At 36.5% G+C, this 70,045-nt stretch overlaps 8 protein-coding genes and 1 long non-coding RNA gene across 12 annotated transcripts; 4 read left to right on the top strand and 5 right to left on the bottom strand.

The window, feature by feature from the left end:
* Nucleotides 1-416: 416 nt before the first annotated feature.
* Nucleotides 417-1,873, bottom strand: LOC116124204 (acyl-acyl carrier protein thioesterase ATL3, chloroplastic-like). The gene is made up of 4 exons (XM_031409907.1): nt 1,733-1,873; nt 1,121-1,230; nt 629-724; nt 417-542 (listed from the first exon to the last, which is right to left on the bottom strand). Exons 1-4 carry the CDS (start codon nt 1,830-1,832, stop codon nt 423-425), a joined length of 426 nt encoding a protein of 141 aa, XP_031265767.1. The 5' UTR covers nt 1,833-1,873; the 3' UTR covers nt 417-422.
* Nucleotides 1,874-2,476: 603 nt separating this feature from the next.
* On the bottom strand, nt 2,477-4,305 carry LOC116124145. Of its 2 annotated transcripts, none has more exons than XR_004127172.1 (3): nt 4,140-4,305; nt 3,502-3,571; nt 2,477-2,600 (listed from the first exon to the last, which is right to left on the bottom strand). It is a non-coding gene; the product is annotated as an uncharacterized LOC116124145 (long non-coding RNA). The 2 variants fall into 2 exon arrangements; XR_004127171.1 differs by having other exon boundaries at nt 4,074-4,305.
* Nucleotides 4,306-14,215: 9,910 nt separating this feature from the next.
* Nucleotides 14,216-16,083, bottom strand: LOC116124209 (acyl-acyl carrier protein thioesterase ATL3, chloroplastic-like). The gene is made up of 5 exons (XM_031409913.1): nt 16,009-16,083; nt 15,811-15,911; nt 15,199-15,308; nt 14,674-14,769; nt 14,216-14,587 (listed from the first exon to the last, which is right to left on the bottom strand). Exons 2-5 carry the CDS (start codon nt 15,908-15,910, stop codon nt 14,468-14,470), a joined length of 426 nt encoding a protein of 141 aa, XP_031265773.1. The 5' UTR covers nt 15,911; nt 16,009-16,083; the 3' UTR covers nt 14,216-14,467.
* A 6,934-nt stretch (nt 16,084-23,017) lies between these two features.
* Nucleotides 23,018-24,377, bottom strand: LOC116124144 (transcription factor bHLH75-like). Its single transcript, XM_031409858.1, has 6 exons — nt 24,050-24,377; nt 23,844-23,963; nt 23,695-23,760; nt 23,535-23,603; nt 23,376-23,453; nt 23,018-23,286 (listed from the first exon to the last, which is right to left on the bottom strand). Exons 1-6 carry the CDS (start codon nt 24,305-24,307, stop codon nt 23,194-23,196), a joined length of 684 nt encoding a protein of 227 aa, XP_031265718.1. The 5' UTR covers nt 24,308-24,377; the 3' UTR covers nt 23,018-23,193.
* Nucleotides 24,378-31,374: 6,997 nt separating this feature from the next.
* On the top strand, nt 31,375-32,958 carry LOC116124161 (transcription factor MYB62-like). The gene is made up of 3 exons (XM_031409876.1): nt 31,375-31,731; nt 31,813-31,942; nt 32,028-32,958. The coding sequence occupies exons 1-3, from the start codon at nt 31,560-31,562 to the stop codon at nt 32,656-32,658; spliced, it is 933 nt and encodes a 310-aa protein (XP_031265736.1). The 5' UTR covers nt 31,375-31,559; the 3' UTR covers nt 32,659-32,958.
* A 3,729-nt stretch (nt 32,959-36,687) lies between these two features.
* On the bottom strand, nt 36,688-45,364 carry LOC116124156 (glutamine--tRNA ligase, cytoplasmic). Of its 2 annotated transcripts, none has more exons than XM_031409870.1 (24): nt 45,128-45,364; nt 44,217-44,366; nt 44,021-44,071; nt 43,648-43,719; nt 43,427-43,526; nt 43,114-43,209; nt 42,413-42,474; nt 42,190-42,297; nt 41,999-42,091; nt 41,560-41,712; nt 41,382-41,437; nt 40,729-40,819; nt 40,555-40,641; nt 40,260-40,457; nt 40,076-40,174; nt 38,945-39,076; nt 38,705-38,841; nt 38,511-38,610; nt 38,332-38,427; nt 37,855-37,955; nt 37,670-37,775; nt 37,435-37,524; nt 37,211-37,340; nt 36,688-37,001 (listed from the first exon to the last, which is right to left on the bottom strand). In XM_031409870.1, the coding sequence occupies exons 2-24, from the start codon at nt 44,349-44,351 to the stop codon at nt 36,907-36,909; spliced, it is 2,388 nt and encodes a 795-aa protein (XP_031265730.1). In that variant the 5' UTR covers nt 44,352-44,366; nt 45,128-45,364; the 3' UTR covers nt 36,688-36,906. The 2 variants fall into 2 exon arrangements, with proteins under 2 accessions (XP_031265730.1, XP_031265729.1); XM_031409869.1 differs by having other exon boundaries at nt 44,217-44,369.
* Nucleotides 45,365-59,223: 13,859 nt separating this feature from the next.
* LOC116124198 (non-functional pseudokinase ZED1-like) lies at nt 59,224-60,530 on the top strand. Of its 2 annotated transcripts, none has more exons than XM_031409902.1 (2): nt 59,224-59,338; nt 59,436-60,530. In XM_031409902.1, the coding sequence occupies exon 2, from the start codon at nt 59,444-59,446 to the stop codon at nt 60,491-60,493; it is 1,050 nt and encodes a 349-aa protein (XP_031265762.1). In that variant the 5' UTR covers nt 59,224-59,338; nt 59,436-59,443; the 3' UTR covers nt 60,494-60,530. The 2 variants fall into 2 exon arrangements, with proteins under 2 accessions (XP_031265762.1, XP_031265763.1); XM_031409903.1 differs by having other exon boundaries at nt 59,466-60,530.
* A 415-nt stretch (nt 60,531-60,945) lies between these two features.
* On the top strand, nt 60,946-61,858 carry LOC116124173 (LEAF RUST 10 DISEASE-RESISTANCE LOCUS RECEPTOR-LIKE PROTEIN KINASE-like 1.2). The gene is made up of 2 exons (XM_031409888.1): nt 60,946-61,720; nt 61,794-61,858. Exons 1-2 carry the CDS (start codon nt 60,946-60,948, stop codon nt 61,856-61,858), a joined length of 840 nt encoding a protein of 279 aa, XP_031265748.1.
* A 144-nt stretch (nt 61,859-62,002) lies between these two features.
* LOC116124174 (PR5-like receptor kinase) lies at nt 62,003-63,044 on the top strand. Its single transcript, XM_031409889.1, has one exon. The coding sequence runs from the start codon at nt 62,118-62,120 to the stop codon at nt 63,042-63,044; it is 927 nt and encodes a 308-aa protein (XP_031265749.1). The 5' UTR covers nt 62,003-62,117.
* Nucleotides 63,045-70,045: the final 7,001 nt, after the last annotated feature.

Below are 70,045 nucleotides of genomic sequence, written 5' to 3' on the forward strand. Positions count from 1 at the left end.
TTGTATGAAAAAAATGAACCAAAAAGAGCTACTGTCGGTAAAAACAATCTCACACTGCCAAACACAGATGACAACAGTTAAGTGGAATCCCTTGCATAATTATATACATAAGTGTAACAATTTCAAAGGAAACAACTACAAGAGGGTATGTAAGCATTTGATCTCCACGAGGATGATGTCAAAATCAACTTAAGGTTAAAGAATCAATCTCTCAAAATCCTCAAATCGTGGCCGATCGTTTCTTCCGCAACCCCCTTTTTTTTTATCCCAAGAAATTTGTCAGATATTGCTGAACAAGTATGATTAGTTTTGTAGAGCCCAAGACTTAATATGAAGAAGCTGCAAAAGGTATATTGTGAGGGAAATGTACTGCTGGTTCGGCGGGTAAGAATTTTGTTGAAAAAGTTCTTGTTGAAATTAAATCAGTTAGAATCTTCATGGTGAAGGAACTGAACAAATTTAGATCTCATCTCAGGTGGAATACAGACAAGGCGATAATTTTTGTCGAGCCAAACTGCTGTGGCCTTTGCCTCCAAAATAGGCTGCACAGAACATAACAGAGCACTGAGCATCATGACAGTTCATAAAAACAATATAGAGGATCAGTTCAGGGTTGAGAATGACAAACCTCTTCATTTGGCAGCTTAAAGATGAAGTGCTCAAAGTATAAGCGAGCTGCTGATGAGTCATAGATCCTCACCTTCACAACAAACTTATCTCCACTCTGGTTGCAAATGCACCATGTGGAAGGATAAAAATAAGAACATTGTAATTAAGGAATTTTTGCCATTAAGAACTAAACTCAGCTATGAATTGAAGCAAGGATATTATGCTAGCACTGAAACTCTTTTGTGGTTAAGCAAAAGGCAATCTTTCCCAAATATGGTCACTTCAATTTAAAGTTTCAAGAGGAACAAAGATAAGTATTTGTGTTCAATGATTTTTCCATGAAAGTTATTAATCACTTTAGATCCATAAGTGCCCATGTGAGAGAAAAATAACCAACCAGGAGTATTTTGTACTTACATGAGGTTTAGTTCCTTATAATACATAAGTAAATTGATATATATAACTAGACAAAAGGTTTAGTAATCACAGATTTAAAGATCAGAGGGCATACTCTTAGAGGTGAAAGGAATTTGAGTGACAACTCTGATAGGGCCAATGCATCACCAGTGCGGGCAACTGCATCACAATCGATACCAATCCTTTCCAAAAGCTCATGACGACCTGAGTAAGAAATTGAAGGAATAGCACTCAATCCACATCAAGACTGACGAAAAAACTCTCCATAATTCTTTAAAACATACATGAGCACGTTTCAAAACCAAGAAACTCCTACCACCTCCTTCATTTAAAACCATATTAATCAAATTGTTTAGGAACTTAAAAAGAAAATGCATTCAGAAACAAAATCTCCATTGTTGAAACCATCCAAAACATTTCCTCTGTTGTCACAATCTAAATCAATACTTCTCTAAAACCCAATTTGGAGCACAAGAGTTCACTTTTCATAAATTATAGAATGGAAGCTGAGATCTACCAAATAAGTCCCTGCCTAATACCACACAATTAGAAGAAACAAGTTAGGACACTTTTAAGCCAAAACAAGAGCCAATCAGATCCAAATCCAAATACATCAACTAGAATTCTCATCTAATTCTCTTCACTTAAAAACATTCAAAACAAAAATTGGATACATTAAACAAGAATCAGTTAAAGAAATTCTTACCATGTTGACAATAACTTGCATAGACAGCATTACTCACAACTCCATATTGGTCCAACTCATAATCCCGGACTTTGAGCTCAACATCATGAAACTCACTCATTCTACAAAACGTTGTCAAACAATAATGAAAATTTAAACTTTATGATAAAAATGCGAACTTTACCTGAAATGTAATAAGCCCATAGATTTTGTCAATACCCTTTGCTAGCTTTGAGGTCAAGAGATGCAGAGGGAGTGGACTTGGCGGCGGTCACAGTGGCAAGTGATCGGAAATGGCATGGAGGCGGCTGGCTGATTGGGAAAGAAAGTGGTGGAGACTTGACACCTGCATCGACAGGGAGTGCCACGTTGACAGGGGAGATAATCATATTTGCAAGGTCCTTTCTCGGCGCCTCTTGATCAAAATGGTAACTGGTTAATGTCTTTTGTGTTTTATCTTGGTACTTTCGCCTTGGACAAATTCTAAGATGATCATGCAAATGCTTTGTCCCATTTTTAGAACCACCAACAAGCTGTTTATGACAATAGTTACACTCCGCCTTATCCTTGCCATCAACTTTTACTTTCTTGAAATGTAGCCATACAACTGACTTAGACCTTCCAATTCCAGTACCCCAAGCATCATCAGGGGAAATCTGGAGAGGGCTTAAACAAGGACTATCTGCAAGCATTGGTTCGTTACTTTCATCAATAGGAGATTGCATTTGGTTACTTTCATCAAGAGGTGATTGCATTTGGGAACTTGCAATCGATATTTTTTTTGACGACTCGGAATATTGATTGATCTCCTCTTCTAAGCTCTTTCTTTTGCAAGGTAAATAGTTTTGAGTTGACATGGTGAAACACCCACACAACACAGTTGAAAAAACTGCATAAAACACCCACACAACATAGTTTATAAAACTGCAGAAAACGCCCACACAGCACAGTTTAAAAATCTGCAGAAAACACCCACACAACACAGTTTAAAAAACTGCAGATAACACCCACAAAACACAGTTTCACAAACTGCATAAAACACCCACACAACACAGTTTAAAAAACTGCAGAAAACACCCACACAGCACAGTTTAAAAATCTGCAGATAACACCCAAAAAAGTCAAAACACAGTTTCAAAAACTGCATAAAACACCCACGCAACACAGTTTAAAAAACTGAAGAAAACGCCAGAACTTTGTGAAATACTTCACCAACTTTGAAGGATTACCTCAAACCAAGATACCAAAGAAAAAAGAAAGTGTCCATGACCAATTGGTGGCATAAGTAAAGCCATCATACTCTTTGCACAACAATCTTAATCAAATTCAATATTATGTGGTGTATCCTTGTCACCAAACATAAATAAAGCTACCAGATTCCATGAGGAACAAATTATCAATATTCTGAAGGTCCATACAAAGATATTTATCTGATAGGAAGTAAGAATTTAGTTTTACAGTATAGAGAAAATCCCGCGGACAGGGGAAAAATAAAACCTGAAAGAATTAAAAAACTAAGAAAAAAATAAGATCTAAGCTATGCCAAAACGAGAGGTCCTAAACTCCCATTCAATGAATAAATTAAGTTCACAAGTGGATCATTTCAATGACTAGAAGTTGGCATCTGCAAGCACTAAAATGATCACAATGGATACATACCATTTCTTCATTACATCTTTTTGCACCAGGGCAAAAGAGAGGCCAACAAAAATTTACAGTTTCAGTTAAGTGTTCCATGAAGCTTTCAGCAATGAATTTCATGTAATGCTATATATGACATCATATCTCACCTCAATTTCACCTCCAAAAGAAGCTCCGTAAACCAAAACCTTTTTGGGAACACAACCACGAATTACGCACCTGTAAATCTCAAATGTTAGGCAGCATCATCATAAAAAAAAAAAAAAATCCTTATTTTTATTTTTTAGAAAGTTGATTAATTTTCAGTAATCATTCACTACTAATATAAAACGAGCACAATCCCTCAATGATTACAATGTTTCAAAGATACAATAAGAAGAAGAATCACTGAGGAAAGCACTGCTTTGGAACGGCTAGTCCTACGACCCAGCAGTACGCCAAAAGCAATGACAGCACTCTGTTGAGAATTTTACATTACGATCTTTTCTTTTATATATACACACACACACATTCTGTTGAGAAATTTGTATTAAGATCTACTCGGGTTTCAACATTTAAAATCTAACCAAAATAATAATAATAATAATAAGAAGCTACCCATGTCTACAGGGACCATATGAATAAAAGAAAGGGAAATCGAGATGTACTGGTCAAGACCAAAACCAGAGCTGCCAAGCAAGACAACAAGAAAAAAGGGAAATTTTTACTAAAAGCTGATTACTCAGCAGCAGTGACAAAACGGCGATTGTACTGCATGCGCTAGTAGGTACGTCCACGAAAACCTCACCAATGAGCCTGAACGAGGCGGCTGTGGCTGTGGAGACTTGAGCGGCGTCGGCTGTGGCTGTGGAGACTTGTGCGGCGTGACGGCGTCGGCCGTGGAGACTTGAGCGGCGTGACGCGTCGGATGCTTCAGCGGCGGAAAATAGAGTCAGGGTTGGTGGGTATATATATGGAGGGCAATTCTGTATTTTTGAAATATATCAAGGGCATTATGATAGTTTAATGGATCCGGGGCAATTTTGTAATTATTTCTAAATATACCAAGTAAAAAAAGGTCTCTTTAATCACAACTCACAAGTTATTTTATTTTAGGATAATTGTTTCATCCCCTCAATTTTTTTTTTTTTTTTTTTTTTAGGTAACGTTTTCTTTTCAAAATATTGGAATGTATTTTTACTTTTTATTAATTATGAAAAGATTTGTATAATTATGGTTTTACTCTTTTTATTTTTGGACCCAATAATAGGGAACCTACTAGGAATCGAGAATAGGGTATCTTGCTATGAACCGGGAAAGGAACCAAGGTTGAAATAGTATACAACATTGGGGGGTTTTAAGTAATTTTACATTAACGAACCAAAATCCCCAATCCGATTGACATTTGGGCAAAATCAAATTGGGAGTTCTATTATATATGAAACTTGAGACTTGTAAATTGTAAATTGTAATACATTAAATAATAAATTGATATTAAACTTAATAAATTGTTTGCACGACGTTTGTCTCAAGTTGCTTGTGTTTGCGCCTGTGCCATCCTGCTAGTTTGCCCTGTACTCACACTACAGTTTCATGCTTGTTCGTGCACACCTGTCCTATGCACGCTCAGCTACACGACTGCTTGTGCATGCATGCTGTGTTGATTTGTGTGAGAAGATTGATGGTGGCATGACGGTGGAGGCATAAGTGGGATGGATCGAGATCGGAATATGGTGGTGGTGGGATGGTGGCTGATGGGTGCGTGGTGGAGGTGAGGTGTGGTTTGGTTGAGATGATGGGGTTTGGCCGTTTGGGTTTTGGGTATGGAATATGGATTTGGTGTTGGATTAAAGGGTATTTTTGTCTTTGCATTGACTATACCATGTAGATAACAAATTTGATTAACAGTGGGTGGAAATGTCGTTTACTTCGATTAATAATTCTAAACTTTTTTGACAAACGAGAAAAAGAAGTTGACGATACATTATGATGATTAATAACATAATTAGAAATTATAATAATCAATAATATTTAGTTTCGTTTTGCACCATTTTACTATTATTATTTTTTGGATGATAGAAATATATCTTACTTTCTAAATAAGGCTGAACGATATACACCTACCCAAGGTTTGTCATAAAGCTAATTTGGTACCCAAATAGTTTAGAAATGACAAACAGGTACCTTCCGTCATTCTCTGTGAGTGATTTTCGTCTACTAAAGGGTAACATAGTAATTTTATGTAGAGCCATAAAGTTTTAAATTTTAATTATTTTTATCAAGGTATGAAGCGTAGCTTCGATTGGAAGATTCATTGGGTGGTTGACACATGTCCACAACAGTTGACATTGAATAAAAAAAAAAAAAAGAGTAAACGAAAAGTTGCGGCTTTGTTCTTTGTCTGCGAAGGTGCTTGAGCAACTGAATGGAAACTATTGATGACGACCTAAACAAAACCATCAACAATGACCAGCAAAACAAAAACTAGCGACAGGGGAGGACGAATTAAAACTAGCCTCCATGACAGAGTGAGCTTCATTGAATAGCAACGACACGTAAACAGAGACAATAGATGACGTGTGAGGGAGAGAACCGCTGGGAAGCAGCATAGGTGGAGGAATATTGAATATTGTAGTTTGTAGTGCTTTGGGTGCTGAATTGTATGACTATGTCTATTCAACTTGCACTACTCGCTTTGGCACTACTCTGGTACTTAAGGTGAGGGATTCTTCTTTGAAATTTAGTTAAAATATGTTAACTAGCCTTCCACTACAATGGGGGACATTGAATCCTAAAGACTATTTTGTGTACTTTAAATTACAGATGGTATTTTCCCACAATTATGTCCATTTTGTATTGCTTGAAGACACGACTACAGTGGAACTGGTTACTTCTTAATATGTTCAACAGTACTGCAAATCATGTACTATTTGATGGATCTAGTACCTTTTCACTCAACAGTACTAATATGGGTTTTTATATTCACCAACTTGCATTAGATCTTATTTTTTAAATTCACAAATAATCTAATTTTGAAAGTCTGGTGTGTTACAGTTCCCTTATTTTGAAAATCTAATGTTAAGTACTTAATTTAATGTACATGGAGTTCTAAAACTCAAAACACAAAGCAATGAGTCTCACCACCATGGAGATTCAAGTGCTAGAGAACAAGAAATGGTGGCAGTGCCAAAACCAAGCTCAACGCAATTGCCTCCCGGACCTAGTCCTGTTCGGATACAACATGAAATCAATATGAGTCGCAAGACTTGAAAGTCTAGTGTGTTACAGTTACCTTATGTTGAAACTCTAATGTTAAGTACTTAATTTAATGCATATGGAGTTCTAAAACTCAAAACACAAAGCAATGGCTAATGACACTCGACCTATTGATCTTATGTGCGCTTGTTAATTGTGAAAGACTTGTTGTTGTTCTTGGTTGTCGCAGATGGTGTGTATGTGTGAAGGTTTTTGCAAAAAGTATTTCCCGAGTGAAAGTATCTGTGAAAGACCTCTTGTTGTTCTTGGTTTTTCATATTTCGGTGCAATACTAAGTCGATTTGTGTTTGGACTGTAGGACTTGGAAGTCATGTATTTCTTCTTTACAAATTTCATTTGTTTTTGGATAGGTTTGTAGTTAATTATTCATATTTTTGGTTAGGGAGAGAAGGAACTGGCCTCTTTTTGAATTTTTGGGTAAGTCTGCAGTTACATTGTATTTAACTCTCTCTTCAATATTCATCTTTCCTTTCCAATGATTTAGGAGAATTTTCAATGGTTTGCATGTATTGTAGACAAGGCTAAGGAGTTGTCAATGTTCCTGTCATATAGTATTGAAACATTTTAGAGAGATTTTGAGGTATTGGGCTAAGCCAATAATGTTGCGTTATCTATGGTGCTCAAAATAGATATATACTATATTTTTATCTAGAAAGGAGATAAACTCAAGTAGTGGATTGGATGGTATGATCCTTGGTTTTCAATCAGGAGGTTGGAAATAAAATTGTGGGATCTGGCAGTAATCCATAAAGCCTAGCTTCCAATCAAGTGCACATGGCAAGTGACCTATGGCTCATCAAAAATAAAAAAATAAAAAAACTTTATTGGCTATATTTTATCAGTTTATTCTTTTGTGTTGTTATAAATTACCAATCCTTGTGCTTTTCTTGGCAAGTTTTGGCCATAATTTGTGAGGAGCTACCTCCAGATGGTGTTCTCTTAATATGTTGTTTAAGATTTTCGAAGAGCAACAGGTCACACTTCAAGAGCAATTAAATTTTGGAAGATTTAATCTCCACAAATACCATGCTCTTGAAGATTTACGCAACTTTCTAGAGATGCTAATAAAAGCATCTTGTTAATTGCTTCTGGTTTTTTTGTATTTCTTCACTATAAACTAATTTTATTGTATTTCATTCATATTTTATGTCATTTGTAACTTATTTTAATCTCTCTCTCTCGAGCTTGATTGAATACTTTTGCTTTGAATCTTTCATAATTTGTTCTAATAAATTAAATTCCCTATTTTTGTTAGCTTTCAATTGGTTCATCATCATGTTAACTAATATTGTTAGAAGTTGAATTTTTTGTATACATTTTCAGTTTTTAACTTGCTTGTCTTCAGGACAAATGAATTCCCCATGCACATATGACTGTACATTAAGATTAAATTTACGCCATCTTAGTGCTCTTTTAATTACATCTTCATGGATAGCTATGAACATGAAATTGATGTGCTAATGGCTTCGACCCTGCCAAGTGCATGGTCGTTCTAATAAAGCTGAAACAATAGAACTTGTAACTATAGTGCGTGTTTAACAAACATTCATAGATAGATGCCTACTGAATTAACTTATTCCTTCAGTGGGCTTCAAAATTGATAAATTATATTACATTGGGTAATTCACTTAGAAAACCAACATAAAAGTGTACAACAATGAACTCTCACTAATATGAAAATTGTCATTTAACATATAGAAAGTAGCATACAAATTCTCAATCTCTAAGTGTGTAGATCCAAACCAACACAACGAGAGCAACAATGTAAGATATTGTGAGATGGAAACCTAGTCTTGCATCACCTTTATCATGTCCCGTTTAACTACATTGACATTCATAACACATGTTCAAGAACGTTGTCATCAAAACCAGGTTGCATTCTTCCATATGCCACTTTTCTCCATCTAGGTGGAGTTAGAGGAGATCTATTTCTATCCATTTGCAATTCCACTGCTTTATAGCAACCGTAGTATGCTCTGCTTCAAATTGTCAACATTTGAAGATATATCTTTTGTTGGAGTAGGTGTCCTATAGTCAATCAATTATTGTGGAATTGACTCTTTGTAATAATATTTATTAATCAATAAAAGGCATTATCCACTATATCACGTAAATCATATTATATGTATTGATATATGTCCTTAGGATGGTAGAAATGTGACGAGGGTATCAAGTGTTTCAAATCTTGATAGTGAGAACCCTATGATCACATATGGTGGCCATTTTAAAGATGTCTGTAGCCCCAATATTATTCTGATCAAGGACACAAATAATACAGTAAGACTATCATAGTGTTGAACGACCCTGTTGAAAGGCAGTGACTAATCTCACTTGTCAAGGTTGTTTGCCGACAACCTGGTGCGACACATGGGTGCTTGTTGTAGGTAAGTTCACTGGATAGATCTACTAGAGGATTCCATGTGGATGTTAACCCTAGTGTCTATGGAATAAATCCTCTAATGGATAGTGATATATGTGATCCTTAGACTTGAGATCACCGGAGCGCCTTATGCACCAATTAGTGTAGTTGACACTAGCCCCGTAGTTCTATTCAGAGCTATCAGTACGATAGTGATTGGCTACATTGAGATTATATCAAGACTATGGTGGATCGACAAAGGATTCATCACTCCCGGGTATAGGAGAAGTTATCTCTTAGCGCAATTCGATGAATGACAATGGCACTAAAGTTGTGGCCACAGTGGGATTGAGTTGTTGCTCAATCCAATTTAATATTCCTGTCATTATTCCAATAACTCAATACAAACATATCGAGGATATCTAAGGTTGACACTATTTTTGTACCTCAGCCTCGATGAGATAACGGATGATGAAGGGATTTGATTAAACAGTAACCATACCATTGACAAGCTGCGATTTTGCTGAATCCAAATCTATCAGGTGGTCATAATGCCTTGTATGGGCCAATCTTGGTCTGTATGTAGTGAAACTATTAATTGGTGTTAATCGCAATACTACACACTGCTAATATGATGAGAAGTCTACGAGTCACACACTTAGAAGATGATTTAAGAATCAATTTGTGATAACAGTATTTTCGTCTTTCAAGACGAAATGATATTTTGATAATCTCGTAGTGCAATTAAATTTGCTGAGGTTATTGCTTGTATTTAATTTGATATTAAAATTAAATACGTGAGATTATATTTAAATATATGTATGCATATATTTAAATGAATTGTTATTATTAATTAAATGTTAATATATTATTATATATTAATTGATTTTAATTATAATAATAATTAATTAATTTAAAATACTAATTACATGGTGATTGGCTGCAAGGGTAAGCTTGGGTTGGTACCCATGGGTATTCCTTATTGGAATAGGGTTTTAATTAGTTGCATCATATAAGTGCAACTTAATTAAAACACAACATATATTTTTATAAAAACAAAAAACCCTAGCCACCCTATCTCTCTCTCTCACGTTTTCACTCTTTGAGTGCAAGAAGAAAAATCTTCTTTTCTTTGATTGTCTTTTGATTCTTGAAGCCAACAATTGTTCTAGCAAAACAATTGTCGGTCCTTTGGATTATCTTCGTATGGATTTTCGTGATTACGATCCTACATTGGATCGATGAGTGAAGAAGTACAGCGAACAGTTTATGTGAACAGTGTCTATGAACAATAGCCAGTGAACAGTGTTGATGAACAGTACTTGATGAACAGTGTTGTGAGCGAAGTCAGAGATATTCGAAAGAGCCTCCAAACATGGGTATGAACTAAATCCTTTTATGGATTTGTTTTTACATAGATTTTATTTTACGTTTTTATTTATGCATGAAAACGTTATAATCTATACTCATATCTTAGATGTGTAAGTGATCTTTTAGCTTTTAAAATTATGTTTTTCCGCTGCACAAACCTGATCACTTACTAACATCTTTCACAACACAACCCCTGCTTCACACAAGCCTATTCCATCACATATGATCCAAAAGAAACAACATAAATGCCAGACGAATGTTTTATTGTTGCAACATCCACTTCAAAATCAAATAAACCTGTCTACACATGGCAATAATTAGGTCCATAATCACTAATCAAAGTAATAACTTGATGAGGAAACTGCACTGGTCAAGAGCATTATATTAAAGTTACATAGCTGCTTGATTCAGTTGTTTTGCCTTTATTTACATGATAGCTACTGTATATAAGTATATGAATTGACTCTACCACTTTTCATACCAAACTTTAAATTAATCATTTGACAAATTTACCAAGAGAATATGGCTAAAGCTTCTTCTAAAATTGGATCCTTCATATGCTCTTATTCATTGTTTCTTGTTAGTCTTTTTCACATTTAAGTAGTTATGATGGAAACTATAATTGTCCAAGTACAGAGGCAACTAAAATGACTAAGGACATTGACAACTTGATAAGAAAACTCATTTACTTTCTGTTTATGTCATAAGACTACTTAATAGCTTTGACAACTATCCACAAATGCATAAAAAGCCAATCAAAGTCCCAAAATAGCAGAACTAGTAATGATGAATATCTCACTTTAGAAACCAGAAAAACTTATGTGAAACTGGAAATTATAGTCAGCTTATAACAGCTCAAACTATAAAAACAAAACCCCATTAAAATTTTTCTACTCAACACGCATTCATAATCATCGACACCATGAACTATTAGAATCAAAGTTAATATAAATTCAATTAAAAGAGGACTAGGGATCCATATAGAGAGACTCACACTTTTTTGGGCGAAGCCACACTGCTTCTCTCTCCACTGCTATCTCTCACCACGCTGTTTCTCTCTAACCTGTTATCTATCTTTCACCAAACGCAACAAACATCCAAACAGAGAGTAAGAAAAAAAGGAAACAAAAATGTCAAGTAGAGGAAAGGGAGGCAAGGGATTGGGATGAGGGGGAGCGAAACGTCACCAAGTGTTAGAGAGAAAACATGATCAGGGGATCACGAAGCCAGCGATTTGGCATCTGGCGAGGCGTGACAACGTCAAGCTAACGAAGATTCAACATGGCGACATGACGGACTCTGTATGGTTTTGGTGGTTAGGGTTAGGGTTTGGTTTGTCGGTGTTTTAATGGATTTTGTAATGAAATCTTATCAATTAATGAAGATTTCAAAACGCCAGAGAAGAAGGGAAAAAAAAAAGTGATTTCTATTTCATCAAACAAAGAGCGATGGAGAAAAAAAAAAAGAGTGATGGAGAAGAAGAAATAGAAATTTAGAACGATGGAGAAGAAAAAAAAAATTCATTAATTGATGTGGCAAACTTTCAAGGGCATTCCAGTCTTTTCAAGAAGTGTACCTTTTAACAGACGAAAATCACTAACAGAGAATGACAGAAGGTACATGTTTGTCGCTTTCAAACTATTTGAGTACATCTTTACAACAAACCTTGGGTGGGTGCATATCGTTCACCCTCCTAAATAATGCACCAACCTACAATAATACACAAATTTAATATTCTTGCTCGAAGACACAGGACAAGTCCATGCGGAACTCCACCAAAAGTCAAAACACATCAAAATGAAATAATTCTCAAAGCAAATATTCTTCTACCGTCCAAAAAATATTAAATTGGTGAAAAAAAAAAAAAAAAAGTAAATGTTTGGAATATACCTACGAGCTAGACAAAGGCGATGAGTGTTGACATAACCTTAATTAATTAAAACAATATAATATCAAGAATGTTTGCTACTTTAATTAGTAGATCAAATATTTACAAAACTAATTAAATGTTATATAATCTTAATTAATTAAAACAATATAATATCACGAATGTTTGCTACTTTAATTAGTAGATCAAATATTTACAAAATTAATTAAATGTGATAGACGGCGCCCTCAGTCATTGGAAGTGGACCCTAATTAGTTAACTAATTAGAAATAATGGCATAAGAATCTTATCATGTAATCTATTTATATTTTGTCTTTAGCATACCTAAAACCAAATCTCCATGGATTTAGTTTAATATTATATGACTCTTAAAATTATATTCCAAATATTTTGTTAGAATTCACACGAAAATTGCATTGATGAATTAATTCAATATATTGGTCAATTAAGAAATACTAAATCTATATAATATAACTATATTTTATAAAAATTGTTCTTCTTTCAGTATTTCAAAACTTTTTTTTATCCTTTTAACGAAAATTTCCTATCAACTTCCTGTATAAAAATATTGGATGACCATGAAAATTTTATAATAATTTAATTAATAAATAAATGTAAAAAAACAACAGTGGGAGGGTGAAATTTAAATTTATGAAACTAAGGGCGGGAACTTGCCATTTAGCTAAACCTTGGGTGGGAACATGTCATTTACTCATAAGATTATCTTAATTAAGGCTTAATTACATTGAAAATGTAGTTTTAATAATATGATAATTAAAAGGTGTTTGATTCATTAGTCAATTGGGGCTTGCGAGACCTTTCATTTTCTTCTTGATGTCAAAAGTCTTACATTGATTAATTTTAATTAAAGTAGATTTGGATGCATGTTGTTGGATTTTCTAGGTTAATCTAGGAAATTCCTTTCACACCTAATTTCAAATTTTTTTTTTTTTTTTGGGTAATCAAGGTATCCGAACCAACTTGCGTATACCTTAACTAATCCTTAGAGTCTATTGAATACTCCTAAAGAACCAGGTAAGTTACAATATTATTGTGGTAGATGATCCCAAAGTTTGAACCCAAAAACTCAAAGAAGAAAATAAACTTCCTTGATCGTCAAGATAACCAGGTTGCATATACTAGTTTTTACTCTTCCAATGTTGCCAATGCCAATTATTATAAAATTGCTTGGAATTTTCCTTTCTTCTTAAATTTGGGCCTGCAAACAAACTTTGAAGGCCATTTCCATAGCTGTGCTTGGACATTGTAGTCCACTTCTGAATATGGTCTATGGGCTTATTTCATAATTGTAGAATTGGCTAATTTTTGCACATAATAATAAGTTGGGAAGTTATTTTAGCCCCCACCTAATTGATCTTCATCCTTTATTTGTAAATTTATTTTTTGTTTTGACAAATTGAACCTTAATTTAAATTATTAGAAATAACATTATAATTTCTAAATATACTCATACTTTATTTTATATTTTTGTTTTAATTTTTAACATTGAAACCCTAAATTTTCATAATATAATCCTAAATTTTAGGAATCATAAAATCACAAATATATAGAAAGAGAGAGGCTTCAATTTCTCTTCACCAAATGTTTATGATATAGGGTTTATAAAAACCAATAAGAGTAACCCTCTTCTAGGATTCCAAAACCTAGTAGAAGATTTTATAGATATATGTGATTGAATAAGTTTTTGATCAAATAAATCAAATCCCCTTTCTCTCACTATGCAAAGATACTTAATATCGACTGAACATAGCACAATCTGTATAAAAAAATGAACCAGAGAGAACTACTTTCAGTAAAAATAATCTCACATTGCCAAACACAGATGACAACAGTCAAATGGTATCTCTTGCATGATTACATATTGCATAAGCGTAAACAATTTCAAAGGAAACAACAAAATATAATCTTCTACAAGAGGGATGCAAGCATTTGAGCTCCAAGAAGATCATGTCAAATCCAAAATCTTTATTACACAAACAAGTATAAGGTTAAAGAATCAATCTTTTAAAATCCTCAAATCATGGCCGATCATTTCCTCCGCCACCCTTTTTTCTTTTATCCCAAGAAAGTTGTCAGATATTGCTAAGCAAGTATGATTAGTTTTGTAGAGTCCAGGTTTTTATACGAAGCTGAAAAAGGTATATTGTGAGGGAAATGTACTATCGGTTCCAGCGGGTATATAGGCAAGAATTTTGTTTAAAAAGTTCTTTTTGCAATTAAATCAATTAGAATCTTCATGGCGAAGAAACTGAACAAATTTAGATCTCATCTCAGGTGGAATACGGACAGGGCGATAATGTTTGTCAAGCCAAACTGCTGTGGCCTTTGCCTCCAAAATAGGCTGCACAAAACATAACAGAGCACTGAGCATCATGGCGGTTCATAAAAACAATGTAGAAGTTCAGTTCAGGGTTGAGAACGACAAACCTCTTCATTTGGCAGCTTAAAAATGAAGTGCTCAAAGTATAAGCGAGCAGCCGATGAGCCAGAGATCCTCACCTTCACAACAAACTTATCTCCACTCTGGTTGCAAATGCACCATGTGGAAGGATATAAATAAGATCATTGTAATTAAGGATTTTTTGCCATTAAGAACTAAACTGGCAGCTATGAATTGAAGCAGGCATATTGTGCTAGCACTGAAAATCTTTTGTGGTTAAGCAAAAGGCAATCTTTTCCAAATATGGTCACTTCAATTTAAAGTTTCAAGAGGGACAAAGAGAAGTATTTGTGTTCAATGATTTTTCCATGAAAGTCATTCTTATTCCTTTGACAACCCAATGCTAATATTAATCACTTTAGATCCACAAGTGCCCATGTGAGAGAAAAATAACCAACCAGGAGTATTTTGTACTTACATGAGGTTTAGTTCCTCATAATACATAAGTAAATTGATATATACAACTAGATAAAAGGTTTAGTAATCACAGATTTAAAGATCAGAGGGCATACTCTTAGAGGTGAAAGGAATTTGAGTGACAACTCTGATAGGGCCAATGCATCACCAGTGCGGGCAACTGCATCACAATCGATACCAATCCTTTCCAAAAGCTCATGACGACCTGAGTAAGAAATTGAAGGAATAGCACTCAATCCACATCAAGACTGACGAAAAAACTCTCCATAATTCTTTAAAACATACATGAGCACGTTTCAAAACCAAGAAACTCCTACCACCTCCTTCATTTAAAACCATATTAATCAAATTGTTTAGGAACTTAAAAAGAAAATGCATTCAGAAACAAAATCTCCATTGTTGAAAGCATCCAAAACATTTCCTCTGTTGTCACAAACTTAACATCTAAATCAATCCTTCTCTAAAACCCAATTTGGAGCACAAGAGTTCACTTTTCATAAACTATAGAATGGAAGCTGAGATCTACCAAATCAGTCCCTGCCTCATACCACCCAATTAGAAGAAACAATTTTAGGTCAACACAAGAGCCAATCAAATCCAAATCCAAATATATCAACTGGAATTCTTATCTAATTCTCTTCACTAAAAAAAACATTCAAAACAAAAATTGGATACATTAAACAAGAATCAGTGAAAAAAATTCTTACCATGTTGACAATAACTTGCATAGACAGCATTATTCACAACTCCATATTGATCCAATTCATAATCCCGGACTTTGAGCTCAATATCATGAAACTCACTCATTCTACGAAACGTTATCAAACAATAATAAAAATTTAAACATTACGATAAAAATGCGAACTTTACAAGAAAAGTAATAAGCCCATAGATTTTTTCAATACCCTTTGCCAGCTTTGAGGTCAAGAAATGCAGAGGGAGTGGACTTGGCCGCGGTCACAGTGGCGAGTGATCGGAAATGGCGACGAGGCGGTTGGCTCATTGGGAAAACAAGTGGCGGAGACTTCACACGTGCGGCGGCAGGGAGTGCCACGTGGAGGGGGGAGATAGAAGCAAAAGCCTGCAACATCTCTTGACTGGCGATGGTGGACAAATTAGAAGCTGGGCGTTCAAAACCATGCGAGTCTGTTTAACTACCACTTGCTACCGAGGGAACTTTTTCTGGTTGGGTTTAGTTGCTAGAAGGGCAAAAATGTAATTTAACAACCACTTCGCCATTACATTGCATTTTATTTTTTACCATCACTATTTTGGTTAAAAAAACTTTTGAAAAAATTACCAACTTAGTAGTGGATATGAATAACCTTTTAGGGGCGTTTGGTTGGGGGTTACATGTGGTTATTGAGGTTAAATCATCTTATATTACTTTATTACTATGTTTGGTTTGTCAAGTAATATAAGATTCTGGTAATCTTCAAATACCAATAGTAATTACTATTAGTAATATTGGAGGTAATCTAATTACCTCTATTTTTTTAAGTATGGAAGATCACTTGGGTAATTTTTTTTTTTTTTACAATTCTATCCCTTATTAATAAAATTTTAGGACAATAATGTCCTTGTTTTTAAATTTATTTACATGAATCTTGCTTTTACCATTTCACCCCATTTAATTAATTTTTTGGACAAATTACCCTTGAAATCAAAACAAATTTCAGCTTACCCAAGCCACCACCCCCACCCACCTGCTACTGCCAGCCAAACCACCGCCGGCTGCTGCGGGAAGTCACCGGAAATCACTTGGAGTCGTCGTGAGTAGCCCACCATGACCGGGAGGCCCCGATATGGCCATTTCTGGCCACATTGATGGCCAAAAAGGCCATATCGAGAGCAGATTTGGCCGTTAACGGCCAGACCCTTGGCCTTTATCGGCCAGATCTATTCCGGCTAGAAGAGATCTGGCCTGATATGGCCTAATATAGTCGTTTTCGGCCGTCAATATGGCAGAAACGGCTATAGCGGAGCCTCATGGTCACGGTGAGCTACTCACGGTGACTTTCGAGACTTCCAGCGGTGGTTTGCAGTGGTGGCGGGGGGTGGGGGTGATTTTGTCATAAATAAAAGTTTTATATAAGCGGGGGTGTTTTAGCTCAATCTGAAATATTGGGGTTAAATTTTTTTTTCAAAAATTAATAATAAAAATAATATTATATTAATATTTAGAAAGAGGGTAATTTAGTAATTTAAATAACATATCCACCAATTTATTCCCCCTAACCAAACATATTAATATAACATACCCACCAACTAATCAAACATATTTTCCTAAAGATTTCAAATAATCTTCAAGGTAATATAAGATTCCAGTAATCCAACATTCCCTGAACTAAACGCTTTTATATAAAGGATATCATATAATCAGTAATTTAAAGGTGCGTAAATGCTATTCATATTTGGTTTCAAAAAAAAAAAGTAAAAGATTTAAGCATACGAAACTTTAATGCAGAGTGTTATGTCTAAAAAGTTAGGGTTGACGTAAGCTTACATCAGTAAGCGCCAATCAAATTCAGGAAGGTTTTGCGCCGTTTAAGAGCTGTCACGTCGCTTTATGACAAAAAGAGTATGGTTGTCACCAACTTGACAGATTCAGGTCTTACTTATAAGTGAATTAGGGTTGCGCACATCTCTAAGCCTAAGGTAATTTGAGGATATTTCCCAAGTAGAGGTGGGCATTTGGGACTGGACCCAAAAGCCCAATCCCAAAACCCGGTCTTAGGACCGGTCCTTGAGAGGACTTGTCCTAGGAGGCCTGGTCCCAAAACGGGACCAGGCCTAAGGAGGAGGGCCCGGGCCCTACACTGTGCCCTCTTCCAAGGGTCCCAACCTAGGCCCAAATTTTTTTACATATTTTCGTTTTAGTCCCTTGTATAATTACATGAAACCCCTTATAAGTTTTAAAATAAACATAAATTATAGGGGTTAAAAAAAATTTTACAAAATTTATTAAAGAAAAAATCTTCCAAGCCTAAAAAATTTATAAGATTTATAAATTTTACCCCTAAAAAATACTAAAAACCCCCTACAAAATTTCTTTTCGCCCCCAAAGTATAAAAAAAATTGAGGGAGAAAAAATAAATTTTCCAAGCCCATAGGATCGGTCCTAAGACTGGTCTTGGGCCCATAAGACCAGTCCTAAGGACCAGTCCTAAGGACCGGTCCAGGTCCTAGAATTTCTCATGGGCCTGGGACCGGTCCCAGGCCCATGAGCGACTGGCCCCATTTGGGACCAGTCCCAAATGGGCCCAAGCCTAGGCCTGCTTGGGACCAGTCCTTGCCGAGCTTTATTCCCAAGTTGTCGACCAATCGGACGCAAGGAGGACTTGCACGGCACCTACCCACTTGCAGATTTGTAATCATTACCTTAAATTCTTCTATTTTATATAAAGGACTCCCCCATTCACTTTTGGGATTCTGAGACTGAACCCTCATTCTGATTATAATCTTTATTTTCAGAGTAAAGATAACTTAAGAGAAAGAAACTGACTTAATATTCAGTTATTGTATCTCTGTTCGTTGTTCGCTATATGCGACTTCATGTAATCTCTCATATATAAAATAGCAATAAAAGTAGGATTCGTTTTAAGCATCCGTACCACTTTAAAAATCATTTTTCATTTATTATTCGGTCTTTGTATTAGATTATCATAATTATTCACATGTAATTTCTAAGAACTGCTTAACACTTTACACGTGCGAGTCGTTGGTGTCAAAATCTGAGCATCAACACAGAGAATCTACACTTATAAATATAGAAGGGTTTAGGACTAAATGAAAGGAATTTTTTTTTTTTTTTTAAAGAAAATCATAAGATCCTTTTAAATATATATAAAACAAGATTTGTGCTGAAGTGTGTATATCTATCATGAAACAAAAGTTGACATTATCTTTTCCAAGATTTGGTACTTTCAATGGTTAGAGGTACTAATTAAATTCTTCATACTTCTAACTAACAGAGTGGCTGAATCTGCCCATTTAATTGAATCCTCAACAGTTGAGAAGTCTCCTTCAAGGTATTGATAGATAGAATGAATAAGATTAGAATCTACATACTTATTATAATTGATAGTTAATGAAAAGTAATATCACATAATCCTTTAGAATTCAAATTGGAAGGACCCATATTAGTTCTTTTCTGTAGATTATTACTATTAGTTAGAGCTGGGCATTTGGGACCGGGCCCAAAAACCCAGCATCAAAACCCGGTCTTAGGACCGGTCCTTGAGAGGACTGGTCCTAAGAGGCCTGGTCCTAAGAGGCCTGGTCCCAAAACGGGACCAGGCCTAAGGAGGAGGGCCCGGGCCCTTCACTGGGCCTTCCTCCAAGGCCCGGGCCTGGGCCCAAAGTTTTTTTATACTTTATCATTTTAGTCCTTTGTAAAATTACAATAAACCCCTTAAATAAGTATAAATTATAAAGGTTAAAATAAAATTTTACAAAATTTATTGAAAAAAAAAAAATTAACTTTTTATAACCATTGGCTGCCAACGGTCACAAGAGCAGCCAACGGTTATAAACTAAATAATTATAAGTTTTTTTTTTTCATTTTCCTCCCCACAACTACACTATAAATAACCCTAAAACCTTTCATTTTATTCACACCAATCAATCTCTCATTCTTTCATTCTCTCAATCTCTCTACTCCAAATCTCCAATCAATTTCTCATTCAATTTATATTTATAATTTATTCATATAATTTATTTATATTATTCAAAACTTTTTCTATTTTTCAACATCATCATAATTTCGTATTATTATTTAATTTCTTTTCATTTTAATTATTTATTATTTTATCGTAAATTTATAATGTCTTCCCCAAATGAGTTTTACGTTCCATCCACCGAAGAAATTGAAGCCTTCAATCCATTTTCATCATTTCCTCCAGAGGAAGCAGCTGTAATTCCACAACCACATTTGGTCGGGACGAGGTGTAGCCAAACACATGCGAGCTGCGAGTCAACGGGCACAGACATAGCCCAACCCCCCCGACCGTCAAAGAGGGTCATGTCCGATATCTGGCGATACTTCACCAAATCAAAACGGCCAAAGACAAATGGGGAGGGGGAAGCATCGTATGGGATATGTAATTTATGTGGAACCATTATTGGCGCTGAGAAAGGGACTTCGACGATGCGACGACACGTAGAGAATAAGCATCCCCAAATAAATGCATCTTCAAGCGGATCAGGTAGACAAATTCAAACTCAACTTAATTTTAATCCACAATCCTCAACTCTCTCAACATGGCAATACAATACAATGTTGCACGAGAGGAAATAGCAAGATATATAGTTGCTACAGACTCTCCCATTTGTTTATCTGAAAATCCTTTTTTTGTTAATATGGTTAAAACTGCATTTTGTCCAGCATATACCCCTGTTAGTAGAAGTACAAGTAGAAGAGATATACTAAAACTTTATAACAAAATAAATAATAAACTTAAAAACGAATTTCAAAATTTTAGGAATATATCTATTGCATTTATATCAGACATATGGGCTTGTAGATCAAAAACCAATTTTTTAACTGTCATAGTACATTTCTTAGATCATAATTGGGGTTTACAACAAAAATTGATAGGTTTTAAACCATTATATGAAAAACATAGTGCTGAAACTATTTATTTTACAATTCTTGAAGTTTTGCAAGAATATTTATTAACTGATAGAGTTGTAGCGCTAACGCTTGATAATGCAGTTGCTAACACCGCGACAATCTCTTTATTTGAAAAGAAATTGGATCCGCTTGGTGAAGACAAATTTTATCACCAGAGATGTGCTTGTCACATCATCAATTTGATAGTTAAAGCAGGTTTAGATGCTATACATTCAAAGATGGAGAGGGTGCGTAGAGCTATTGGATTTATCGTCGGCGGTAGCAATAAAAGATGGCAGGAGTACGTCAAATATTGTAAGCAAGAGGAGCCACCGGTTCGACCTTTGAAGTTATGTACAGACATGCCTATCCGTTGGAACTCTACCTACTTGATGTTGGAAAAAGCTTTGCCAACCGCGAAACAAATTACAGATTTCGTCAACCGGAAGAACTATCCAGAGGAAGTTGTCAACTATGATGATTGGGCGGTTTGTGAACTTTTTTATTCATTTCTTAAAATTTTTTATGATGCTACTAATACATTAAATGGTATTTATTATCCAACTACTAATTTAGTGTTAGATATTTTACTTCAAATTGCTAAAACTTTTGCTCAATATAGATATGATAACATTTTAAGTGAAATTATTTCAAGTATGGAAGAAAAATATAAGAGATATTGGTTAGATATTCCATTCTTATATGGATTAGGCCTTTTTCTAAATCATAGGTTTAAATTATCCGTAGTTAACGGTGTAATTACTGAGTTAGGCCATTATTTAGGACATGATCATACATCTTATTTGACTAACTTTAAACACAAATTGGATAGGCTTTTTTCTTTATATGAGAACAAGTACAATGGAAGTGGAAGTGGAAGTGGAACGTCTAGGAGAGGCGATCAGGGCCTTGATGTAGCCCCCCCTCAAGGATCGAGCAAGTGGGCGTATGTGGAACGTGGCGGAAGCTCCAGCTTGTACATACATGGACCAAATGAGATGACTCGCTACCTACAGGTGGACCTGACCTTTATGACGATGAACGAGCAACTTGACATGGATATTCTTCAATGGTAGAATCAACATGAAAGTCTATTCCCCATTATATCCCAAATGGCACGTGACATTTTATCTGTGCCAGTTTCTACAATTGCATTCGAGTCAATATTTTCAACGAGTGGTCGGATTATTGAAGACAGAAGATGTTCTTTAACCGATGAGATGATTGAAGTGATAACGTGTTTACGGGATTGGACTCATGCAGAAAGAAGACTACAACAGCACCCTGAAGATCCTGAACTACTCGAACTCTTTAGGAATACAGATTTAAATAATGTAACTAGTGTTGGCGATGAAATTGAAGATGAATAATTTAATTAAAAAAATTTATTTAATTGTTTATTTGTGAAGCGTGAATATGTGAAATGTGAATATTACATTTATGTTAAAAATTAAAATTAACTAGTAATTTATTATTTTTTAAAATTAATTAAATTTTTAGAAACTTACTAATCAACCCCTAAAAAATCCTAAAAACCCCTTATAAAATTTTGTTTTACCCCCAAAATATAAAAAAAAAAATTAAGGGAGAAAAATAAAATTATCCAAACCCCATGGGACCGGTCCTAGGACCGGTCTTGGGCCCATGGGACTAGTCTCAACTAGGCCTAAGGCCTGGTCTGGGTCCTGATTTTTCTCATGGGCCTGGGACAATGAGTGACTGGTCCCATTGGAGACCAGTCCCAAACGGGCCTAGGCCTGGGCCCGCAAGGGACGGGTCCCTTGCCCAGCTCTACTAGTATCAGTAGACTAAAACATATATGATTTTGGTCTCTTTTCACTTTAAACAAGATGAGATATGTATTATATACTGTGATGATGTGAAAGGACAGTGTGAGTTTCTTTTGTCCTTCCAAATTAAGGGCAAGGAACCCACCCTCCTGATAGGTCACTCATTCTCTTCTGGTAAGTAGATTGATATAATCAATGGCCCTATTGAAACTGTCTCATCTACGTATCTCAATATCTCTGAGATGCAATGTACCTGCCTTTTCATAACCACCATTTCTCAACCATTCACTATATAATTCTCTACCAATAATCAAACTTTTGTGAGATCATCTTTTATAGCCAAGATTTATTACTATTACGAGAATAAAAGAGCCTTTTACAACAGGATTTTAATACTACCGTGAAAAACCATTGCAGAAGTTATTCTTTCTAGTAATTTATTACATGAACATAAAAGAGATACAACACAAATCAGAAACTCAGATCAATCTCAAATATAATAATAAGAAGAAGAAAATACAAGATACTGATATCGTTTCGTTTCGTTTAATGATTATTTCCATCAGTAGTCATGGATGGAATATCAGATATACAATTTTTTTTTTTTTCCCCCTTTTTTGCAAGTATATGGAGTTTTATATCTAAGAATGAAAGTAAAAGCAAATTATATTAAAGGATGAATGGTTTCAAAGAGACCATGTAGAGTGGAAGGAAGAAGGGCCTCCATACCCTTCTCTCACCATCCTCTCCATCTCTCGTGCATCATAGGCATATGTTCCCTACAACATCACAATTGCATTAAATAAAAAACTCAATCGCTCTAAAACAAATAAATTAAACTAAAATATATATTTATTTTCTAATTTACCTGCATGGTTTCTGTAGCATCGAGCTCCAAGTTGAAGTCATAATACATGCTAGCTGCTGAAAGCTTCATTGACAGAAACTGGAAGCAGCATACCAGAGAATTTGTTATTCAAACTTTAATGTAAACAACAGAAAATGAATTTCTTGATTGAAGACCAACCTCAATTTGATTCTGCAGAGACCGAACATAATTTATAATTACATCCAACATCACTGCCATTCCCATTGTCTGCAATTTTATTCATAAAATGTAACATTCATTAAATCTTACACAAACAGAGAGTATAATATAATTTTTTTTTTTTTTTTTTATTTCTTACCTTGTAGCATCCTGGAACGAGGTCCTGTAAGCACCTCAACCTTTCATTTATTTTCTCTCTTCTTACCTAACATCAAATAAGAGCTAAACGTCAGGAATACCGAGTGTCCGCAACTGAGAATTTTCATATACGAGAAAAAATATTTATACCCTTTCTGCCAAACTGTGACTATCAGTAGCTTGACCTCTTTTTGCTCTCACATGGATAACTTCTTTTGGTTTCTCCGCCACTTTCTCACTGTTTCTCTTTCTTTTTCTTCCACTCAAGCTCTGCAAAAATCAAACAGAAAAACTATTACTTTCATTCTGCAGAAACTAAAAATCAAGAAATTAAAAAACAAAAAGCTCATCTTGACCTCATTATTTGCAGAAACAGGAGGAGAAAAATTCACCAGGCTGTCAACAGTAAGCGCCGGCTTCCGAATCCTGCTATCAGGATTGAAATCGCCTGCCAATCCTAAACCTGGCACACCAGTTTGGTCTCCAGGATGTGTAAAGCTCTGAATATTATCGGTAAAGTTGATGGCAAGCTGAGTCTGTTGATGACCAAAGAAGCTGCCATTAGAAAAAACCATGAAGGCGTTATCAGGATTACTAGAGTTCTGATTCTCCATTGCACTCTGAAGTCTGAAAGGTTTCAGAAACCTCAGGTGATGAGAGACTCAAAGGTTTCAGAAAACTCTATGAATGTTTTGATAGTATTTGTGCATCATATTTATATGCAATATATGAAATCTTCCAAGCTCTAATTGCAGAAAAGGGTTATATAAATATTTTTATATTTAATTTTCCTGATATGATTAAAAGGAAATAATGAAGGTGGCTATCTGATTGCCACTTGTCAATGTGTTATAGATTGATGAGTAACAATGATAGGTCCACATTTAGTTGATAAATCCAGTAAGTGGGACCACTGCTTGTCTTTGATTGAGTATGGTCCACATCTAAGATTCAATCTCATTCATATGAAGAATTTATGGGAAATGACATAATCTTGATTTAAGAAATAAATTCAATTCAATTCTTAATTTGTTCAGAATTCAGCTTCTGTAGAGTTAAACTAGAGTTTGTCCAAATCCTCGCTCAAGAAATAGACCCTTCTCTGCAAGTCAAATCCTAAATCTCTAACCTTACAGCTCATTCTTAAATTTCGATGAAACAGGAGAAAAATGAATTCTGAAGTCACACATATCATTAAATTATGATAAAATTAATCTATACAAATCAGATTTTGTATGTCTTGAGATCTAAGCTTGCGTCGAGTTATTTAATTCAATTTATTCTTACTTTCCAAGGACGATTATTTGAAAAACAAAATCAAATCTGTGTGGAGTAAACTGAAAGTGGACAATATCTACTCAGTTAAACCTGAACTCTTATATGTAAGAAGGCTTGTAGCTTAGGTTAATTTATAAGTCTTCGGTTCTACCAAGTAAGTAGATGTGTTCCTGATGAAGGACGAAACAAATCTGTGCACGCTAAACACAACATCTTGGTGGTAATTGCATAGACTTTTATTTTCAACTAGAATTATCTTCTGTATGAGCTGGTAACATCTACCAACAACTTAACCATTTCAGGATGCTCATAATCTAGAGAGATTGTTGACAGTATTGACTAAAATTGATCTAAATTTGGAAATTTGCTGCCCAATTGAATGTCCAAGATTCTCACAATAAAAACCCTCCATGTAGGCCTGCTGAAAACTCCAATAAATATAAATTTGCTGCTTGAAAATCTCTTCCACTGAGATTGTTAGCAACCCAGAATAGTATTTTAACTAAATTATTTATGAACCACTGCAATGGGACTGTGATTTCTTTGTCAGCTTTGAATTGCATGGACGTTTTATATATATATATATATATTGCAGGTGCTTAATGTCAACTTTGAGTTTGTTCAAAATCGCCAAACCCATCCTCAATTGTTGGAACTGGAGAGTGGTTTTGGTTGACAGAAATTTTGCCAGAAAGTGAAAGAACCATATGTGATTTGAGATTGTCAACATCCCCATTAAGACTTCTTAATCTTACACCACTAATGCTTTTTCTTTTGATTAATTATTTATTGATTTTTGGTTTGGCCAAGTCTAGAAGAATTAGAGAGCGATAAGCATAAGGAACATCAAATTTATGAGAACGATCACAAAAGCTAAAATTGTTTGTTTTCTAAATTCGATTTTGAGTTTCAAACAAACGTCCAAAAATCCTTTGCATTTGTTTCGCATGCACGAATTCGAAACTGTAATCTCTATGAGTTCGAAATTGGAACCCCTGCCAAATCGTGTAATCTACCTTTGACCAGGCATGTGCCTCTCAGTGGGCTCAAACCTCAAATTTTGTGGAATTGTATAATCTTTGAGAATCGAGAAACAATGACCTTTAGTCATACATGTATCTATGCGGGGACTTAGATACCTATGATAAAGTGAGTTTAAGTAGAACTCAAGCCCAAAAGCTAGCTCAAGAGATGAGGGTTTAAGTAGAACTCAAGCCCAAAAGCTAGCTCAAGTGAGAAGAGAGTCTAATTACAAAATACTTAAACCCAAAAGCTAGCTCAAGAGAGGAGGGAGTCCAACCACAAAAGCTAACTCAAAGAAGAAGAGAGTTCAACCACATATATAGACAAATTCAAGCCCCAATACCCTCCCTCACGCTCGGCGTGCAAGGTTGAGTTCAAACTCATTATCGCCTCAAACAAACGTGGTTTTGATACCATGATAAAATCGGAAGTAAAACTCACTCACAAAAGTTAGCTTAAGAAATGATGGAGCCCAAACATATATATACACCATAACGGCCCACCAACTTAGTGATGTGGGACAAATTCAACTTCAATAACCTAAACCTTATGACAACAAACCACCGACTTGACCTTCCGACTAAACCCTCACGTGTTCTTATCCATAAAAAAATATGATTTACAAGATAAGTTTATTTGAAGAGAAAAGACAGCGAATAAGAATACATAACAAGTATAGCATGGAAGTCACAATCCAAGGAAATGGACCATTGAGATTGTGATTGAATCAGTTCCATTGAAAATGACAAAAGTTTGTATGAACTTGAATTCTGGGAAGATAGGGCATGGAAACTCAACATAAAAGCTAATGAAGCCAAACTTCAATTTGGCTCTCTTAAGAGCTTTCTTTTTTTGCCTTCCAACTACAGTATAGTTATTATTAGATAATGTTCAATGATTTTAAGAATACCCTTTAACTAACTCCAATAATTGACGGCTTCCAGTGAGGCCAAAGGACAATGAAAATGAGAGATTTCCATTTAAAAACATGTGAATGAAGTAAGGGTATCGTAATTTGTTGGTTCTAATTTCATATACTAGTTCAGTTTCTCTTGGCATCTAATGAGAAAGAGAGACTGAGTTTAGCTTTGGCATCAAATTTACGGTCTAGGAAAAAATGTGAAGCAATTCTGGGTAATATAAGGTCTTGCCATCTAGCCACTAGCCAAGTGATTAAAGAGTCGGATGGCAAGATCTTAAGTTACCCAGAGGTCTTGTGTTTGAGTTTTATTAAGTGGCCACCTACCACATTTGTGACTTACTTGATTCATTGGATTTGTATGATATTCAATGGATCTCGAAGATTAATTGAGATACATGCAAACTGATCTAAACACCCCAATTACCAAAAATAATAATAATAATAATAATAAGGCCCCTTAGTACACAATTTTTCACTACTTTATTCCCTATTCTATCCAAAATACATATTCATTTCCTTATTCTCAAATTATTATTCTATATTATTCAATTCTTTTTAAACCCCCTAGATTTATTAATTTAACTAAACACCCCCAAAACAAATTTTAGAAATTGACAAAAACACCCCAATAAGCCACATTTGCCAGATTCCAGCCACCACCACTGGATGCTGGCCGGAATCTGGTATAATGGTACACTACCGGCTGGATCTGGCATGTAGTGAACTGATCTGACCTTTTTCGGCCAGATCCACTGTGGATTTGACTGGAAAATGCCAGATCTACTGCCAAAGATCTAGTTGTTAACGGCCAGATCTTTGGCTGTAGTTAGTCGTCAATGATAGCCATATCTTTGGCCATCATTGACGACCAAATGTAGCCAGATCTGGCCGTCAATGGCCAGACTAGCCGTAGATCTGGCATTTTTCCACCAGATCCACCGTGGATCAGGCCAGAAAAGGTCATATCGGCGCTTGACCGATCAGATCCAATCGATAGTGTCTCAATAAAGCGACTCCAGCCACCCTTCGGCGACGATGGCCGGCTATCGGTATTTAATGGATGGGTGGGGGTGTTTTTATTAATTTTTAATATTTTATTATAGAGGTGTTTAGTAAATAAAAAAACTTAGAAGAGTATTTTTGTTAATTTCTAAATCCTATATCGTAATAATCATCCAATTTTACTTTTTTTTAAATATTATTCTAAAAAATATAGAAAAATGAACCAAGTGTAACTTTCACTAATTGAATTGTTATGACTTATGACAAACACTGTTGCCAAAATGGCTAAAAATTGGGCCTCAGTAGAATTGGATCAGCCCTTGTAAAGTTCCAGTAAAGTCTGTTTGGGCTGAAAACTTTGGGTAATAGGCAAGTGCCCATGACTATGAAGACACTAGATATTTCCACAAGTTAGTATTAAAATAATATATTATAAATGTTTGAGAAAGTGTATTCAACAGTTGTCTAACTATGACTTTGATATTAGATTTCCGAGAAAAACAGTTTACCAAGAAAACTATTCCTTCTAAAGACAAAGTTTAAGCAATAAAATAGTAGCATCATGGACGTAAAAATCAATGACAATGTAATAGTAAATATAAGAAAAAGAGTGAGGTTTTTTAGTGTCATATCTAATCAAACACATTGACTTTAGGGTTCATCTTAGAACGACCAGTTAAGTTTCAAAACAATCATTCAAAATTTCACACATTATATGATTAGATCTTCAAGTTTAAGTCAAACTAGCAGCCAACTCAGGTTGGCAAGTGCTTCACAGCTACAAAATTAACGTCTCTCTCTTACCAGGTTTGCACATGCACCACCTCTCCTGTCAATGCTTATATGACTTGACAGAATTGATCTTAACTTGTCAGATATGCAAACCATATTCATCATTAAAAGAATGTACCAACTTATGATATGGGTTGTATCTTTGACTATTAAGTAGTCGCAATAATCAAATAGATCTATTCGTATTATATCAGTTTCATTATTAGATATATAATTTATTTATTCTATCTTAATTATTAGGTTTTTGAAATAGTCTTTAACTATTAGACCATCAAAGAAATCTAATGGATCGATTGGATTTCAATACTATATCAGTATCTATTATAAAATTTAAAATATAATTATGTACTAGTGATAGGGTTTAGGATTTAAGATTTAGGGTTTAGGGTTTGCACATGCACCACCTCTCTTGTCAATGCTCATATGACTTGACAGAATTGATCTTAACTTGTCAGATATGCAAACCATGTTCATCAATCAAAGAAAACTTTTAATGATGTACAACTTATGATACGTGTTGTATCTTTGACTATTAAGTAGTCATAATAATCAAAGAGATCTATTTGATGGAGTTTCACACCGATTAGACACGCTCAAGTCAAGCCTACTAAGTTATAAGAGAGGGTAACCCTCTCATTCAACAAGGCTTTATTGGGTGAGGAGTCAGACCTACCTCAAATTCTATCACTATTTAGTATTATATAAGTTTCATTAGTAGATATATAATTTATTTATCCTATCTTAATTATTAGGTTTTTGAAACAGTCTTTAAATATTAGATCGTCAAAGAAATCCAATGGATCCATCTGATCTCAGTATTATATCATAGTATTCATTATAAAATGTAAAATATACTTATGTACTAATGATATGTATTATAATACAATTATCTGTTCTCAACCATTAATTGTTTAAAATTGTCTTTAACTTTAACCCATTAAAGATATTCAATAGATTGATCTTAGAGTTATATTAATTTCTGTTATAAGATATGAGTCATAATATAGTTATCCCATCTCAACCATTAGTTTTCTGAAATAGTCTTTTAACTATTGAAATATTGAATGAGTCTAATAGATCCATCATAGTATTGTATCAGTTTCCGTTATTATAATATGTAAAATGTACTTGAATCAACATGTACTCAAAACCTTATCTTTTTCATTCATGAAATTATCATGTTCAAGGGTTTAAGTCAGCACACGCATGCGTTTATAAGGTCACATTTCTTTTGTCTTTATCTCATCTTTGTTGATAAATTATTGTGGGACTGTGTCCTGTGAACAACAAGCTGAAGTAAATGGTTGCTTTATGGATGTAAGTCACATGAAAAATCTTACCATTTAACATCAAGAAATAGTTAAATGACAAAGACATCTTCGCCATTTTATAAAGCTGTAGACTTAATATAGTAAAACCCTATCTTTTCTACTTGAACTCTCTTCACACATAGAATCCCCTTCAATTATTGATTCCCAGTCTATTCTCTCATCTTTAAACCCCGGACCCCCACTCCCTTTAGTCTTTACACTTGAAGCTTTTAAGCTCAATTTTTGATACCCTCGTGTCAGAATGTATAGTACACCAAATTCATTCATCTTTCCTCAAGTTTGCTCTTACGTGGGCTTTGTAAGAGATCTGACAAAACTGCTGATAACCCAACATGTTTAAACCTTAAACTAATCAGTAATGGCAGTATATAGTCAAATTTAGCTGCATTAATGTGGGATTATTATTATTATTTAAATAAGCCACTATCTCAGCCTTTTTATGAAAGAGTTTAGAGTTGGAAGAAACAAGAAATACCTTGGAACTAGCAGTGTTGTTCCTTGAAGAATGCATAAACTTTATTCAAACAAAATGTTCAAGTGTTGCTAAATTTTCTAACAAACTTCAGTGCCGCCCAATAATTTCCACGTTTAGTTGTGTGATTTGTGCTTATAATATATTTTGTTTAGTCAATCACGTTTCTTTTAAAGGTATAATCTAGAAACACAAGAAAATGGAAGGAATCATTCCCCATAAGAAAACTGATTAAGAATTTCAGTTTCAAAGTATCTTTCTTCCCCTTCTTTAGGCTTTAAATCTCATTTTTTTTTTTGATACATCAACTTCAATCTACATTGTTTGACAATGAGTTGTTTGTAGTTTGCATAGTTCCCCAAGGAACTTATAATGTCCATTCAATACTATTATATATATATATATATTCCATTCTGAATTGTCCGATACTTTTGTTGTATTAGAACACGATTTTCCCTTGATCTAAACAGATAACAAATCTTAACCACTCATTCTTAGATGTATAAAAAATCAGGAGAGTTTAGAACAGAAAATGACAAAGATGTTATTTTATTGTAGATATATAAATGTATGTATATTCATGAGTTGGTGAGGGGGATATAAATAAAGAGGACCCACAATTTCACTTGTGTGAATAATAATTGCCTTGTGATTTGGTTTGTTTTTGATTGATGCTGAAGAAATTAGATAAATACTTTGAACGTTCCAAATTGATGTCTTTCACTATTTCAATGTATTTATGTGACTGTTGATTGGACCCATTTGTACTATGTCTTCTCTAGCTTTGCCAACAATGCAGTCTATCCTAAATGCTCATGAAAATTCCTATCCATTTTCTATATAAAAAGCACCACCACTCTTGTCATTAAACTCCAACTTGCTTATTATTAATATTATTATTTTTCCTAGTTTTCTAGGTGTAGTTTGAAGCTTGTAGGGACTTTTCCAGTATTGGGAACTTTCTAATTCCTTTGTTTATTATTATTGTTTTTTAGTCTCATTTTGTTCTGGATTTTAACCCTTAACAATCAAATAAACTTCACAAAATGAGAGTAGCTAGGCAGCCTGCTGCAGCTGTTGCAAAAATGGAGTGCAATTCTAGTGAAGAAGACAGTGAGTTAAGGAGAGGGCCATGGACTCTTGAAGAGGATACTCTTCTTACTCGTTACATTTCTCACCATGGCGAAGGCCGCTGGAATATGCTTGCTAAATGTGCAGGTAAATTTGCTTAGAACTCTGTTGATTCCAGGACTGAATTAGCTTTTGTTAATTATTCTGTGTTTGTTATGTTAATTCCAGGACTGAAGAGAACTGGAAAAAGCTGCAGATTGAGATGGCTGAACTACTTGAAACCTGACATTAAACGAGGGAACCTAACTCCACAGGAGCAACTACTGATCCTGGAACTCCATTCCAAGTGGGGGAACAGGTAAATAACTCGACTTTAATATCATATTTACAAGATGAAAGTATGCATATTTACTGTGTGTTTTGGTTACTGGGAACTGTTGCAGATGGTCAAAAATTGCACAATGTCTGCCTGGAAGGACTGACAATGAAATAAAAAACTATTGGAGAACAAGAGTTCAAAAGCAAGCTCGCCAGCTTAATATTGAGTCTAACAGCAAGAGATTTCTTGAAGCTGTGAAATGTTTTTGGATGCCAAGGTTGCTTCAGAAGATGGAGCAGAACTCTTCAAATTCTTCTTCTTCTTCATTTTCTTCTCCTCCTGGTTTTTTAACCAACTCTTCTCAGTCATATTCCTCCTCTACGCTGCCAATCACAACACTCATGTACAACACAAATCATCACTTCAGTGAAAACTCAAGTTTAGTTCCAGTCACCAGCCCACCTGAGCTCCCCTCAGATTTTACAAAAATCTCCCTGCAGCAGCCTCAAGAAATTACTCAACAGCCAACAGTTGATGCTAACACTGTCTACGGCAACCAAATTCCAAGTGAGAGTTACTATGTAGACTGTTGTGGGTATGACATGGAGGGGTTCAATCTAGGTGCCATGACAGGAATGGGCAGTTTCGACGTTTCGTCCTCCTCCGAATCCCAGGTGGCTGGTGGCGACTGGATGTCGAATGACATGATAGATGCCTTGTGGAACATGGATGACATATGGCAGCTTAGGGAGTAAGTAGAGATGGGCATCATCTTGACAGTGGGGGGTGGCATTTTTATTATTGGATGGTCCACCAACACATAATAATCAACTTGACTACTCATGATTATCAGAACATCAAAATCATCCACATTGAATTCAACAGTTATCTGATAACTCAAAGCATTATAGAGTACTATAGTTTATAAAGTTGTTGTTTCTTTTTCTTTTTCTAAATTATATGTTTCCAGTGTCTGGTTTTAGCATTGCCTATAAGTGTTTATTGTATAACCAATTAAATTATCTATAATAGATGTTATTACAGTGTTAAATATATCTTTGTTTTTAGAAGTTGTTATCAATGAAATGAATTCAATTGCTTCCTGACCCCTCCAAAAGCTTACTAAAAGAGAGAAGAGAGAGAACTTTGATTGGTGTCGTCAATTGAAGAAAATGGTTCACTGAAATGACAATATATGGGATCAAAAGTGGAGTCACATCTGATAATATGAGACACTCAATACATGGTAGTTAGAATAAGGAAACCAGATATCATATTATGCACTAGAAATTCAATAGAAACATGAATATCTCATAAAGCACTTTCTTTTTCATCTATTTTTAAGTTTGGAAGATAAAATTGGGACCCCATCATGGTGCAATATAAACCTCAAGCTTTTCTCATAAAAATCCACCCTAAAAAATGGCTCTCCACCATCAGAAAGATAGTTTCTTGGCATACCCTTTATCGTCAACCATCAAATTGCATAACAATCACTTCATAAATCAAGACCCTTGTGCACTTTATGAAGTGGGTGATGTTAAAGAAGAGACCCCATTAGGCAAAAAATTACACAATCTAATGATGGCCTGCAGGAAGCCAAGCATGCACATTAAAAAAGTTTCTTCTGCTGCATGTGATTACTTTAAATTGATCACTACTCACACAAATATTGACCATATAATAAAACAAGCTAGAAAAAAAATTAAAATTTGTTCTTTAGTAAAGATAATATAAATCATATACATGAACATGACTAAGAGGAAGAGGAAGATAAATTCGATTTGATTTTAAATTAGACTAATTAGTCTACATTAACCTTAATTATGAGAGATTAGCAGCCTCTTGTCTGCCATTCATAACCCTTTTTTTTTTTTTTGGTAATTGGGGTATCCGAGCTAACTTACTCGTACCTCAACTAATCTCGGGAGTCTATTAAATATCCTACAAACCTAATGAACTGAGTAAGTCATAATTATACATTGTGATAGGTGGCCTCAAGGTTTGAACATGAGAAGTCAAAGAAGAGAGCACACCTCCTTAACCATCAGGCCAATTCTTTGGGATTCATTCATAAGTCTTTTGAAATTCCCCTTCACATGCAACCAATTAAGCTTGTGAATTGAGACTTTGATAACAGTTTTTGTCATGTGAACAGTTCAATCTAGTAAAATACTGATGTCTCTATGTACAGGACCATTGAATTGATTAAGAAAACAAAATCAAATTTCAAAGGTTGTTAAAGACATTGACTTGTTTGTCTTACTAGTGGAATATAGAAGGCTGGTCAAAGAAACTTTCAGTTAAGATTGAGCCGGTTAATTATTAATAAAGAGGCCTTTTGACATAAGCTGGATTGGATTAGGATTAAGGATGAAGACTGATAGAGGTTTGGTCCAAGTCTTAGTTTATAAAAGCACAAAGAATAAAGAAATGAATTTTGTGGGTGGTGGTGAATGGTGGTTTGTGCAAGTGAAACAGCTAGCATTTGCATACCAGAAGAAAGAATTATTATAGCAGAGGATCTAACCTACAAAAGGGTTATAATCATCCAATCATATGACAGAATATGAATGTTTTGAAATGAGTTTATAAATTGACACTTCGCAAGCTGTTCATCAAAGTATCTAATTCTGGGGTTTCTTTTAAAGAGTTAAATGCATACATACACTTGCCCATGGTCAAATCAATAAGCTACCCTTAAAGTAAAAAAAAAAGGGTTGCATTTGATGCTAAGGTTTCATGTGAGGTGGGAATCTTGAAAGAATTGGGACACTTGGGCAATCAAATCAAAACATTTCACTGTCACACATAAACGTGAAGAGACTAAACTCTTACAAGAGAAGCTTTATTTTAACTTAATGGGGGGGGAAGAGTTCTTGACTTTTATAAATGATGCCATTCTACCCTCTCAATCACACTGCTTTCTGTCGGTTGTCATATGCTTAATTCTTTCTTTTCTCCTTCTTTTGCTCTGTGATTGAAATTGACACTTGTTTTGTTTCTTTCGCCAACCAAATTAGCACTTTAACTTACTTCATAATTCCATATTTAAAATAATCTTAACGCAGAATGACGTCGATATAATATCATATTCATAAAATTGATATTATTAGATAACAGTTTAGTAATCCGATGAGAATCTTCTCTCTCTTTGCAACAAAATAGTGTGAATGACAGTTTTTAAGGATTCAAATATGAAATTAAAGGTCTATTAAATATTTATTTAATTAAAGAGTAATGTTAGGTTCACAACCCAATCTCACAATCTTTGGCGTGATAATTCATCATTAATTAGTTCACAAATGGACAGACAAGACCATACAAGTAGGCGAGACTCATTTTGCAAGTTGCCACGTCAAAAATTGTAAAAAAAGGTTGTAAAATTAGATTGTAGACTTAACATTACTTAATTGAAAAATCCATGTTTATATGTAATCTCAAAATCATTAGATAATAGTGTGAATTTTCCCTCTTTTTGCTGGAAAACAGTGTGAATGACATTGTTCATAAGTGTTAAGATCTGAAACTAAGGCTAAGCTGAATGTTTTTTTACCAGAAAATTCTATGTTTATACATAATCTCAAAACAGAATGGCACTAGTACAGAGTAACATTCGAAAGGTTAACGTTATTTGACAACAGTAAGATATATATTTTTTTTTAAACAATTACTGTTCATGAATGGGATGAGAAGTTCCTACTATTCGTAGCAGAAAGTGTGAATGGAATTGTTTTTAAGGATTAAGATCTTAAATTCCAGGGCCACCCTGGGCAATCTCCACAACCCAAAATGCAGATAAAAAGAAGGGGAAATAATGGGGGAACTGTCATTTCAAAGGGGTACGACCAATGATGTTGAAAGGGCACCTTAAACCAGCACCCTGTAAAGTCTAAAGATAATANTCCATGTTTATATGTAATCTCAAAATCATTAGATAATAGTGTGAATTTTCCCTCTTTTTGCTGGAAAACAGTGTGAATGACATTGTTCATAAGTGTTAAGATCTGAAACTAAGGCTAAGCTGAATGTTTTTTTACCAGAAAATTCTATGTTTATACATAATCTCAAAACAGAATGGCACTAGTACAGAGTAACATTCGAAAGGTTAACGTTATTTGACAACAGTAAGATATAATTTTTTTTTAACAATTACTGTTCATGAATGGGATGAGAAGTTCCTACTATTTGTAGCAGAAAGTGTGAATGGAATTGTTTTTAAGGATTAAGATCTTAAATTCCAGGGCCACCCTGGGCAATCTCCACAACCCAAAATGCAGATAAAAAGAAGGGGAAATAATGGGGGAACTGTCATTTCAAAGGGGTACGACCAATGATGTTGAAAGGGCACCTTAAACCAGCACCCTGTAAAGTCTAAAGATAATACAAGTGTTGGTGAAAACCTCAAACACATGGCTGCCATTTGAGAGTTGGATCAAGCATGCCCCCCTTCCCCCAATTTTCTGAACATTCCTTTTCAGAGCACTAAAAGATTTTCTGTACAGAGCATAGATCCTCCTGCAAAGTTACCAAAATTATGCCAACACACAGTGGCTACTAATTACACAATCTCTTAATCGCCTTAATTCAATAGCTCAAAGCTTCAAGAGTTTGTGTGTGAATCTTTCACTTGAAACCCGGTGATCATTCCAAAAGTCGTTTTTGTGCTAAAAGACAGTTTCAGTCAATTTTCTTCATAAATATCTGAAAATCAAGACGTCGGTAAAAGAGAATGACTTGGATACGCAATTGGTAAATTTCAAGGTGATACTGTCAATGGGTCAAAAAAGAAAGAAACATCTGAACTTCCGGAAAACTTTCAACCCATTACAATATTTAGTATAATTGATTTGATCTATCTATCTAATGGTCTGGTAAAAGTAAAAGCTATTGTATTAACTGGTGAATTTTTACAAAACTTATAAAACATTGAACATATAAAAAGTTGGTCATACAGTTTGCCCCATTTCTTTCTCTGCCACAGGTTTCGATTTGCCAGGGTCCTACTTGCCACCTTTACTGTAGCTATCTTTAAGTGTGACCGTCCGATTGAAGACAAGTTTTTCTGGAGTGGAATCCTTATCAACTGTGAAATACCCTGAAATTAAGATTGAAACAGTACAAATAGTTAGATAATATCTAACAAGATGTAAAGCCATTTTCACAGTAAAGAGGTGTCTCCAAAATCACAAACAATCAGACCAATTATTGCATTTACGCTAGGCCTGCTTCAACATCTATCCATTTCAATGTTGCAAATAATTCAGGAATCTGAAACATTAAAAGAAACCAAGGGGTTGAGTTTACCTAGCCTTTCAAATTGAAATTTGTCCCCAACAACAGCAGTATGAAGTGATGGCTCAGCGAAACCACCATGAATCACCTCTTTGGACTTTGGGTTCAGATCAGAGAGCCAATCTTCAAGTTCAGCAGGATTCTGAAGCAATAAATGGATTAACTCATAAGAATCCATAGATTTCCAGAGGGAAAAGGAATGAAAGAAGATAATCACAGAGTAAATAATAGCCAACCTCAGATTTGAACAATTTGTCAAACAATCTGACTTCAACCTTAAGTGGATGAACACCAGGGGAAGGTTCAGCAACCCAGTGAAGAACTCCCTGTGCAATAAAGAGAGAATTTGAACCAAAAAAGAATAATAACAATACCAACCGCATCAATATAATTTCAAAACCCTGATTATTCACAGAACCACATTTATACAGAAAATTCCAGAATGACAAAAGAACAAGAAAGAATGAAAACCTTTGGTTTTGTCTTTTTGGAAGAATCATATTCAGCCCGGATTTCAAGAACAGTCTCATTATCATCAGCTAAAATTGCTTCAGTGCACTTTATAGGAAAAGCATATCTGTTTAAATAAAATGGTTATGGAACCAATTTCTACTCAAGTCAATTTCAAACCAGGAATCATTATAAAATACACATACCTTAGTAGGACAGATTTACCAGGAGCAAGGCCATAATAGTCTTTTGAATCTTTCATTCGAAAATCAGTGCGCTCAATGTACACAACATTTGAAAATGGAACCTGCAATAAGCAGAAAAAGCAGACAGCAGCTGAAGATTAAGAAATAAAACACTTGGAGCAAACTGATGCAAAACCACATTTATACAGCAACCAAAACTGAATACATAATGTCCCTAACAAGCTTAGATCTATTCTTGTCATTGAACTAAATGAAAATCTTAAACGGAAAGCAAATGAAAAAAATCCAATATTTTGCTCATTACCAAAATCCAACCAAAAGTTATGGTATACAAGTTTAGGCCAATGCCATCCACTAAAATAGAATATGAGCTCAAAGCCAAAGCCTAAAAAATGGAAAGTAATTCATGCAACTTGTTCAAATTTTGAAATCATTTTTATTATCTTAAATCGTAGCTGAGTAATCTCTAATATTCACCTTGTAAAAAGCAGATGCATCATCTGCTTGAGCGTCAGGCCATCTCTTGGCATCAAGGTGCATAATTGAGCCAGATTCCAGGTTGGTAATAACTACCTGAGAACAAATTAAAGATGAGTTGGAGACAGGAACGATAAAATTCCCAAAGAAAAAGTACAGACAAGTCACAGGATGCAGACCTTGAGAGGATTTAGCACAACTAATGTTCGAGGCGCTGTTTTGTTTAGTTCTTCTCTTATATGATGCTCCAAACGGTCCAAACGAATCAGACTACAATCACTGTATCACATGAATGACAAATGGTAAGGAAACTAGGAAAAATTAATAACAATCTCTTATGCATAAATATTGAACAAAGTACATAAAGTTGAACCTTCTAGTAATTCCAATTCCTCGAACAAACGAATTGATTGAGGTTGAAGTCACACCCCTACGCCGTAGACCAGCCAGTGTCATAAGACGGGGATCATCCCAACCATCAACATACTTGTTTGTCACCAAGAAATTTAACTGCAACAGAACATCAGCGGCAAAAAGTGTTGGATTCATTGTGAAACAGCAATGAAATGCATTTTGAGGCTTTCTATTAAAAATTGTCAGATATTTTTCTCACCTTGCGCTTAGACATTACAGTGTTCGAAACATTCAGTCGAGAATATTCCCACACATAAGGTTCGTAAAGACCCAATGAATGTAACAACCAGTAATACGAAGCACGACGTGTCTCAAATTCAAGTGTACACAGCTACATTAAACAATTTTGAAGTTAAACAAATATCAACATGCCACTTTACATAATCAACTGAACATAAAAATATTAGGAAATGAACAGAATTTATTGAAAGAGATAGCATGCAAGTGATAGAGATCTCACATAGCATGTAAGAGAAAGTGCAAGATACTTCAGAAATAAACTTAGTTTATAAAAGAGAAGGAGAGCAATCATTTTCTAGTCTTATTTTTAGCAAAGTATGAATTTCTCAGAACTCGGCAATTTTAACAGGCCTAAGTATGAATTTCACAGAACTCAGCAATTTTAACAGGCCTAGATTTTTTATGAGCTTATTAGATAAATAATAATGAACCAGAACACAGATGAGTGGCTGAGAAGGGGATACATTAAAAATATTTCTCTCAAGCAACATTAAAAGCATCACATTTGATAGTTTCTAACAAGAACTTTCAACATAAGAGGATTAAAGTCCAAAGAGAACAAAAAAGGGAGGTAAAAATTACTTGATGCATCCATTGGAATAAAAATACTCAAAAGAACCCCATCACAAAAAAACAGTGCTTGTGATTCTATGCAGTTACAAATGACCAAATAATTTATTTCACAATATTGATACTGTCAGGTCCAACAGACCAATGAATGGAAGTTGTGCTCTGATATCTTCCATCTCTGTTTCTGCATTAAACACGGCCCTACACTAGCACCTAGTCGTTCAGCTCAGGTACCAAGAATAACAATAACCTAGCATTACCAAACATACCAATCTTACTTGGAACTGCTGATCCACACATAACAAGTACGTGAAAGAAGCAAGCATTAGACACAATGGACAATTGGACAGAAAAATAACAAGTAATATTACAAGTTACTTTTACTAAATCAGACAACAAAGAAAGAAGTCCTAAAACATCGACTTCCTATGGGCAACTTGCCGTCCATCAATCAATTATTAATGACAAAACAATCAAATATGAACCAGAAAATGGGATAGACCAGAAGAATATAGCTCACCGAATGTGTAATATTTTCTATAGAATCCACAATGCAATGAGCATAATCATAACTTGGATAAATACACCACTTATCTCCTGCATGTGGATGAGGAGTGAACTGCAAAAGGAGAATCTCAGGTCAGTGAGATATAAAGAACTTAACAAGCTATGGTAATTAAAGATGTTTAAATAATACCACTTGCCTTAATTCGATAAGCGATGAGGTCATACATATTAAAATTGTCACTCTGCATGTCCTGTTTCATCCGAAGTGTCGCTTTACCTTCTTCAATCAAGCCTCTTCTCATATCTTCAAACAGTTTCAATGATTCTGCAATAGGTCTATCCCTCCAAGGGCTATTCATCTTCTTTTCCCTATACTCCTTAATCTCTTCAGGAGTCTAGAAGAATTGGTCCGATGTGAATCAAATTGCAAAATCAAAAATCAAAAATAAAACCATCAACATATAGACATATGAGTTATAACTGAACTCTAACCTGATGATCAACGTAAGCATGACCCCTCTGTATCAACTCCACTGCTAAATCATACAAATTTTGGAAATAGTCACTGGTGTAAGTGATCTGCATCAATTCAGCAGATTTACATGTCACAGAAAAGAAAGAACATCTCCAGACTATATATCACAAATGTAGAGACACAGTCAATACCTTGAAAGGTTCCCAACCCATCCACTTGACTATTTCTTCAATATGATCAATATATTCTTTTTTTTCAGCTTCCGGATTTGTATCATCATATCTGAAAATGACAAAGATCAGTAATCAAAACTCAGAAACATGTGGAACTGAAAAACCATTATCCTTTTCTGATTTGTTAAGTGCAGTGATGAAATTCAGATTTAAATCAACCATTCAAAAACTTACAGGATTAACCAATGGTTTGCTAACCTTGACATTTCTAAGGAAGGGCCATGTGGCAACCCTACACCCAATAAGCTAGACCAGCATGCACAACTGTAACTATAAAACACACCTAGATCTAAGAAGTGCATTGCTTGATTCAACGTGTGACACAACTATGTACATCTTGTTATGTTTAAGAATCACAATGCTTGTGAGTCGACTAACCATAATAAATATAAACGAGAAAAATAATAAAGTTAAACATATAGATGCAAATCATCAGAATACATTAAGGTAGGTGAATGGATGCATCACCCAATATATTATTCAGAAACTGTATTTGGAAAATCAAGGAAAGTAGATTTCATATTCTCAAAATACCACAAAGATTAATCTTACATATAAAATCATAAACAACTCCAAATACAACCAAAGAAGCAAAAAAAGTGAAAACTCACCTAAGGTAGCAACATCCACCTCTCTCCTTTGCCAAACCAAAGTCAACAAACATTGCCTGGAAAGGGTCATAAAATAGTGAACAACCATACTTCAAGCAGGTAGCAAATTCCAAAACTTATTCTCCCTTTTCATCCCTTTACAAGTCACCTAAACCTTGAAACTAAATAAGGCAATTACCTTTGCATGGCCAATGTGTAGATAACCATTTGGTTCAGGAGGAAAGCGAGTAAAGACCTTTCCCCCTGTCACTTTCAGGTGCTTGTCAAGCATCTCCTTCGAATTGCAACACCTCAACACAGTGCCATTACTTAAAGGTATTTCCGTATGTACCTGATAATATACAAAAAAGAGTAAACATATGACTTAATTTAAAGCAACCTGCAGCTGCAAAGCATTGGCTGGGCAATGACCTAACACATAGCCCAGATGACTTATTGATGGTGAAAACAATGAAACCACATATATATCATAACCCATCAATACAATGGAAAAAGTAATATAAAACAAAAAGCAAACAACCACAAGATTGATAGCATAAAAATTTTTTGGTAAAAAGAGGCACAAGAAAATCTATGAATTGTAAATACTAATGCAGAGAACAAGTAACCAAATTCACCTGGATATTATCTACTGGTTGAGGGAATATCAAATATGGATTGAGCTCTTCCTCAGACGGCTGTGCTGGAGCCTCAACCGCGGTTGGTTTATCCTACAGGGTGCAATAACACAACAGGTGGAGAAAAGTTATAACTTATATCCAATAAAAAGTGTGCCTACAAAATGAATAAAGTACGTATGTGGACTTACCTCCACTTTTGCAGGCTTCTCCTTTTTCTCCTTCTTCTTTGCAGGCTTCTCATTATCTGCTGCTGTCCTTTCACCAAGTAATTCATACAATTTAGCATCTATGAGTTGCTGTCAAGGAAGACAACAGAAAATTCAGAATAGTGTCAAAAAGAGATTTATATTCACAAAAAAACCAATACTTATCCAAATTATTGATTTTTACAGGGAAGAAGGAATCATTCACCTTGACAATCTTTGGATCCGCCCATGGTAGCCTCTTCCTAACATGTGCAAACAAATCACCCACTATAGACAAAACAATGTCAATTGCAAAAAATTATTCAAAATGCGCAAGTGAGAAAAGAATAGTGAATTGAACTCCAATTCCCATCCACAAACTCACATGAACAGAGAAAACAACCAGCTAATACCCTTGCTATGCATGAAGGTGTTGATTGAATGTATAGCATTAATAGGAAAATTAAAAAGAAACTAAGCTAAGAAATCTCAAACATGCAGAGAGGGAGAGAAAGTACTCCCTTACAAGTTTCTCTCTTCCCCCACTCATATGAGAGAGTGAGGAAGAGAGAGGATTTATTTCATTACATTTTTTTAATAGCAAGAAATTCTCTACCTTTCTTACAAGTTCTAAACTAGGGATAACTACCAGATTCTGCAACCTTGATAGTCAAAAAATTAATGTAATACGAAATTTGAACCCTTGAGTTTTCCAATCAGAGGTCTTAAACAGAAACATTCCCTCTCTATCTCACTCTCTTGCAGATAGCTATTAGATATGAGTTGGATGAAACCAATATAGAGTATTATAAGACTTCATAATGATGCCAAATAAATTGCACCAAGGAAAAGCTAATTCTAATCCAAATTTTGATCAAACATATTATATTTCTATACAAAAAAAATAAATCAAAATCAAGCACTAACCATTGGTTCGATAACGTAGCTCCAAAATTGAATTCTTGTTCTCTTCAAAGACTTCATTAACCGTCTTTTCAATATCTTCCACAGAAACTTCAACCCCTGTTCAATATACAAGGACAGAGGTGTAATCAATCCCGTACTTTTAGAAGGGAATGTTTCAAATAAAGAAACTATAACCATAATTAAGCTGTCAGTCATATATAGTTAATGATATTGCAATAGTTAACCAAAATCATTGCATCTAGTGACACACATTAAAGCAAAATCCTAAAGCAATTAACACCATGTATCAAAGGAGGAGTTGACTTTATCATACCAACACCACAGGTTTCTTCAAATTCATCGACTTTAAAATTCTCTGCACCAACACTTGCAAAAAACGAAAATGCCGCTTCTAACTGAGCTGGTGTTTTAATCTGCAAAATGCAACTCTATATGAAAACAATACACGCAAAACCTGTTTTCCCACAATCCTAATATATAACCAGACGGCTACACATCAAATACACGATAACTTGATGAGATTGTGCCACAGACCTTGGAGGAGACAACATACTGCAGCAAAGTTGGGCGATGAACAAGGGCATTTGCCGGGTGCTTTGTAGCAACCTGTCACCCAAACAAATAGTACCAAATCCTCAAATAAAATACAAACAAAACTTCACCATGTAATTTTGACTTTTTTGTATTCTTCAAACTTCATCAGAATATATATATCATGCCAGCAACTCCATTATCCAAATTCTCAAATAAAATACAAATTCACTGGGTAATTTTAATTTTCTCTATTCCTCTAACTTCCCCAGAAAGCAAAAAGGTATTAAATATATCATTCCAGCAATTCCATTATCCAGTAGATTTTTCATAAGAAAAAACATGGCTAAAGTAAATCAATGTTCAGACAACTTACAGTGTAAAGTAAATTCCCGATTCTTCGTTCACATCCGTCAGCAACAGCAGCCTGAGATTAACATCATAAGTTGATCACGTTTATTACGATACCGATACAAATAAGCTATCGAAATAATCTAAAAATTGAAACAAAACCCAAATGAAAAAGAAATAAAAAGGGGAAATAAAAAAGAGAGATAAATAGAGTAGAGCACCTCGTGAATGACAGCAGTCAAATTAGTGGTGACCTTGTTGTTAGCGATGGTGTTCTTCGCCGTTCGTTCATCCAAGCCGATCTTTAAGAAGAGCTCAAGCAACTCCTCTGCTTTCCCCTCTTTCACCACTACCATGGTTGATTGTTGTTGCTGCTAAAAGAGATTTTGAGAAGGGTTAATTAATTCTAGAGCTATCTGTTTTGTATCGTAATGTATTACAGCTAGAGAGTTAAGAACCCTAGCCCACTGAGAAGAAGAAGAATCTGCGTGCGTGTGTTTCACTGTTTTGGAGAATCTATAGAATCGATTTGGAAACAGTTCAAGATGTGAGTTTCAGTATATTTGGAAGAATAAATTAACACCCCTAAGTCATTGAGGATACCTGATAAACCCCCTGAGGTAGGGGTAATAACGCAGAACCCCCCACCGTTAGGACTTTTTCGTTAGTTTTAATAGGATCATCAGAGATTAGATGACATTAATGCCCTCAAACATATAATATAATAAATAATAAATTTATAAACATAATCCACCGCAAAACGGATCAGGGACGTCCTTGAATCCACCATAGCCACCCACCGTGCACCCACAACCATCAGCTCATCTCCATCAAAACCACCTTCACTAGTGCTTCCATAAATCCATAAACCCAGATATAGCACAAACAAACAAACTATACCAAAGGCACACAAAATGAAATTCACACCTACTGGCAGACTTATGCTTCCGATCAGGAAAAAAAATTACAGCCATAGACAATTTAGGTTCAAAGCAAAGAAATCCGTGAAGAAAGTTCGTGCAGAACTCAAATGAACACCCTTTGTCAGATTCGATTCTACATTTAATCATAAAAAAAAAAAAAAATCCATGTACGCAGTTTAATGGACAAAACGAATAACAATGAAACTAACCTTTGCCTTCTATTTTTTATACAAATCACAGTTTAATGGATAATTTCCCTCTAAAGCCACCGGTCGTGCTCTTTCTGTCACTGTCGTTGCTTCTTCTACCTCCTTCACAGCCTCTTGGGCAACCACCGCCACCCCTGAAAACAATGATCTCTCGTCTGCCAAAGCCACCGCCAACAAAGAAACAACAATGGAATGAGGGAAAGATGATTGGCAGTGGGGAAGAATGAGCGATAGAATTAACTATTAAGGTTATTAAATTAGGACTGAATTATTTAATTACACTTTGACTGGTTAAAATAAACGTTGCTTCCTTAACAGTACATTGCTGACAGGGGGTAACTTATTATTTGAGAAAATATAGGGAAAATTTTGAAATAAACTCTTTCGAGTTTCAAAAAGGTAAGGTATGAGGTTAGAGTAAATTTTTTTAGTCCCTGTAGTTTTAGTTTTTTACCCTTTAAGGATAATGGTTTCAAATACTAGCGTTTTGGTTCTTCTCGTTTCAAAATACTACTATTTTAGTCCCTTCACTAATAAAAGGTTAGCTGATTATTAAATTTATAATGCCCATTTTAGAAAAAAAAATAAAAAATTACTTGCACAAACAACACTAAATTAATTAAACACATTATAGACTACAAATTCATCACATTTATATAATTTTGATTTTCAAATGTGTAATGTATAATTTTTGTTATTAGTATATATATATATGTATTTTTATTACACATTTTCTTAAAAATGCATTTTTTATATCAATTTTTAATAAAATAAATTTAATATATGGTATTTTTGTCATTTCAATATAAATTAAATAGTCGATGAACCTTTTATTAAATCAGAGGGCTAATACAGTAAGTATTTTGAAATGATAAAGACCAAAACTCTAGTATTTGAATGTCCTTACAAGTAAATTAAAAGCACAGGGACTACAAAGGAATTATCTCGGTAAGGTTATAAATAATTATGTATGTAAAAAAAATTCTTCTTAGGTATAGTTAAATAATAAAATTCCGTATAATTAAATAATAAAATTCCTCTTGTGGTTGTAGAAATAATAGAAATCTCCTTGTAGTTGATTTTTCGATGTTAAAATAAAAGGAAAAGAGGCAATTTGGTAATACTTATTAACCCTTCATATTGATAAATTGTTTATGGTACACTTACATTTCACTAACAACAGTAGAATTTCTATTATTTCTGAAATCTGAGAGGATTTTTGTTATTTGATTAAACCTCAGGGGTCAAGTAAATCCCTGAATCTAAAATTATTGTATGTGGTTTTTGTATCAAGCTCAGGCCCACTCAAGGATATAGCTCGATCCAGATTGAGTTTATCAACTGCGATTGATCGACCCAGCATAAGCTCATCGAGCTATAGCTCGACCCAGCATAAGCTAGTCATGAACAATTTAAGGAGTTATTCAATCAATCCCTAGATTACTTCAAATTCCAGATATTGCGGGAATGACTGGATCAACGGTGATCACTGCGCAATTACAGCGCCCAATCACAAGGATATTGGAATTATGATTCAAATCAGTTCTAATCCCCTAAATTTCGTTGCTTCCTTTATACAAATCTTGTATATAAACCCCCATCAGACAATGAGGAGAGGGTTACGAATTTCAGATAAGAATTGCATTGTAAGCTCCCACAACAAACACAAAAACAAAGTAGACGTAGACTGTTAACCTAACCGAACCACTTTAAAAATCTCCTTGGTTTTGGTTCATTTTATTCATATCCATCGCTGATTATCACTAATCATGCACACATCGATTCCGATCCCAGCAAGGTCGATCGGATCTCGCTGGTTGGTACAAAATTCGGTACCAACAAAAATTATTAAAAAAAAAAAAAGAACTTCCATTAAATCACTTTATTCAATTTTTATAATTATTTGAAATCAACATATGATCATTTTTCATCAATAACCAAACCAAACAGACAATTTCATATTAGTTTTTCAGGTCAGTATTGCAATATAGACACTCATGACCAGTTAGTTTTAATCAATTAACAAAACCAAACACCATATGAAATATCGGAAGAAAAAAAAGTTCAAGAAAATGCCAGTTTATGAAATCACTAAAATTATGGACTTCTTTGAAAAATCTTGAAACTTAGAGAAACGTGAGTATTGAGCTGAAGTTCAGGGACTTGAGCAAACTTGGGATGGGACTGGGTCAGCTTATTGACCCGTTAATTTTCCAGCTTGTGCTTCAAGCAAAAGAATCAACTTTTGGAATTTCTTTACTGAAATAAAAAGATTAAACGTGATTAGTAAGCAGGATAAGAATTTAACACCGTGATTTAATTCTTGATGAATGAATAAATATATTCCTTAATCTTTATTCTGTGTAAGTGATACCATATGGAAAACCGCACCAACCAGCATCGATTCCATCGAAAACAGTTTTGGCTGAATGCCCCTTTTCTGTATGACATCTGACTCAACCTGCAAATGGCAGTGATTATATGAGTCAGTGACAAATTCAGTTGCCAGATATTCTTTTTCCATTTTTATCTTCGTTTAGCATTCTTTTTTTTCTCCGGGGATGATTGTTGTTTATGTACTTCGGTATATGGTGTAATCAATTAATGCATTTACATAGTAAATTTCTTATCCTGGACAATGGAGATTTAATTTGTTTATGTTGTAATTGGTGGATATGGTTCATAATTTGCATGACCTTAGTGGTTTACGGTATGTCTTATTAGTAATTTTGTTTAGAATTGATTTTTAAATATTTGAGTTTTGGTCAGGTTAGATCAAGTTAGCCCAAATGAGGTTAGATTTACTATTATATATACAATATTATAATAGTAAAAAACTTAATGTGAGAAAATATTGAGAGAGGAAAGAAATAGTTAAATTGTCGTTACTATTATTGTATTGTTGCAGGTTTTTGAAACTCAATAAAATCTTCTTTATCTTGAATGATGGACATAATTACTATATTGGATACGAACCGACCAGGGTAAATCGATTGTCTTTTTTACTTTTCTGTTTTTATTATTGTGTGTGTTGGCTTTATTTTTCAATAGTAATGCCATCGATGTCGTCAAATTTGCTTCAAAAATATGGTCACCATTGAAATCCAAGGGCCGATAGAGGGAGATCGAGACAGAGAGAATAAAACCTAATCTTCTCAAAGAAATTGTTAATGCTTGATTTTGACACCAACTATTCACATGTGAGAAATGCTAAGCAGACTTAGAAGTCACACTTGATATGGAAATATTTGGTTAAATAAAAGGTGGGAAGCCATGTTTAAAGTGGTTCATATGTTCAAAAGCGAATCCTACGTCCACTGATATTGTATTAATGAATAAGACCAGGTCACATTAAATGAGCTGTGTTAGAATACAAGGGAGAGAAAGTAAACCATTCTAGAGTGAGATTACCTAAAATAATCATCCCACAAATGAGAGAGAAGCCATCTATTTATAGTGGGATAAACCAAGGTCATGATTACTAAATTCTGCAAGTGGGGTGGATACCGTGCAAATCCTTCTCTACGTCCCATTGCTCACCTGCCTGAGTGATTTCCTCAATTTATGCAGGGATTGGACATGTGGACAATATCCAACCATTCGCTAGCCTAGCACTCACCCATTGCACTGATAGGAGCATGCCACTCACATCATTACGCGACGTGGGTGCGTGTGAACGGTCGTAGAACTTTCCCAAGTTCTGACTATCCCATGCTGACAAGACTTTGTGTCAGCTTTACCTTTTCAGGCATAACAGAAGTCCCCTAGTTTTTAAGGTTTGAGAATCGAACCTTGAGAACTTCATAATTATGCCTTGATTTGATACGTCCCAAATGACGCTTGGTCTATCCGACTTGGCTACAAATGAAGTCGCAAAACATTTTTCTATGAACAACCTGATATGGTCCCCTTCTGCAAGATTGACAACCTAGATCAGACACTATTCAATGTCGTATCAATGCATCTCTTATCTTAACCGAGGTCTGCGACCTGGTTATACTTAGCATATTTCTATCGAATGAATCACATCGTCCTGCAACTAACATGCAACGAAGAGTGTTCTATCCCAACGACCTCTTCAGATGTTATCCGTTGCGCTTGACAGCTAATCCATTAATGAGGTGTCCTTTATTCTGACAAACATGCCCTGTATGCAATAAATGTCAGCCATGTGCCTTAAATGCAAGCTATGCTGAAATGACATTCCTTATTAGAGCATTAAATGCGGATGGGGGCGCATTTAATGCGGAGGAGAGAATCGAGTCATCGCTCGATTTTTTCAATGGAGAGACACGACGATTAAATTGCCTAAAGCGTGGCGGTTACTCTGTCTCGCTGATTCATGACACGTGGTTGCGATCAATGACCAGAAAAGCATTCCGTCCAAACATCGCTCGGCTTCGGAAATCCCAATCGCCATTCCCTCCACTATAAAACTCTAGGCTCCCTTTAAGCAATGTCACAACACTTACATTTTCAGAGAAAAGCAAGGAGCTCTCGCGAGACCAGACTTCCAATTTTTTAAGTTGGTGCGCATCTTCTACTTACAGGGAGAAGTTCGATCCCCATAGCCAAAAAAGAAAGGTAAGGAAGGTCCTTTCAGTGCTTTTCTTTTTCCTGTTTTGAGTGTAGTTAACCAGTTGATAATGGTAAGTTTCTATAAGGAATAAATTTTTAGGAGCCAAGCCATTGGGGGTGGTCCCTAAGGGTTTTGCTCTTCCACGTCGTCGTACAAAATTTTGTACGAAGACTGAGTAATCTCCACGTGTCCCCCTTTTTTCAGACAGTAGATGACATGGACCCTATAGCGACCAGATCGGATGAGGGGACAAGCTCGCAAACGTTGGATGCCCTAGTGGGTCCTACACAAGAGATTCTGTCGGTAGCTACCCGAGACGAGGTACAGGAGGCATTAGACCAATATGTAATTAGCGTGGACGTCTATCGTTACCAGAACCACACAGCTCAGAATCTGCTAGAGGGAATGGCTGCGATCTCTAAAGCTATATTCAAGTGCGGAGCATTGATTCCTTTCCATCCTTTTATCAGGTCAATCCTCGATCACTTCGGGGTCGCACCTTTACAACTAACGCCTAACACGTATATCATAGCTGTGGCTATGTATATCATGTGCATCGAGTATGGCCTCAGCCAACTAACTGCACTGGAGTTCGCCTACGCGTACTATTTAAAGAAGAGCAAGGACAAAAATTCTTACTACCTCTCGAGGCGACCCACGATCAAGGGAGGCATTCACAATTACCCCAGCAACGTCGGGGCATATGAGACCAAGTTTTTCTTTTTTCATTATGATGGCATCTGCCGTTTTAGGAAGCCGAGCAGGGTTTCCCCTAATTATACTTGGTGAATTTTTTCTTTCTTTTTGGATTTGTTTTCTAACGATCTCTCTTGTCTCTTCGTAGGGAACAAGTCAACCAGGCTAACAGAACTTTCCGACATCAGCCGAATAGTTTCGTTCGGTAACCTACCAGATTACTGTCGCGATGTGAAGCGACTTGTGACAACCACGAACTCGAGGAAGTATGACTTCTTCAACTCTAAATCGACCTTGGAACCCTTACTGCTTAATTGTCCGCGGTCCCTTTAGATTTTACCTTTGCATGCAGCGAACCTTTAACTAACAATATCTGTATGCAGCGGACAAGCTGCCCAAAGTGTTGAAATCGTTGAGGGAGAGAGCGTTCGTTTTTTCCCTAGGTCGGTGCCATAGGGCCAGTCGAGACGGGTCCCAGCGATCCCCGTTGAAGGAATGCAAATGGAGGCACAACTACCTCTCGAACAACCAATTGAAATTGCTCAGCCAGCGGTTGCTCACCCAAAACAGAAAACCATGGGCCAGAAGGCCAAGAAAAGAAGGGTGCTGCAGCTTAAAGAGTCAGAGTCCAAGCCAAAGGTCTTGGGGGTGCAGCCTAAGAGGTCATAGCTTTATAAAGCTCTTCGCACCGGAGGGAGCTCAAGGTGTGCGACCGAGGTTACAATTCTCCCAAGTCATTCGCACAGAAGACAGACCGCGACCTCTAGGAGAAGAGAATGCAAGGGCTCAACTAGTGAGGTGCCCTTGGCTACAGTAGTCGACACCCTGATGCTGAACTCTATGGGTCAGCTTCCTGAGCACCTTCAACCAGTGGTGTTCACCCTTTGGAGTGGCAGCTTGCCAAGGTTTTTGATGAGCTCGTAGCCTTTAACCATGCGAACCTGATGATCAGGGCAGTCCAGCTATAGAGCCAAGTAAAGCGATTTATCCTCATCGAGGACTTTTCAATACCTACTCTTTTTCAAGAAAGTAGCCTAACACTTGCTTATTACTTGTGGAGTCTTTGCTCGCCCTACACCTGGCCCAGCAGAAGACCCAATTAGAAGCTGTTGGGGGACTCTCCGAGTTGAAAGAAGAGAATACACAACTGAAGCTGGATTTGGTAGCTGCGAAAGAAGGGCTGGACTTGAACATCGTCCAGACAAATCAATACATGTCGGAGAGGAACTCTGCCTTCAATATAGTGGAATTCCAGAAGATCGAATTGGAAAAGAGGGGAAAAGAGCTCAAACAACTTTAGAGGACGATGGCCAGGCTCACCAGGGAGGCTGGCGAGAAAGAGGCGAAGCTGTGAGCAAGCTCTGAGTGGGCATTGCGGGCGGAGAAAGAGAGAGCTTGTTGTGGGAGACTTCTGAGAAGCAGAAGAAGAAAAAAGCTCTTGAAGCAGACCTAGAAATGTCCCAAGGGCGGGTCGCTTCTTTAACTAAAGAGAAGAAGCGACAAGAGTTGGAGATCGAGAAAAAGGCTACTGACTGGTCGATCTAGTCAATTTATGCCCTGAGGCCAAAGAATCCAACCATGGACCTTACCGACCTTTTGGAAGATTACCAGAGGATCCTTGCCTTTATGGCACAAGCCAGTGATAAGGCATATCAGGAAATTTCTCCGGAAGATGATCATCTGAAGGAACATGTTCCGTAGGACCCAATAGCTGACCAGGAGGTCGACGACCACCCTATGGATACCGAGGTCATACTGGGAGGGCCTAAGGACGAAGACGAATGATTGCTTCTACCTCTACTTTTCCCACAACTTTGCTTATCTGTTTTTGCATAGTCTCCTGTACGAAATGATTTATGAAATGAATTTGATTGCTTTTTAAATTGTTCATGAGTACTTATAGCTTTTCTCACTTCACAAACATTGCATATGTGAACAGGAGGTCGTGTTCCAATTATTTGCAATATTAAATTACTTGTGAGTACTTATAATTTTCTACACTTCACAAATATTACACATGCGAACAGAAAGATAAGAACGATGCGAGTAACAAAATTACAAGATGAATTTTATTTGACAGCGATCTTAATTACAAAAGCTTTATAAGGAAATTTTTACAAGGAAAGAGTGAGTTCGGAATTACTGATAATACGGGCGAAGATGCTCAGCATTCCAAGCTCGCGGTACTTCTGAATCGTTGAGCCTTTTGAAGTGATAAGTCTCTGGGCGTATCACCTTAGCGACGCGGTAGGGGCCTTCCCAGTTTGGTCCCAATACTCATGTGCTTGGTTCCCTTGTACTGAGAAAAACTTCTTTCAAAACCAGGTCACCGACCTGAAAGTCTCTTCTCCTGACTTTAGAGTCGAATAATCTTTTCGCGCTCTACTGGTAGGCTGCTTTTCTCAGCTGAGCCTTGCCGCGATGTTCTTCAACTAAATCCAGACTTGTGCGCATGAGCCCTTCATTGTCAGTTTCATTGAACAGGTCTTTCCGAAGTGAGCCAGTCCCTACTTCCACAGGGATCATTGCCTCGCAGCCATACGCTAGTGAGAAAGGTGTTTCTAAAGTAGAGGTCCTTAGAGTTGTCTTTTATGCCCATAAGACTTCTGGGAGGTCGTCGACCCAATTTCCCTTGACAGTGCCAAGTTTAGCTTTCAAAGTATGCTTGATAGTCTTGTTGACAACTTCAACCTGGCCATTTGCTTGCGGTCTTGTGACTGAGGCGAACGTTTTGTGGATCCTTAGCTCGTCGCAAAACTGCTTGAATTCTACATTATCAAACTGCTTCTCATTATTAGAGATAAGGGAATGAGGAATTCCATAGTGGCACACTATGTCTTTGAAGACGAAGTCCTTGAGCTTTTTGGTAGTGATCGCGGTCAAGGGTTCGACCTCAACCCAGTTGGTGAAATAATCCACCACGACCACCGCATACTTGACCCCTCCCTTTCCAACTAGCATGGGCCAAATAAGATCAATTCCCCACATGGAGAATGGCCAAAGGCTGGTCATGATCGTTAGTTGGTGGGAAGGAGCTTGCGATACATTCGCGAACCACTGGCATTTGTCACACTTTTTTATAAAGTTGGTGTCTTCTTGGAGTAGGGGCCAATAGTACCTTTGATGAGCAACTTTGTTAGCGAGGGATTGCGCGATAGTGTGGTTACCGCAGATCCCTTCATGTATCTCCCTCACAATGTAGTCTGCTTCCTTATCGGTTACACATCGGAAGAGAGGGGCGCTAAACCCTCGCTTGTACAATTGATCTCCTATAAGTGTGTAACGAGCAACTATAGTCCACATGGTTCTTGCCTCAATCTTGTCGTTGGGCAATGTCCTATCTTGGAGATACTGGATAATTGGGGTTATCCAGGAAACTGATTCTGTCACATTCACGGCCTGTTCGGGCAAACTAATACTAGGGATCTCTATGAACCGAACAAGAATACTTTCTAATGCATCTGAGTCCAGCGAGAGGCTATTTTTGCCAAGGCATCCGCGACAGAATTACTTTCTCTAGGAATCTACGTGATCGTGAAGTGCTTGAATGGCTCGAGCGCGGCTTTAGCCTTCTAACCGATCATGTTTTCTTCCTTGGCCTGGTATGCCCCTAGGATCTAGTTAACAACTAGCATGGAGTCGTTGTGAATGCTGATTGCAGTTGACCCTATTTCTTTTGCCAACCGTAGACCAACGAGCAATGTTTCATATTCAGCTTCATTGTTGGTCGCTTTAAACCCAAACCGAAGAATACCATGGATGCAAGTCCATTTGGGACTAAAGAGGAGAAGGCCTGCCTCGGCCCTTCTCCTGTTCAAGGATCCATCGATATAGAGGTCCCAGGTCGATAGATTCTGAATGGTTTCATAGGTGACTTCGCTGGTCTGTTACTCAGATACTTTAACTAGTTGGTATGAGAACTCTGAAATGAAATCAGCAACAGCCTGCCCTTTGATGGTCGCTTTCGGTCAGTACTACAGATCGAACTGATTCAGTTCCATCGCTACTTGAGCAACTTACCTGAAGCCTCTGGTTTCTAGAGGACTTGCTTAAGCAGATAGTTAGTCAATACATGGATTGTGTGGGCGTGAAAATAAGGTCGCAACTTCTTGGAGGCTATTAGCAGGGCATAAGCTAATCGCTCCATTTCTAGATACCATATTTTGACGTCCAACAGACGTCTGCTCGCATAATATACTAGTCATTGGACCGTGTCTTCTTCCTAGATTAAAGCTACACTGACTGCATGTTGAGAGACGGATAGATACAAGAGAAGAACTTCCTGAGGGAGAGGCTTGGACAGAAGAGGTGGCTTTCCAAGGTGCTTTTTAATGCTCTGGAAAGCCTGTTCGCATTCGGGAGTCCATTTGAACTTCTTATTGGCCCTGAGTATGTTAAAAAATGGCAAACAACGATTTGTTGCCTTTGATATAAAACGACTGAGAGCCGTTATTCGCCCATTAAGACTTTGAACCTGTTTTCGGTTGGTCGGGCTTCTCATATCAAGGAGAGCTTGGATCTTTTCAAGGTAGATTTCTATTCCCCTTTGGTTAACCATATACTCCAAGAATTTTTCCGAGAATACTCCGGACGAACACTTGAGAGGGTTGAGCTTCATTATGTACCTTCAGAGTATACCGAACATCTCAACGAGAAGCGTTATATGATTTGAAGCAACATGCGATTTGACCAATATGTCATCAACATAGACTTCCATTGATTTTTTTATCTGCTTGGAAAACATTCGGTTAACCAGTCGCTGGTAAGTCGCCCTAACGTTCTTTAGGTCAAAGGCATAACCTTATAGCAATACAACCCCTGATCTGTAACAAATGAGATATGCTCTTCGTCTGGTGCATACATCGAAATTTGATTATATCCCGAGTAGACGTCCATAAAATTTAGTAGCTCATGCCCGAAGGTGGCATCAACGAGCTGGTTGATTCTCGGCAAGGGAAAGTTGTCCTTCGGACAAGCTTTGTTGAGGTCGATGAAGTCAACGTAGGTTCACCATTTGCGGTTAGACTTCTTTACCAAGACCGGGTTGAAGACCCAACTCGAGTAGAGTGCCTCTCAGATGGATCCGTTTAAGAGGAGATTATCTACCTTGACTTTCAAGGTGGTATATCGCTCAAGATCCATTGCTCTTCTCTTCTGGCGGACCGACCTGACCTCAGCATCTATATTCAGGGCATGACATATAATATACGGGATGATCCTGACATGTCAGCATGAGTCCATGCGAATATGTCAGTATTTTCTCTGAGGAAACTGGTCAGGTTGTTAGCAAGCTGGGGGTTGAGATTACTTCCGATTCTTAACACTCGGCTCGGCTCGCTTTGATCGACTGATACCTCAGATAGGTCCTCGATCGGCCCGCTGCAAGGGCATTCCTAGATGCGAGGATCCATGTTATCCTCAACTGGGCCAAGCTATCGCTCGATCCTGCTGATCGTCATTGCCTGCTCAGGGATCCCAACTAGAGCTCCTTTTTCCTTACACGTCATCTGTACTGCCCTTACATAGCAATCGCGAGATGTGCGTTGAGATCCACTTACTTCCCCTATCCCCGTCGGGGTAGGGAACTTCATCTTTAGATGGTAGATTGAAGTGACTACTTTAAAGCTTTGCAGTAGAGGTCGTCCCAAGATGCTATTGAAAGTGGATGGACAGTCCACTACTAAGAATTCAGTCATTTGGTCATCTCGTTGGTCTCTCCCAACGTGACTGGGAGCGAGATCGTCCCTTTGGGAATCAAATAATCCCCGGTGAAACCATACAGAGGGATAAAGGCAGGTTTCAGATTTGCCTCGTCCAGTTTCATCTTCTCAAAGGCTCGCTGGAACAAGTGTTCACGATGCTTCCATTGTCCACTAACATTCTGTGGACCTCGCACCATCTTATTTCAGGCGTGATGACGAGAGCATCATCGTGGGGATGATACAATCGCACCGCGTCTCTCTTAGAGAAGGTGATTTCCTCATCTCTATGAACCTTTGCAGGTTGCAGTGTCATGCTCATCACACTTATAGAGTCATGACGGGCTGCGCAAGCATACCTTTCATGGGCACCTCGAGAATTCCCTACGAGGTGTGGTCCCCCCAAAGATGATCCCCACACAGTAGAGACTTTTGCGACCACAACGCTTCTTTCCCGGTTCCTCTTGATCTTTCTCTCGAATAGGGGTAGAATCATCAACATACTCTTAGAAGTGCCCCTGCTTAATGAGGTCCTCAATTGGTTGCTTGAGGGCCCAACACTCATCGGTGTGGTGCCCATTATCCCGATGATACCGACATTATTTTTTATTGTTTCTGGCTGAAAGGGGATTTTTCATGGGCTCGGATTCCTCGAGCAAGCTGGCCTCCTCTGATTTATCCAGAATAGCCAATACTGAGGCATTCAGAGGAGTGAATTGACTCTTGTCGCGATCGCGATGAGGAACTAGGGCATATGATTTCTTGGGCTCATACCGCTGCTTCTTTCCTCTTCGCTGATTGTCATTAGCCCATCGACGATCAACCCTCCTATTCTCCCCCCGGTCAAGAGCACTGCCCAAAGGGCCGGGGTCGCGGTGGTTAAGCGCAGCCATGGAGTTTTCAATGCAGAGGTACTTTTCAGTAAGGTTGTAGAAGCGAGTGAGGGAAACATCATCCTCAGATTGCAGTTCCTTCCACAAGTCTGTATGCAGGCAAACTCCTGCAATGATGAGAGTCTAAACAGACTCTTCGGGAGTGTGAGCCACTTTGTCGAGCTCTCTGTGGAATCCTTCTATATAAGCTCAGAGGGATTCATCCCTCTCTTGCCTTATGTTGCTCAGGTAGCTTAGAGGCATCGAGAACTTCCTGTTTGCCTGGAAGTGCCTTAGGAATGTCGAGCTCATTTGAGGCCACGAGCTAACCGATCCTGCTGGGAGCGACCTAAACCATCACTTGTTATAGGAGGTAAGGGTCACCGCCAAGCAACGACATTTTGTCAAGTCAAAGTTTTGGTGGAGTTCCATGAGGTCGTTGAACTCGTACAAATGATCCTGCGGATCAGAGTTCCTATCGAACGCTCGCATGTCGGACATTTTAAATTTCAATGGTAGGGGGGCAGCTAACACTGCCGGAGAAAAGGGAGACGCCTCTGCGACCTGCCTTTGCTCATTTTGTTGAGCCTTAAGCTGATCCAGAGCTCGTTGTAGCTCCTCAATTTAAGGCAGCGGAGCTACCTGGGGATCACTTTCCACAATGCAGGTTCGACCCTTGTGGTTGCGGCTAAGGAAAGACCGCAAATCGAACTCTTTCTCACCTCGGTCGGAAGCTTCGGCCAATCTCGGCACACACTGGCTAGAGCCGTGTGACTGCATCAAGTTGTTTAGGGAACCTTCCTAACCTTCGCGATTGTACAAATCGACCCACAGATAGTGGGAATCCCCTACACGACGACGATCGAAGTTGTCCTTTTGGCAATATTGGGAATCTCCCCGCCTTGCACTTTTGTGGGAGTGCTCATGCGACGTGGCGTGGGATGGCTCATGCTGCGACATATTGCCGAGTCATAATGCCACGGGTAGTCTACCTGGGGCGCGATCGGTGTTCTCTATCGGAGCCCTTAGGTCCGCTATGCGCCACTTGCTTTCCCTTTCTCTGATGCACTGCAGTGTGCGCGATATGGGCTTCCACCCTTTTCCGCACTTTCACGCGACCTACAAGTGTTTTCAGCAGTGGAACCGCCTCATTGGATTCAGGTGGCATGACCCAACTCAGCCAGTCTAACCTTTGGTTGACTGTTTGGAGAGTATTATTGAACCTCTCTAAGTAACTCATGACGATCGAATCAAGCCGCGAGCTTGAAGGGATATCCCCTATGATGTTCTGCCAGATTGGCGGCACTTCGGGAGAAGTGTCCTCTTCCTGAGGCATCTCTTCATTGTCATAATTGGTTCGATCAGATTCAAAACCGCGAGCCATTTGCTGTTGTGGGACCGATTAGTCAGAGATTTTTTCTGATGAAGAGCAGGTACTAAATTAGACCCTCCTTCTAACGCCGAACTGTTGATGCTTGATTTTGACACCAATTATTCACACGTGAGAAATGCTAAGCGGACTTAGAAGTCACATGTGATATGGAAATATTTGGTTAAATAAAAGGTGGGAAGCCATGTTTAAGGTGGTTCAGATGCTCTAAAGCGAATCCTACGTCCACTTATATTGTATTAATGAATAAGACCAGGTCGCATTAAGTGAACTGTGTTATAGCTTAGAGAATACAAGGGAGAGAGAGTAAACCATTCTAGAGTGAGATTAGCTAAAATAATCATCCCGCAAATGAGAGGGAAGCCCTCTATTTAGAGTGGAATAAACCAAGGTCATGATTACTAATTCTGCAAGTGGGGTGGATACTGTGCAAATCATTCTCTACATCTCATTGCTCACCTGCTTGAGTGATTTCCTCAACTTATGCAAGGATTGGACACGTGGACAATATCCAACCATTCACTAGCCTGACGCTCACCCACTGCACTGACAGGAGCATGTCACTTACATCATTATGCGCCGTAGGTGCGCATGAATAGTCGCAGAACTTTCCCAAGTTCTGACTATCCCATGCTGACAAGGCGCCTTACTTTTTCAAGCATAATAGAAATGATAAAATAACAATAATAATAATAATAATTTAGAACTCGTATATAAACCTTGAGTCATCGTTTGAACATACTGCCAAATTGTCATAAATCCAGATAACTTCCTAGCAATTTCCTATAGGACTTTGTAAAGGGAAAATTTTTCTCATGACTTTTAAAAGCATAATGTTGACTGAATTTAATAAGGGGAAGACTTCTGAAACCCCATTTCTGGTTATTTTCATTCTGCTGCCGATTTTGTAACCAATCTCTCTCAAACTCAGGCTCACGTTTTCTTCATCTTGATCCGCTAATTGGCCGTGCACAGGTGAACTCCTCTGCTTCTTAATTTTGCTTTGTCTAGCATGCAATTTTCTTTCACTTGTTCTGTTCCTTACGTTCTTAAAATGCTTCATGCTCCATAGTTGGATTAATGAAGTTAAAAGAATTTCTGGGTTTGGGGACAGGTGAGATGGTTTCATGTTTAAAAGTATGCAAGTATCAGAAAAACACCGATCGAAAACAAAGAAAAGCATTGATGTTGGAGAATGGAAAACTTTTACTTGAAAAGTTGATTGTCACTTGTAATGGAAAATCTAATCCAATCCGTGGCTTCTCCATTGAAGAGCTCAAGACGGCAACAAACAACTACGCACAGAAAAATATAATATCTATTGGCGGTGGTTATACATTGTTTAGGGGATTTCTGCAGAACCGTCAAGTTTCCATTATGAAGTTCCGTGTAAGGGGGCCATCTAAACACTGCTTATGGTTAAATAATGTTGTATTCACATCACAAATGAGACACAAAAATATTTTGAAGTTGATTGGATGTTGCTTAGAGACTCAATTACCCATCCTGGTTTTTGATGATGTCAAGTATGGGACTTCTCCCTTTTTTGAGCCTTTGCTATTAAGACATAGGATAAAGATTGCAATGGAGATAGCCAATGCAGTGACATATCTTCACATCGGATTCTCCAGGCCTATTGTGTTTAGGGATATCAATTCATCGCACATCTTATTTGATGAAGACTATGTTCCCAAACTCTTTAATTTTTCACTATCTGAGTTTATCCCAGAAGGTGAAACTCATGTAAGAGGTATCGTTGTAGGAACATCAGCACATCTAGCACCTGAGTATTTATATACAGGTGATTTCAATGAGAAGTGCGATGTTTACAATTATGGTGTATTGCTACTTGAGCTTTTGACTGGTAAGAGACTCCATGATATTCTTGCCCATTTTGAGTTTTGCAGTGTGCATTCTGTGAAGGATAGGTTGCAGGAATATATTGACAATAATAGGTTCAATGAGATAGCAAATTGTAAATTTGCTGGAGATGGTTTATGCCATGGAAATGAACAACATCTGCAAGCTTTTCTAGAACTGGCCTTCACATGTCTCTCTGATTCAGAGGAAGATAGGCCAAACATGATTGATGTGGCAAAACAACTGAGGCAAATGCATCAATCCAGTTAATTATCAGATTTTTCTTAATTTCATGTCATGTAATTTAGGGGGGGTGGTGCCTTTCCCTGTTTATGAATCATTTCCTTTTATGTTATGTAATGTATGAATCTTACTATTTCATGTCTTAAATTTTTCTCATAGAATTAAACAGTTGCAATCGTTTACTTTAATGTATAGATTATGCCTCTCATCTTTTACTTGTTTTCTTAAATTATGAAGAAAAGGTATTCAATGGAAAACTTAATTTTTTTTTTAATTAAATTCATTGCAACCAAGTAGATTCAGTAATGAAACAAGTGGTCAACTTGTATTTTAATTCTCACCCCATGTGGGTCATTGCCTTAAATTCAACAGCTAAGATGTGAAACTCTCTCTCTATTCATTTCTAAATTATTTATAAAATCATAACAATCTCTCTCTCTCTTTTCTCTCTTTCTTCTTCACAATTTCATCATCTCCAAATGAAGAATCAAGTTCCAGATTTCTGTGTTTTCATTCTTTGTGTTCTTTCCGGAACAGTTTTAGCCAAAGTGGACCATTTTTACAAAGCCTGCAGTGTGCGCGAAACTTGTGGCGATGGACAAACGATAACCTTCCCATTTTATATCCGGGAAAAACAACAACCCTTCTGTGGCTATCCTGGATTTGAAATCTCCTGCAATAGCAACGGAAACCCAGTTCTGAACTTAAACAATATCGACTACATTATCCACGAAATCTCCTACAACAACCAGTCTGTTCGCGTGTCAAACGCCGCAGTTTCTGAAACAAATAACTCTAACGCTTCTTGTATAGATCTCTCCAGTCACCGAATCCAAAACTTGTCTCTTCCTGAGGACCGCTTTGCGCTTCTTTCTTACCAAAGTGAACTCGTTTTGCTATACAATTGCAACTCTTCATTGCCTGGGGAACTTTTACGGTACAGAGATGGTATATGTGAAGTTAAGAACAAAACTGCAGGAACAGTTTTGGCGCTGGTTAGCAATGATGCTAACCTGGTAAATGCTTCCAGGGAATGTAGCGGTGACCTGGTGGTGGCTCCGGTGGACGTGTATGCCGGAAACGGCGGTGGTTTTGGGATTGGAGAGGTGATAAAAAGTGGGTTTTTGCTTAACTGGACAGCAAGTAATTTTAGTGTCTGTGAAGAAAGTGGTGGCAGGTGTGGGTTCGATGCTTCCACTTATCATTTCAAGTGTTTCTGCACGGATAGGCCTCATGCTCAGCAGTGTGATCCAGGTATGTTTTTCAGGAATTCACGATTCATCTTAATTATCAAATTCTTCCTTTAATGTTATGGTGTATTTTGCAGTCAAAGCTAATGGCCTTATCACAAAAGTTGCTATAGGTAATACAGCCTTCAACTCCTCCTCCTAAAAACAGTACCCTGTTTCCTGTCAGCTCTGTTTTTTGGTGGCATCACAATTGATGATTCCTTTCTTTGATTGCAGCGATAGTAGCCACTGCAATTGGCATGTTGATCTTTCTAGCTTTCTGCTTTAGGAAAATTTTTTTATCGAATAACTACTTGGTCTTCTGGAAGAAGAAAACTAAGAATTATCAAAACATTGAGGTCTTTTTGAGGAACTATGGAGCCTTAGCTCCTAAAAGGTATAGCTATTTACAAATTAAGAAGATGACTAATTCATTCAAGCATAAACTAGGTCAGGGAGGCTATGGAGGCGTTTACAAAGGTAGCCTATTTGATGGTCGTACTATAGCAGTGAAGGTCTTAAGTGAATCGAAAGGTAATGGGGAAGAATTTATCAATGAGGTGGCTAGCATTAGTGGGACTTCTCATGTTAACATAGTCACCCTTTTAGGTTTTTGTTTTGAGGGTCATAGGAGAGCTCTTATCTATGAGTACATGCCTAATGGATCACTTGAGAAGTTCATATATGAAAAAAATCAATCGGACACAGATCGTAAGTTGAATTGGGAAACATTGTACAAAATTGCAGTTGGCATAGCTCGAGGATTAGAGTATTTACACCGCGGTTGCAACACAAGAATTTTGCACTTCGACATAAAGCCTCACAACATTCTCCTAGATGAAGACCTTTGTCCAAAGATCTCTGATTTCGGTCTAGCTAAAATTTGTCCAAAAAAAGAAAGTATAATATCAATGACAGGTGCACGAGGAACTATTGGTTATATTGCTCCAGAAGTGTTTAGCAGAAACTTCGGTGAAGTCTCTCACAAGTCAGACGTTTATAGCTATGGAATGATGGTTTTAGAAATGGTCGGAGGAAGAAAGAATATTGATGGTACAGTTGATCATACTAGTGAATTATATTTTCCACATTGGATTTACAACCATCTTGAACTTGATGAAGAAATAGGACTGCAAGGGGTCGTAAATGAAGAGGATAGAGAATATGCAAGGAAGATGATAATAATGAGCTTGTGGTGCATACAGACTAAGCCCTCAGATCGGCCAACAATCAGTAGAGCAGTGGAAATGTTGGAAGGGAGCCTTGATTCCTTGCAAATCCCACCCAAACCTTTCTTTACTTCTCCAGAATCACCCGCAAGCGATTCTTCAGCCCCACTTGTATGCTAGCATTGTAATTCAATGATATTGTATCAAATTACCCTTTTTTATAAATTGTATTACTCTGTTAATGAATTAGTAAAACAGGCAATTTAATGATCCTGCTGAGATTAATCTACAAATTTAGTCAAGGTTGGGGGCTAGCTACCCGAGTACACATGACTCTTTGACTTGTTCCAAAATCTGTTCTCACCACTCTTTTCAATGGAAATTGTCCATATGTTTCCTCTAGTTGGTCTCGTTTACTTTGAGGTCAACTATTAATGGCTTTAGTTGAATCCATCAACCATTCATATAAAAAGTCCCTTCTGCCAAACTTTCAACTTCAATTACTAACTGAACTCGCATACACGACAATTCCTCTCAGTGGCCAGAAGAGCATCCTACCGACATGATCTCATGTTTAAATATTAGGAGTTAAGGGATTTGATGAGACTATACATCTTAACCACATATTCTATCGCTCGTCCTACCACTTGAACTATCTAAGAGTGACAAAGTAAAAGTTTAACAAATAAGTGGGCAAAAATGTAAAAATAACTTTTAATTAAACCTACTTTAATTAATTCCCATGGGCATCATTTCAACAATCTCGTTAAATTTCATGGTGAAAGATCAATAAATTAATTAATCAACAGAAGAGCAATAATAGCATCCACATATTTGAAAGTCCAATAATTTAAATGAAAATAAAATCTAATAAAATTAATTGCCTCGTACGTGATCTTTTGTCATTAAACTATATCGAGCAGTAATAATATTTAAAATATAATGTTATTAATCTATTAAGTGCAAAGTATTAAATAAAATTAAAAATTTTCTGTTACGTGGATCAATACATACCTATCAATTAACTAATTAATTACTGAATTTGTCCCTCTCTTACCAACACAAAAGCCGCCCAACCTAACCTAATTTCTAACCATTGTCACATAATTAATATGTGGGCACTCTTATAATAATTACAAAGACCTTTTATAATCACATTACCAACCCCTTTCATAATTCTTAAAATATTCATTTATTAATTAATATCTATTTAAAACATTTAATATATATAAATATACATATATATTCTCACATTTATATTTGCTCAAAATGTGAGCGAATGTATAGTGAATCTCAAATGCGGACATCTTTAAATCTTTAACGTGCAGATTAAGGGTGATTATTAAGTCATTAACTTCAGAAACCCTAAGAGAAAAGCTAACAACTAAACACTTTCAGTACATTAAAAATTTCAGAATTTTTCCACATTTAGGTTTCATTTTTGTTGGGGGGGTGATGACAGGAAACACGAGTTGCAATGGAAGCCGATAAAGCTAGTTAGGTATTATTTACTAATACCCACAAAATACACATGAGATTGAGAGATATTTATGTTAATATAGATGGCTGAAGTGTGATGAATGTTCAAAAAGCCATAGTTGAATCAAAAATTCATGTTTACCATCAACGCTACCCGAGTACTGTAGACACCCATAAAAGTATATGTATAGTTTGAAACAGTGTGCATTGTTGACCATACTTGATATATATGTGGAAGACCTCTGAAACCGGGTTGGAATTAACTAGACACCCTCCACTTCCTTTTTAAAAGCAAGCTTAAAACCTGTAAAAAGACAAACATCATTTCAAGCTCCTCTTCTCTAGTCATTATTAGGGGTGAGCAGTTCCGAGTACCTTGCACTTTTCGGGAGAACCAAAACCGCACAGTACAGGTTCTTCAATTCAAGGAATCGGAACCTAAAATACAGGTTCCGGTTCTTTTCCCGGGTATCCTGTAAAAAATCAATTACCGCCCTATTAGTTTAAAAAATGATAAAAATACTTTAAAAGTTTATAAATACACCCCTAACAAATTTTGATTATTTATTCATTTGTGTCCAATGTAACTCATAACCTGTAATCTCTAGGCAACACTTGAATTCAATCAATTTATCACAATTCATATAAGATTCGTCAATCAAAACTAAAACACAAACAATTATTCATCACAATTCAAAATTATAATGTAATGTTAAAATTAATTAAGTGATCATACTATAATGTAATGTTATAAATACTTATAATTATTTAAGTAGTTATTTAACAATAATATAATGTTATAATCAATTAAATTTCTAATAATTTAATTAATTACTTATGTTTAATGTTTATAATATAATGTCATAATTAATTAAGTAATCATTTAATTATGTAATGTTATAATTAATTAAGTGATCATACTANAGTCCAATAATTTAAATGAAAATAAAATCTAATAAAATTAATTGGCCGTACGCGATCTTTTATCATTAAACAATATCGAGCAGTAATAATATCTAAAATATAATGTTATTAATTTATTAAGTGTAAAGTATTAAATGAAATTAAAAATTTTCTGTTACGTGAATCGATACATACCTATCAATTAACTAATTAATTAATGAATTTGTCCCTCTCTTACCAACGCAAAAGCCGCCCAACCTAACCGAATTTCTAACCATTGTCACATAATTAATATGTGGTCACTCTTATAATAATTACAAAGACCTTTTATAATCACATTACCAATCCCTTTCACAATTCTTAATATATTCATTTATTAATTAATATCTATTTAAAAAAATTAATATATATAAATATACATATATATTCTCTCATTTATATTTGCACAAAATGTGAGCAAATATATAATGAATCTCAAATGCGGACATCTCCAAATCTTTAAAGTACGGATTAAGGGTGATTATTATGTCATTAACTTCACAAACCCTAAGAGAAAAGCTAACAACTAAACACTCTTAGTACATTAAAAATTTCAGAATTTTTCCACATTTAGGTTTCATTTTTGTTCGGGGGGTGATGACTGGAAAAAGCTACAGTTGAATAAAAAATTCGTGTTTACCATCAACGCTACCGGAGTACTGTAGACTACCCATAAAAGTATATATATAGTTTGAAACAATGTGCATGATATATATTTGTCAAATTAGTTGCCATATTTGGGAAAGAATACTATTATGCTAACCAGAATTTTCCATCATTGTTTGGCATGCCCTTTATTGATGCTAGATTTTGACACAAACTAAACGTACGTGTGAAATGCTGAGCTGACCCAAAGGACACACGTGAATGGGGGTACAGAAATGAGTAAAAGATGGAGAAACGACGTTTTTAAAGTGGTTCAAATGCTTAAACAAGCGATTCCTACATCTACTGATATTGTATTAATATAAAGGGTCAGGTCGCGTTCAACGAGCTGACTTACAAGTGATTACGAGTGAGAGAGAGAGAGTATATGTGCTATATTAGAATAAAATGAGCCAATCCCACAAACAGGAGATAGGCTCTCTATTTATAGTGGGATGTATTGAGGTAATGATTGCTAAATCTGGGAATGGGTCAGGTTGCCATGCAGATCCTTCCTTGTGTCCTTTTGTTTACCTGCTCGAGTGATTCACGCGACGCCTGCAGGGATTAGACACGTGGAGCGCCTCCAACCTCTTGTCATTCTGGCATGCACCCACTGCACTGGCATGAGCATGCTACTCATGTTACCACGCGACGTGGCTGTGTCTGAATGACTGCAGGACCTACCTAAAATCTGACCACTTGCATTGACAGGGCACCGCATCAGCCCTACTTTTCTAGGCATAACACCCTCAATTTTCTAACACCACATTAGAATTTAGAAGAACGATGTGTGTCTCAAGACATTAGAGTTCTGGTAGAAAAATGTTGACCAAACTTAATATATATGTGGAAAACCTCTGAAACCGCGTTGGAATTAACTAAACACCCTCCACTTCCTTTTTAGAAGCAAACTTAAAACCTGTAAACAGACAAACATCATTTCAAGCTCCTCTTCTCCAGTCATTATATCTAAACCGTGTCATAATCTCTCTTGGCTTGGTTCTTGGGATTTTCATAAAATATTAGACGGTTAATTGTGTCGTAGCCTCTAGTATTTCTATTTCTTTGGTTGATTTTGTTGTTGTGTACAGCGCCTGATGTTCAAAAATCTACCTATAGTTTATATTCAAAATCTTCCAAAATCTGTATCAAGTAAGTAGATTTTAACATGGGTAGTATTTTATTTTTAGGCGGAGTCCAATTTAGTCCAAATTATATAATATTTTTTTTACTTGACATGTATTTCAAATGCAATCTAAAGGAATAGCGAGAGATTTCTAATTGAGTCATATTAAGATATATAATGCTATTACTGATTGATGATATATAAAAGGTGGGACACTGTTTATGTTACTGGTGGACCGTGAAAGACTATGAATTATTGGAAGAACACTTAACATGTATGTTGAAGTTGTCGACTACCTCAGTATTAATGGGCTACGCAGACACATTCAGAGGTCTCGTTATTATATAACAAACAATAAGGTAAATTAAATTCATTGTAAACGAGAGATGTGAGATATTATTGCAATAATATTGACTCAGCTGAATGTAGCGTGCTAATCAGGTGAACCAAGGTAAAATCGTGTGTATTTCTTTTTTCTCTTTATTATTTATGGTTTGTCTGTTTACTGTTATTTTGGTCTTCGTATCTCACTATTCATTAAATTTAGCCCAAATATTGAAAGTTGAACTTAAAAATAATTTATAGCCGTCTGTTACGATCTGTATCGCAGGAAATGGAAAAGGCCTTATCAGCAAAGTCGCTCTAGGTAATGTTCTCATCAAATTCTTTCTACTAAAAGATGTACAGATGACAATCTCATATGTGGTTAGATGAATCTTTTCTCTTCTTGCAGCAATAGTAGCTACTGGAATTGTAACGTTGGTCATAATTCTAGCTCTTTGCTTCAGGAAAAAATTGTCATTGAAACTAACCGCCTTCTGGAAGAAGAAAACTTATAAACATCCGAACATAGAGCTCATCTTCAAGGACTGGGGATCTCTTCCTCCTAAAAGTTACAGTTCTTTAGTTATTAAGAAAATGACAAAAACATACAGCGAAGAACTAGGCAGAGGAGGCTACGGACGTGTTTATAAAGGCAGATTAGATGATGGCAGATGGCCGTGAAGTGGCAGTCAAGGTCTCACATGAATCAAAAGGTAATGTTGAAGATTTTATTAATGAAGTGGCTAGCACATAGCATGAGTAAAACTTTCCTTGAAAACATAATAACTCTTTTAGGTTATTGTTTTGAGGATTGTATGAGAGCTCTCATTTACGAATATATGTCCAATGGATCTCTCGAAAAGTTCATACATGAAACTAATTCATCAAATACGAATTATAGATTGAAGTTAGAAACATTGTATCAAATCGCAATCAGTATAGCTCAACGATTAGAGTATTTACACCATAGCTGCTGCAATCCAAGGATTTTGCATTTTGATCTAAAGCCTCATAACAAAACTTCCAACATGTTGGTCAACCTTGACTAACTTCTTGATAAGTTTCTAGGACCCATTTTGGGGTCTTTGCCTTCAAACATCATAAATAATCTTGTCTCTCTACTTAACAAAATCTCCACAACGATCAGTTCACTCATTCTCTCTGTATACCCTTCAAAAACGGATCAAAACCTAGTCTCTCCATTAACAAGCCTCTGTCTTCACTACTCTGTTTCTTTTAGCAAGAACAGCTTCAGGTTCTGTAGAGCCTAACCACAAAACCTGTGAGCCCAAAACCTGTGGGCCTAAACATGAATATAAGCTACCCATTTTATATTTAGGGCCGGCAAGCAATTCTGGATCTCAACTCTAACAGCCAGTTATGTGGACCATAAATTGTTTGAAAATTTGACAAACTAAAGCCCAGAGAAACCTGAGATTTTGAAGGACACAATTGATCTGCCCTCTAAATAACAGCAGGAGCTCTTAAGCTTTGGTGTAGCCCACAACTGAGTCCTCTTAATCCCTGGATCACTAAACACGTCCATTCTGGATCATATCAACACCCTTTTCATAACCTTTCTAAGCTTTGCATCTCTATTATTAGCAGTGTAAGTGAGAAAAGTACAAACCAGAAGTTTATCTTAAAAGAAGTACAAACAAAGAGTAGAAAACCATCTAACCCAAAACCCAGGCAATCCTAAGCCACATTATTAAAAGCTGCATGGTTATGATTGTTTGTTTGACCCAAGTACGTTGAGAATCATCTAACTCATAAGCCAGACAATCAAGGACAACACTATCAAAAGCACCATCAGTAACAGTACTATTAGCATTATAAGTGAAAGAAAATTAGTCTGACAGCCGCCGGTTGTCTTCACCGTCTTTCTCATCGTCCTTGCCTTTCTTTTTACGTCTGCTTCGTTGTCTGCGTATACGACCTGGGCCTATGTTCTCAGGCCGCCCACCCTTGCTACACTTCATATATTTAATCTTTTGGAAGACAGTACGTTCGTCCTGAAAATAAAGAACAAACAGAATCCATATCAGTTACTAGTATATATGGTCATCACTAATTTCGTAAAAGCATATGCATAAGCTATTCTAGACTCTATATACCTTCGAATAGAAACCTGTAGTGGCAGACTTGAAATCTTTGTTACTGAATCCACCATTCAAATAATCATCCCACAAATGAGAAGGAAGCCATCTATTATAGTGGGATAAACCAAGGTCATGATTACTAAATTCTGCAAGTGGGGTGGATACCGTCCAATCCTTCTCTACGTCCCATTGCTCCCTGCTTGAGTGATTTGCTCACTTATGCAGGGATTGGACATGTGGACAATATCCAACCATTCGCTAGCCTAGCGCTCACCCATTGCACTGATAGGAGCATGCCACTCACATCATTATGCGTGTGGGTGGCGCATGAACGTCGTAGAACTTTCCCAGTTCTGACTATCCCATGGTGACAATACTTTGTGTTAGCTTTACTTTTTCAGGCATAACAGAAATCCCCTAGTTTTTAAGGTTTGAGAATCGAACCTTGAGAACTTCATATTATGCCTTGATTTCATATGTTCCCGATGACCCTGGTCGATCCGACTTGGCTACAAATGAAGTCGCAAAACATTTTTCTATGAACACCCTGATATGGTCCC

Source organism: Pistacia vera, unplaced genomic scaffold (genome assembly GCF_008641045.1).
Source record: "Pistacia vera cultivar Batoury unplaced genomic scaffold, PisVer_v2 Contig150, whole genome shotgun sequence".
Taxonomy (NCBI): domain Eukaryota; kingdom Viridiplantae; phylum Streptophyta; class Magnoliopsida; order Sapindales; family Anacardiaceae; genus Pistacia; species Pistacia vera.

What these genes read in the sequence shown, in the direction of transcription:
- LOC116124204 (XM_031409907.1), bottom strand. Translation starts at nt 1,832, where the DNA reads ATGAGTGAGTTTCATGATGTTGAGCTCAAAGTCCGGGATTATGAGTTG. An exon ending in TGCAAGTTATTGTCAACATG is followed by an intron (nt 1,231 to 1,732) that starts GTAAGAATTTCT and finishes TTTCTTACTCAG; the next exon opens with GTCGTCATGAGCTTTTGGAA. An exon ending in AATTCCTTTCACCTCTAAGA is followed by an intron (nt 725 to 1,120) that starts GTATGCCCTCTG and finishes ATTTGCAACCAG; the next exon opens with AGTGGAGATAAGTTTGTTGT.
- LOC116124209 (XM_031409913.1), bottom strand. Translation starts at nt 15,910, where the DNA reads ATGAGTGAGTTTCATGATATTGAGCTCAAAGTCCGGGATTATGAATTG. An exon ending in AATTCCTTTCACCTCTAAGA is followed by an intron (nt 14,770 to 15,198) that starts GTATGCCCTCTG and finishes ATTTGCAACCAG; the next exon opens with AGTGGAGATAAGTTTGTTGT. An exon ending in TTAAGCTGCCAAATGAAGAG is followed by an intron (nt 14,588 to 14,673) that starts GTTTGTCGTTCT and finishes TGTTTTGTGCAG; the next exon opens with CCTATTTTGGAGGCAAAGGC.
- LOC116124144 (XM_031409858.1), bottom strand. Translation starts at nt 24,307, where the DNA reads ATGGAGAATCAGAACTCTAGTAATCCTGATAACGCCTTCATGGTTTTT. An exon ending in GTCACAGTTTGGCAGAAAGG is followed by an intron (nt 23,761 to 23,843) that starts GTATAAATATTT and finishes ATTTGATGTTAG; the next exon opens with GTAAGAAGAGAGAAAATAAA. An exon ending in TCGTTCCAGGATGCTACAAG is followed by an intron (nt 23,604 to 23,694) that starts GTAAGAAATAAA and finishes ATAAAATTGCAG; the next exon opens with ACAATGGGAATGGCAGTGAT.
- LOC116124161 (XM_031409876.1), top strand. Translation starts at nt 31,560, where the DNA reads ATGAGAGTAGCTAGGCAGCCTGCTGCAGCTGTTGCAAAAATGGAGTGC. An exon ending in TATGCTTGCTAAATGTGCAG is followed by an intron (nt 31,732 to 31,812) that starts GTAAATTTGCTT and finishes TGTTAATTCCAG; the next exon opens with GACTGAAGAGAACTGGAAAA. An exon ending in CATTCCAAGTGGGGGAACAG is followed by an intron (nt 31,943 to 32,027) that starts GTAAATAACTCG and finishes GAACTGTTGCAG; the next exon opens with ATGGTCAAAAATTGCACAAT.
- LOC116124156 (XM_031409870.1), bottom strand. Translation starts at nt 44,351, where the DNA reads ATGGTAGTGGTGAAAGAGGGGAAAGCAGAGGAGTTGCTTGAGCTCTTC. An exon ending in TTGTGCTAAATCCTCTCAAG is followed by an intron (nt 38,428 to 38,510) that starts GTCTGCATCCTG and finishes ATTTGTTCTCAG; the next exon opens with GTAGTTATTACCAACCTGGA. An exon ending in ATGCATCTGCTTTTTACAAG is followed by an intron (nt 37,956 to 38,331) that starts GTGAATATTAGA and finishes TGCTTATTGCAG; the next exon opens with GTTCCATTTTCAAATGTTGT.
- LOC116124198 (XM_031409902.1), top strand. Translation starts at nt 59,444, where the DNA reads ATGAAGTTAAAAGAATTTCTGGGTTTGGGGACAGGTGAGATGGTTTCA.
- LOC116124173 (XM_031409888.1), top strand. Translation starts at nt 60,946, where the DNA reads ATGAAGAATCAAGTTCCAGATTTCTGTGTTTTCATTCTTTGTGTTCTT. An exon ending in TGCTCAGCAGTGTGATCCAG is followed by an intron (nt 61,721 to 61,793) that starts GTATGTTTTTCA and finishes TGTATTTTGCAG; the next exon opens with TCAAAGCTAATGGCCTTATC.
- LOC116124174 (XM_031409889.1), top strand. Translation starts at nt 62,118, where the DNA reads ATGACTAATTCATTCAAGCATAAACTAGGTCAGGGAGGCTATGGAGGC.